This window comes from Bos mutus, chromosome 2, assembly GCF_027580195.1.
Source record: "Bos mutus isolate GX-2022 chromosome 2, NWIPB_WYAK_1.1, whole genome shotgun sequence".
Classification (NCBI taxonomy): domain Eukaryota; kingdom Metazoa; phylum Chordata; class Mammalia; order Artiodactyla; family Bovidae; genus Bos; species Bos mutus.
The window spans coordinates 128,701,937-128,766,185 of record NC_091618.1 but is presented as its reverse complement, the minus strand read 5'-3'; the positions used below and the strand labels follow the sequence as shown (position 1 = coordinate 128,766,185).

The window sequence follows — 64,249 nt, the reverse complement described above, 5'->3', positions numbered from 1 at the left end:
TTTGTAATAACTATGACAGAAAAGACTTCATATACTTTACTTGCAAAAACACCCTTTAAAAATCAGTACAAAAAACAAAATTATATATAGCTAATTCAGAAAGCCATAATAGAAAGGCCAATAAACATGTGGAAAATATGTAATGTCATTAGAAATAAAAAATGCAATCAAAACAGTAAGATATTAAATTCTATCAGAATTTAACAAGTACTAAAATATCTGATTTTGCTAGGTGTAAAAGAAGATGCAGGAAAACACATACACTTCTGTCTGTTTTTCTCACTGGACATGGAAAGTATAGTTAAAGTCATTTTATCAAAGTGGTTTACTTAGAGTTCCTGTACACGTGAGTACATATTGCCACCAGAAGTGATCTGGGGGTAGGAGAAAGAACAGGACACAATGGGATATCTTCCAGGACCATGAATTTTAATGGATGATGAACGGATTAAAATATCATTTGTAAAAGTTGCAGACACAAATATAAAATAGAACAGAACTTAAAATTCACATAACACAATCAATTTCACAATGGTGGCCAATTAATTTACATATGTGCTCAGTCACTCAGTTGTGTTCCCCTCTTTATGACCCCCTGGACCGTAGCTGGCCAGGCTCCTGTGTCCACTGGATTTCCCAGGCAAGAATACTGGAGTGGGTTGCCATTTCCTTCTCCAGGGAATCTTCCTGACCCAGAGACTGAACCTGTGTGTCTCTTGCATTGCAGGCAAATTCTTACCACTGAACCACCAGGGAAGCCCAATTAATTCACACTACTGCCTAAGAATCTGCTGTGAGTGCACGTTTTGCTTGTGTAGTTAATGTAAGAACGTTGGTACCTATTTTTTGTTTGGAATGTAGTATCCAGTTGATGCTATAGGAAGACATTCTATGCTTTGGTGTTACCATTTTATAATTTTGTGGGTAAAATAGACCAATATATCAACCGAATGGAGTAAATACGTGGTGATAGGTGACCTAAATAAAGTATGGACAGTGGAACCACAGAACTAAGCCATCTAAAGTAGGCTGAGATTTGAAGAAGAGATGGAGCAAGGAAGACTATCTGGAAAACATTTTCCCTCAATGAGTTTTGAAGGATAAAGACAGTGTCTTGAGCAGTGAGGTACACCAGATGTAAAGAACATAAACGAGGGCATGCAGTTCTTAAGAGGAGATGTGGCTTATTCAGGGAATCCCATGTAGGCTGACATGGGGATTGTTTGGAAATAAAGCAGAAAGAGGAACCATGAAAGTATGTCAAGCTAAAGAGATTAAAAATTATTCTGAAGAAGTCTTTTTTTTTCTTTGGTAACTATTTTTGGTTCTCAGCTGGGTGTGTAATCATTCTCTCCAGAGGGGCCTTGGAAATGTGTTCATGGTTTTAACAATTGAGAACTATTCTAGGCATTTTGTGGTTGGGCTAATGATGTTGAATATCTTGCATGCAGACCAATCCCTTTGAACAAAATCTAAACCACCCAAAATATCAATAGAATCTTTATTGCAAAATACTGAAGTTTTAAGCAAAGAAGATACATATTGTGATTTGTATATTGGAGAGATCACCTTGGCAGCATTATTCAGGGAAAATTTTTAACCTGAGTGAGACTGACAACAGAGAGGTTAGTTAGAACAAAATTGGAGAAAATGAAACAGGGAATGAGAAGTCAATATTACTGAGGACGGAGAAAGAGATGAACTCGAAGATTTGTAAGAAATAGAATCAACAAAGTCTGATGCAAGAGTGAGAGAGTGAGGCAGCAAGAGATTTATATGAGCCATCACATCAAGGAGTTGTTAAAGCTTTGGGTGGAAATGGGATCACTCAAGAAGGATGTCAGAGGAGAGCAGTGAGCCAGAGCAGATACCGGGAAATGTTGCTGTTTAAGGGGAAAAGAGAGAAAGAAAAGTTGTTTTCCTATTACTAGGAATATTATTTCTTGGTTATAGTGTCCCGAACCTTGGTTGTTAAAGATATGACATGAATTCTGGAAAAGCTTGCCGGAAACCTTCCTTGGTGCTTGTCAATAATGCAGTTCCTCATTTTTACACTTTCATGACTAAATTCAAGAATACCAATAGAAAGAAATATGAAGAAAGATGAACGTTCCGGTTGAAAAATCAATCTAAACAAAGACACCAGTGAGACCATTATAATAAGGAACTCTGAAGATGAAATTGTACTAATTAAGCATAATCCTATATAATTCGTGCTTTTAATTCTCTGCTGGATTTTATTTTGATGCCATTAACAAACACCTCAAAAGATACTTAATTCATATAGATGCCTTACCATGGGTCTCTCTTATAAGTTAAAAAAATCAAAACCAAAAAAAGTGCATTTATTTTTTCAAGGAAATGATTCACCACAATTTAAGGAGTGTATATCAAAAGCCCATGTATATAAGCAATTATGGTTAAATGCCATCGATACTATAAGAAATTGGTCTGCACATATGTGAAGTAAAATAAATGTGGCTCCATAAGGTAAATAGAGGAAGGTAGAACTGCAATGTGAACAATTTTCCCAAGAGTTGGAACTGTTATGAGATAGATCTTATAATGAGAGGCAGCTGGAGATACAGAATGACCACAATTGTTAGTCACTTTAATGAGAAAAAAATGCAACAGAAATTGAAGACATCTGTAGTCCAAATGTAAGCCCTGAAGATTCAGATAGGAAGCTGCAGTCCAAACCCCTCCCAGAGACATCTGACAAGTTTCTCTGCCTAGTGCTGTGCTCTGTGGGTTCTCGCAGCCTTCACTCCTTCAATTCCATGCTCTTGCTGATACCACGGAGGAAAGTTTCCAGGTGGTTTAAGTTCAAGACAAGATGTGAAAATCAGACCCGCATCATTTTTATCTAAGGCACAGATGATAAGTGTCCTTCTGTTTCGTTTCCTTTGTCTCTTCATATCCCATGAATTAATCACTGAATTAATCACAACCTTAGTCCTCAAAATTAAACCCTCCTTTTCTTAAACCATTAAGAACCACAGGATGTCAAATCTGACTCTTGGTGATGCTTTCTCCCCATCACCCCTCCCATCACAGACTCACTGTACTGTCCTTTTCCCCTTTCCTTTGGAAGTTTTGCTCCCTAATGATTTCATTCTGGAGCCAGATGATTTCATCGACCATCTGTATAAGGAAACTTTCCAAATCTACTTAGCCGCCCCTGACCTAGTATACTCCAATCAGCCACACATTTTATCGTGTTCAACCACCCTTCCAAATGAATCACTGTCATGGTGAACTGCCACGTAGAGGGTGGTGAGTAAGACTGGAGTTGTGTAACTTTCCACTGAGCCCGTCTGTGTTAAGAAGAAACATCTCTCCATGACTTCTGATGTCCTTTTGCTGTCCTCATTTTTCCCTCTTAACCCAATTTTCCCAGCAAGTATATCTACACTGTGAGTCTTTCCTCAGTCTAGTCTTTGAAAATAAATGTGCCATGCCAAGGTTCCTTAGTCTCATCCTCTTCTTCCCCAAAATGTCCTTTCATCCTTCTTCCTTTCATGGTAGGTTTTGTAGGTATCTCCTCTTTGGCTGTAAAATCTGATTCTGTTTCACTTCACTTCCCTTGACCTTGTGCATTCCTCAAGCAAAAGCCTTCCAATATTTAAAATGTTTATATGGGTTTACATTGAGATGCAGATTAAGGGGGAAAAAAAAAGACAAAGCCTATTGCTTTGCTAAGCTCTCTGGTCCAGACTTTACTTCCAGCCTATTTCTTACACCACCACATGAAACCCGTGTTTCATCTGAAACCAGGCTAATATAAGCCGCCAAATATTTCACATAGCCTTTCCCAAGGGCCTCAAAGTAGACATGATGGATCCTTTCCTGTGTCCTTAAGTGCCTTAGATCTCTCTAACAAAACTTATTACTTTGAGTCTTGTGATAGGTTATTTTCTATATTTCATGGAATCTCATTCTCCTTGAAGCTTCTTGAGTACTTGGTTCTGAGGTTTATTAATTGCTCAACAATGTTGTGGATGAAAACAAATAGATTTAGGTAGCCTGGATTCTTCACTATCCTGTGGGCATGGAATAATCATTCCTACTTTGATTTCTCCTCTCTTTTTTTCTTGTTTCCTAAAGTGGCTTTCCTTTTCTCTACAGTTTACCAAAATCTTACTTCTTTATTGCACAACTCAAGTTTTATATTCTTAACCAAGACTGTTATAACAATATAATCATCACTGGCCAATTCCTTTTCTCACCTACTATCTATATCTCAGATGGTTGGCCCAGCGTAACATAGCACTTAATTGTTCACCATGTTGAAGGCTTTTGTACCTTTTCATATGGGTTCAACTTATCTTTTCTAGGCAAGACATTCCTAAGGAGGAATCATATGTTATATTTCCCTATAGTGTTTGGCAAAGTGCTGAGAATGGAGTAGGAGCTCATAGTAGGTAATGTGTTGCTCCATTCATAGTCTCTCTTTAAAGTAAAAGCATCAGCTCCTGGAAATATTGTTACTGAGGACTCACAGGCATGCTCCTCAATGAAAATTTCTTTCATTCAACAAGACTGCTTTATAGAAGGTCCTCCCACTCCCCACGCCTTCCAGATTCTGGCCAGAGTCAATTACCACCTGAGCCAAGGATACGCAGATACATCCTTCTTACTGTGAATTACAACCACTCTGAAAGGTCATCTTGGTTCCAGAGCTTCTTTTGGATTGTCTCAGTGTCAATTATATGTTGGTCAGCCTCTCATTCTGTTCAAATGTGACTTTCTTTGTCTTCTGAGATGATTCCCCATTAAATATGCATCTAAGTCGTCATCTTAGAGTGTTCCCAGGGAACCTAGTCTAAAACAGAGCTTAAATCTTTTTGTTATTTCTCCCACCTATTTAATTATGAAATATCTCCTTTTCAAAATTGAAACAAGCATCTTATTGCTTTCCCATTGTCACTAAAAACTGTGAAATATAATAACCCCCATTTATAAATTTTATGGAGCACATAGGGTAGCCTTTTTTCTGTTAATAAATATCAGGTTAAAAGATGCCAAGTCATGTAGTGTATTTTAGTGAAAACATCCAGGAGTTTAAAGGAAAATATTTTTTGAACAAGATTTAAAGAGGTGAGAAGGAAAAGGAGGAGGATAAATATAATCACATAAGAATTTATTTAAAAAATATTGGTTATGGATGATTGCTTCTTTTTAATCTTTATGGCATTGACTCTACAAGTGGTTCTTCAAAAATTTCTGAAAACCTCAGTTGTGGTAAATTGGGAAACAAAGATTTGGGAAGAGCTTTCATGTATGTTTCATAATATAAAATATTTTCACTGATGTTGTATCAAGCTCAGGGAGCTATGACTCAATGGAGAGTTATGTTTGAACCAATAAAGTTTTTCACAGTTTATGACTCACTTTTAAAAATAAGTACATTCCTCTAAGATAGAACTCAGACAAGTAAAATTTTCACATAAACTAGATAAAAGTACAGTCACTTTGATGTTATTTCTGACTTTGGAGCCATTACTTTAATTTTTCTCTATATTTTTCCAAATTTTAACCCAAATAAAATTTTTTTTTCATGGATAAAATGGTATTGTGTCAAATGAAATAAGCAGTATGCAAAACTGCAAGTGTAGTTTGTCACAATTATATCAGCATATATAAAGAAGATTTTAAGGAAGTATCCACTGATGTGAGATGAAGATAATTAATTTTTCTTCTTACTTTTCTCCAATTTTCAGAAATGCTGTTAATGACTGCAAAAATTTCATCCTCAAGGATGAAATTTTATAAGTGAAATAGTTTTTGCTTAAATGTTACCTTGAAGGTAAAGAGAACTGTATTCACTTCTTCATCAACAAAGAGATAATAAAGTGATACTATAACCATGAATTAGAAGGTTTGATAATATAATTATTTGACATCTATAGGACATAGGAAAACTGATATAACCTCACCTGATCTCGCTTTTTAAAATCCATACTTAGTAGCCTTGGAATATATCAACCTTAAGTTTCCTTATCCTCTTGAAGTGCTATAATTCTGAAATTTAAGCAACAAACATTTTTATTCACTCGACACCTGGATCATTACACTTTCCTGCTTTCCCTTCATTCCTATTCCATCTCCTTAGCTGCTTCATCCTCACTTCTCCAACCAGTAAATATTCCTATATTCCAGAGTTCAGTTTTATGTTCTCCTTTCTTTCCACACTCAATTACTTTATGATTGCACACACTTGCGTAGATATAAAAACCATGCATATGCTGAAATTCCTAAATTTATTTCTCTAACTTGGACCTTTCCTCTAACTTTTAGATTTGTATATAATTTCTAACTCGTCAAGTTTACTTAGGTGATTGACAGCCATTATAATTTAACATGCCTTGTTTCGTTAATTCTTTTGTGGTGGTTTAGTTGCTAAGTTGTGTCCAACTCTTGTGACCCCATGAACTGTAGCCTGCCAGGCTCCTCTGTCCATGGGGTTCTCCAGGCAAGAATACTGGAGTGGGTTGCCATTTCCTTCTCCAGGGGATCTTCCTGCCCCAGGAATCAGACCTGGGTCTCCTGCCTCTCAGGCAGATTCTTTACTGACTGAGCTAGAGGGAAGCCCTGTAAACTCTTTTATCTTCTCAAATCTTTCACCTTGATAACCTCATCCATCTTCTTGTTCAGGTATTCAATTGTAGCTATTAGCAATTCTCCAAGTTACTCAGGCCAAAACTTTTGAATTCATGATTGCATCTCTCATTCTCTTAGACCACACTTCCAATTTTTTAGCACTTCCTGTTGCCTCTGTATTCAAAATAGATCCATAACTCAACTACTTTTCATCACTTCCACTATTACCATCCTGGTGGAGGTTACCATGATCCTTGGCCCAGATTATTGCACTACACTCCTAACTATTCTTATAGATTCTGCTCCAACATGCTGTTATCTCAAGAGAGCAGATGCAGCAACATTCTAAACCTATAAGCCAAATTGTGTCATCCACTTGCTCAATGGCTCCTCATCTCACTGAAAGCAAAGGCAAAAATCCTCACAACAGCCAAATGAAAGTAGGGTGGTCCCATAATATTATCAAATCAGAATACTTATGAGAATCCCCAGATCCTCAATACTATGAAACATGAAAAGAATCCGCACACACTGGAGCTTTCCCAGGCAAGCCTGGACCTTTGGTCATCCTTCCTATGTTATGCCATACAATCTGTTTCCCTCACTATTTCTTATTTATTTGGCTTAGTTGTGGCATGCGGGATCTTTCCTAGTGGCATGCAGGCTCTCTAGTTGTGGCCTACAGGCTCAGTTGCCCTGTGGCATGTGAGATCTTAAATTGTAGATCAAGGATTGAACTTGCATCTCCTGCATTGCAAGGCAGATTCTTAAGCACTGGGCCACCAGGGAAGTCACTCCCTCACTATTTCTGTCATCTTTTCTTGTACTAGTCTCCCATGTGCTAACTCTGCCTCAAACACGCTGCCTTTGCTCTTCTTTGAACCCACCAAGAACATCCTTCTCTCAAGGCCTTTGCAATTGCTATTCACTCTGCTTGGAATGGGGGGTTCTCAGGTGGCGCTAATGGTAAAGAACCCGCCTGCCAAAGGCAGGAGACAGATGAAGGTTCAATCCCTGGGTCAGGAAGATCCCCTGGAGGAGGCATGGCAACCTACTCCAGTATTCTTGCCTGGAGAATCCCGTGGACAGAGGAGCATGGCACCCTATGGTCCATAGGGTCACAAAGAGTTGGACACGACTGAAGTGACTTGCCACATACTGCTTAGAGTGATCTTCAAGATCCTCAAGTATATTGCTTGTCTCATGAGAAATATTTGAAAACTTAGTGGGGATCTTAGTTAGGCCATAAACTATATGGTCTTTAGTTCCATGAAATGCAGATATAGATTTGTGAACTACCTTCAATGGAAGTGATAAGTAAAGATGTGGAAATAGATGAGACTGTCAGGGAGACATACTAGAATCACTAATCCACTCTAGTGACTAGATAGAGGAAGAAGAGATAGAGGAGGGATGGTCAAGTAATGGTAGGAAATTCACTTACAGTAGGATATTTTCTCAATGAATGGTACACAGTAGATGACTAAGTGGCTTACTAAATAAATGCATGCTCATGTGAAATAAGCATGAATTAGCATCATCCTGGATGTACATAATCAAAATCCCAACTCAAGCTGAGAGTGACATTCTGAATATCTAGGAATTGGTGATAATTTATAATTACTCTTCAGTAATTTCTGAATTGCATTTCTTTTCCCTAGTGTGTCTATAACATGGTAGCTTAGATTCCTTTTGTAGAAACAGTTTAATAAGCATTTTATAATAAACATTTAAATAAACATGTTTATTTACATGGTTAGAGTTTTAGTTCCAAGTTATACTGTTTGAGTTAGAATTTTAACCTTCCCTCTTACTAACAAGGTGAACTTGGGCAATTACCAAAATCTCATGCCTTATTTTCCCTTTTTTGGTTAATATGAAGATAATAACCCCCACAGGATATTGAAGTGAGTGATATTAATGTGTGAAGTGACTAGGATGGTGCTTGACCCCTGGTAATTGCCCTGTAGCTGTGTCATTTCTGCACAGGACAGCCTTCAAAGCACTGAGCTTCCTCACTGAAGGTGCTGGTCTGTGAACTCATCGTCTGGGAATTGGGTGAAAGTACTGTGGCCTGTGTGGTTGCTCAGCTAAGCTCTCTTTTCACCTGCACTAATTTTTTGAATTTTTTTGTTTATAAAAAACTAAGTAAAACTGCCCCAGGCAGCCCATCTAATAGGGCCTATCAAATAGGTTATAATTATAAATTAGCCAACACCAAAGACATTTCGGAATTCGACTTTTTTTTTAAACCATGTCACCCTGCAGTTCTTCTCACTTCCTTTCTGGTAATCTAGAGATGCCTCTGGCATGTAATCCTGTCAACTCCATTGAAATTTATGTAATCCTGTCAACTCCATTGAAACTTAAGCTCCAAGAAGCTTATGTCAGCTGGGTTTTTTCTGCTTCCATCTCCAGGCTAAAGACACTCTTACAAGAAGGTTTTCAAAGATGCTGTCACACACTTGCCTTTCATTTCTCAAGACCTTGGTGGTCCACCCTGAGAACATAAATTTGAAGGTGAATGGTATGTTACAGATGATAAACCATTCCAAAATTCTATCTGAATATTTTGAGCTACAGTCTCCTTTTGCCAATTTGATATCTCAAATTCATTTACTTTGGGCTGTCACTGAGGCCTGGTTCAGTCAACCAGCCATGTTCATAATCATAATCTTCCTAGAACTCTCTGTTACCCTGACATATTGATAAATTTTGTCTGATCTGGATTGCACAATTCTCCTTTGTCTAGTAACCTCACCACACACTTACACACATATGGCCCAAATTTTACAGCATTAATTAGCTAAATTCTCCCATTCTTTCATGCATAAGCCTCCTCCTGAGGTTGGCCTTTTGATTGTTGCCCCCCTGAAGCGTTCTGGAATCTGACTTTAGTTATAAATCTGGAGACAATAAACAGTGGTGGAAGTGAGGTTTGGGGAGAACCCGTCTTTTCACATAGACATCTGTGTTTCAAGAGAAGAATTATTACCAGACAGGAAATAAAGGGTTTTATTTAAGAAGGCTAGAGAAACATAATGTGAACCAGAAATGTTTGAAGAGCATTAACCCCATGCAAATTCCTGGGTCCTCTTATTTCCCAAGTACACAACAATCTAACAGTTAGTCAGAAAATCCATTTAGATTTATGGTGAAGTTTTGTGATCTGCAGAATTACAATTTATATTTGCTTTTCAGTTATCTCAGACTTCTACAAAGGGATGAGTTTTAAAATACATTTTAATTTATGTTTTTATTGTAAAATTGTTTTTATTGTACAGAGAAAGTCTATAGCTTTTCTTTCTGCACCTTGAGTCAAGAAGTTAGGGATTTGAACTTATTACTTTTTTGTGCATCACTAGAAAAACAGCCATACCCACATGAGTCCTGCACTTTCTCATGAAATTTAAATATATTTTTGTATAGCAGAGGCTATTCATCTTCTTAAGTTTTGGCTTCAAAGTGCAAATCACTCCAGGAAATCAGAGATGATAAATCCTATTCCCATGGACCACTGACTTCTCATCCCAGGATACAACTTGGATTTTCTTACATTGATCCCTAACCAGTACAAACATTTGATCCCCGAATTTTCCATTTTCCTGCTCCCTGCCATCACTTCTGTTATCAATTGCTAGTCTAGTCAGGATTCTTAGTTGCAAAAACCTTAAACAACTTTGACTTATTTAAGTAGAAATGTAATTTATAGATTTTATTTGAAGTTTGGGAAAACTCAGAGAAAGCTATAGAACCCAGGTTCATAAAATGAACAGATATGAAGAGAATGTTGACATCCAGAGCCATCTTCAAAATCACACTCCAGAAGCAGCCTGGTAAAACCAAAGAACTGGGCACTGGATACCATTTCTGTCACTACTGGCCAAGTTCTTTTAGGAACCTGGCTGTTGCTGCCCTGACTACAGCTATGACCACCATCATTCTTCTTACTTGTATTACTTTTCATTTTTTTAAAATAAGATTCCAGTATTTGTTGTAATTAAAAAAATGTGGGAATAACAAAAATGGATACTTTTTAAGTGAGATAAGAAAATATTTGATCAGAAAGTCAATATTATGGATTCATATATGTACAAATAATAATTTACACTTAATTTTAGTGTGATCATTGGCACAATAAATCCAGAACATTCAATTAAAATACATGTACACACTTATAGAGCTCCTAAGTATATCCACATCCTAAGCCCTGGATTTTGGAAATATGCCACATTACATGGTAAGACATGAAAGAATTAAAGTTGCATATAAAATTAAGTTTTCTAATCAACTAACTCTTCAAAAAACAAAGAAAAACTAACTCTTCAAAAAACAAAGATTATGGCATCTGGTCCCATCACTTCATGGCAAATAGATGGGGAAACAATGGAAACAGTGACAGACTTTATTTTGAGGGACTCCAAAATCACTGCAGATAGTGACTGCAGCCATGAAATTAAAAGACGCTTGTTCCTTGAAAGTAAAGCTATGACCAACCTACATATTAAAAAACAGAGACCTTACTTGGCACACAAATGTCCATCTGGTCAAAGCTATGATTTTTGCAGTAGTCATATATGGATGTGAGAGTTGGACTATAAAGAAAGCTGAGCACCAAAGAACTGATGCTTTTGAACTGGTGTTGGAGAAGACTCTTGAGAGTCCCTTGGACTGCAAGGAGATCAAACCAATAAATCCTAAAGGAAATCTGTCCTGAATATTCATTGGAAGGACTGACTGATGCTGAAGCTGAAAGTCCACCTGATGAGAAGAACTGACTCCTTGGAAAAGACCCTGATGCTGGGAAAGATTGAGGTGGGGAGGGGAAGTGGACGACAGAGGATGAAATGGTTGGATGGCATTACCAACTCGATGGACATGAGTTTGAGCAAGCTCTGGGAGTTGGTGATGGACAGCAAAGCCTGGAGTGCCGCAGTCCATGGGGTCGGACACAACCGAGTGACTGAACTGAACTGAACTGAGCTGAGCTTAGAGGATAGGTGGACAAAGAGTCTTGGCATATGATTGATGGCATTTTTATTTTTGAAAGTATTATTATTAATCATAGAGTGAATAAATGTCAAACTATAAAGTCCGGTATATAAGATGATACTGCTATTATTTACAGTAGCTAAAAAATTAATAATGTGTTGGTGGAGAAAATTAATAACTTACATTGCCCTGATCCAAGAGGGCAATGAGGTGGTGTTTAGAAGTGGTAGAAAAAGCCTAACCTTGCAATTATTCTCAATGTTAAGCTCTGTTTTGCTAGACCCAGCTTACTTTCTTCTAAATTACCAGAAATTTCCTCCTTTATTACTCCCACTTTAGGGATTCGCTAACTTACCATGTTACTATTTCCAGGGATTGTGTCAAATAGAAGCCCTTGGTTTTCCACATGTCCCAAGGAGTTCTGTTAAATATGATCTAAAAATCTGCAAGATTCCCCATTGAGCATTATCTCTCTTTCCATCATAAGTTATATTATCTCATATTCCTGAAGGAGCATTATTGTATTATTAAGTGAGAGAGCTAAGACTCAATATGCTTTTTCCAGGAAAAATCACTGGAGTTCCTGAGTGCAAACGTACATCTATGAAAAGCTGACAAAAGCCAGGAATGTTTTATTATGATCTTTTATTATGGGTGTCTGTCAGAAAAAAAGATCAACAACCACATACAAGCTTACAAAGTTTAATTTCAACACATTCTCTGTGTTACTGTGACAAAAGCAGCCCCTTTATTAGTTTTTTGTTGTTGTTGACTTTCACAGGATGCAGGGAAAGTGTCTCCTGCAGTGATACACCAGGAAACATTTTTGACAGGAGACAAGTACAGATGGTGCAACTGTGTTTTGAATGCAAGGCAACAATTCTGACCTAGAGTTTTCAAAGTGAAAATACATTAGCACCAGACCACGTGTCTTTAAAGACTTGCCAAATATTGGTAAACTTGACCAGCAATGACCAGAAAAAAGAAAAGCACCTTTAAAAGCAGTTGATATTCAAGATTAATTATGGCTTCAAAACTATTTCTTTAAATTCTTGCACTACATTCTACTTTTTTTTAAACCAATATTTTAGGAACGTAAGTTTTGGCATTTCATACAAATTTTTCATCTTCTGGGACTCATAGAATTCATTTATGTTTCTGACCAGGTTGAGGTAGTTGAAACAGGAAGTTCTTTTCTAATTTCTTGCTTGACTGTTTCAGAAGAAAGGTAATCTTTTAATGGTAAGCACCGTCATTGCTCTGAAAATGGGCTAGGATTCAAAGAATGTAACGCAGTGTTATTGGAAGAGTGTTGAAGTTTATTTATTATAGCACCATTGAGACATTTTGAAATTGAAATTGGTAAAAAAATAGAACAATAAGCATTTGAACTGTATTTGGTGTAATAGCAAAAACAAATATCCTTTTTTGGTCAAATTACACTTTTTTCCCAAGAATTTTGGAAATAAATAACTGGAACTTGGTCACTTGTACTGGCTGACAAGATTAGAACAAAAGGAACATATGGAGTGTGAAGCTTTTTCTGGGACTTTGGATAGAGTTTGGTTTATAAAAAGCAAACAGGGCCAATGTCCGCACCAAATTCTTGATCAGGACCACCGATATCATAGGGTGCAATATCTACAATAGGTAATCTGACGGCCTTGCGTGTTTGATACTGGAAGACTGTTTTGCCCCATTCCCCAGTGTGTTTCTGTAAAAAAAAAAAAAGAGCAAATAAAAAATGTAAGTGATAATGACATTACAATTATTTAGTTTTTCTGATGAAGTTTTAAAAATATTTTGCTTAAAGGGAGTTACCAACTTAAAGTTGGTAACTTGCAATGTATACATATAAGACTTGCTCCAGTTCAAAGTGATAATCCTCCCAGCAGATAAACCATATCATTAACCAAAAGCCTTACAGTACTTCAGGGTAAACCCAACAGGGAGATTGCCACAGGCCAGTGCCTTCTCAGAAACCTCAGTTCTGATCAATACTACCAGGTAGGGAGCTAGTTTACTAAGAAGTAGATAGTTCTCTTACATTGGAACTTGTGATATATTATTAATATTAGGAATGAATTCTCCTTCTGTTCATAAAGGTAATAACAAAGGGTTGATTTAAAGTAACCTTTAAAATTAAAAACAGATTTTAGATTGAGATCGTATGATGGCAGTTATGTAGAATGGATAATAACCATCTAAATTATCTGATAAAATTTATATCATGGGTTTAAATTTCAATGGCTTTCATAGCAATTAGTTTTCACCAGGAGGTTGAGAAGATAAACTCATTGTTTGTGACATTTAACCTTCCCTGGAATGAATCAGTATTCAATATAACTCACACTGAATGCCATCTTTTGTTCACACTCATTATTTTTATTCCTTCTTTTAAAAATAGCATGATTAAATGAGCAAGCTGAGCTCATCATAAGATATGCTTATAAAAATGCTGATACTTACTGTGCAACCATCCTCCAGAACTGTGTATGTGAATTTGCTATTTCCTTCAGCCTTGAATTCACCTTCATTTGACCCCATCAGCTTCAAGGCTTTCTTTACATTCCCACTGGCATGATCCATGTATGCAATGCTATTCTTGCAGTGATATGTGATGTTCTGAGAGGCCCGGCTGGAGAGAAGTCGGAGGAATGCCAGCTGGACATCGAGGACGTCTTCGGGAAGTTCAGGATTGCCATAGCTAAACTGTGGTGGGGAACAAATAAAGCTGATCAAACATTTTAGCAGCAATTATGCCTAGTGGATTTATACAGAGAGTATGGTCACAGTAATATAAATTGTTTATGTATTTTATCTACAACTTTTTATTGCATGTATAATATATAATGTCAGAGTAAAGAAGATCTTAAATTTGAAAGAAAGGTGATTGTGTATTAAGAATCATTTAATCTAATTTAGTTTTGAGAAACAAGTTATAATTGCTATCTGAGTATATACAATCTTTTGCACCTTTCTATTTATTAACTATCTTTGCTTTGCGATGAACAAATGGGAGGAACAAAAAATTAGGGAAGCAAAGATAAATCAGTTAAAGAAAAATGGCGTATCTTTTCTTACCTGAAAACCACCCTCCATGGATTCTCCAAACCAAACATGTTTCTTCTCAGCACCAGAATCTGTCCACCAGTTCTTCTGTGGGATAGTCAAAGGACTGGCACTTATGCACGTTTCCCCAGTTTCCATGTTACAGTAGACTTTAATAGCATCCAATTTGCAACCTTGGTTAGGATCAACCCAATATTCTCCTGAATAGTCACAAAGAGGACAATGGAATTGGTTATGAAGTCCAGTAATGGGATTTAGGCCACAATGATTTTGTAAGGCATTCATGCTATAGTCTAACCAGTCGCAAGGAGTCTGACTCAACTGGAGTGACTGAGTGAGGCATTCACAATGTTGACTGCCAATGTATTGGTATTTTACATATTTCTACTTTTTAGTGTAGCATAATAGAGGAACTTTGGGATAGTTTCATAATTTGAAAAATTTAGTAATTAGATTATTATAAAAACTATTTCAATGAATATAGGTTACAATGATTAAATTGCAAATTATGACTGCATCAAATTACAAATATTTGATCCTGAGAACAAAGTGATATATGTTGTTTATAACTCAAATAACTTTGTGATGATATGAAGAAATGTGCCCAAACATGATTTGTTTTAAAATTTCTACAAAATTGTCTTTAAATTTTCCTATATTGGAATATTTCAAATTTATGTTACAGTTTAAGTACATCTATAAAATTCATGTTTTCTTACAACATCAAGGAGTTTCAATTCAACTAACACTATTTAAGGATTATTCCTGCTATATAATATCTTCTACTCACAGTAAAAATTTCCTTTTCCCTAAATTTGAATACAGGCAGTTTTCTCTGTTATCTTGTTGCTATGAGTGTGAAAGTTTCCCCAACATACCACTCTGGAGTTCAGGATGGCAGAATTTCAGGTCCCTGCAGTTCCGTGCAGGGTTTTTACGGGAACCATCAGGACTAATGAGGCTTTCTATTTGTCCATTGACTGATTTGAGTGAGGTCATAATCTCATCGGTGTTGATTTTGAAATCTATCGGTTCATCTCCATAATATGGGGCAAAACCACCAGCTTTTTCGGCTCCAACACCAGCAATGGCAGCAACCCCGCCAGCACCACAACATGGACCAGGGGCACCAGGAGGTCCAGGAGGGCCTGGTTGTCCTGGGTGGCCTGGGGAGCCCTAGAAGGAGTAAGAACATACATCACTGATGTGTAAGAACATATGTCATTGATGTGAACTTGTTTGGTATTCACAGAAAGAATACATTGCTAGCCCAATAAAATGTCTTACAAAGAATTAATACATTGTGTAAGCATAATTATTTCGATACAAGTTTGGGTTGTTTTTTGATAGAATATTAACCAATTTATAACTATAATCCATTCTTAGGAAGTTTATTGTGTTCTACTGTATAGGAAGAAATGGTGTTAGATCACAAATTTTACTCTATCATGTGTTCTAAGATGTTAGCAATTCTAATGCTGACAGGTCAGAGGAGTTATGATCAGGAAACCTAGATTCTGACCCCAGATTTATCATTAACCTTGTGGTTTGGGGTTAACCACTTAACTTTGTGTTTAATTGTGTAACTTGTGGGGTTAATAGTTTTTCTTCCATTTACCCCAAAGGCGTGGGATAGGAATGTGTTAGAAATGATGGTGTAAGCAGCAAAACAGGAATAATCACTGAAGCTGTTTGAGCAGTGGAATGCATCAGTACTTTAAACCTGTCATTATGATGATCATAGTTGTGAGCTGTCTAATATGAGATCAGCAGTGGCAGAGTTCTTTTTATTCACTGAGCTATTTTCCTTTTATTCACTGAACAGTTTTCATTCTGCTAAAACTGTTATCTGATCAGTTAACTGTTATCTGATCAGTAAAACTGTAAGGAAGGTTTTCTTGATTGCTCCCTGTTATGGGCAGTGTGGTGGAGAAGTTTTCATGTGGTGGAGAATGTCCTAAAGTCAGTGTTCAGTTCCTAACTTAAGTTCGGTAATTGTATTGTGTTTAACTAGCCATCTCAATTTTAAAATATTGCAAAGTGTTTCTGAAAATGTGAAGATGATAGCAAATTAAATACACATGTTTATAAGTAATGTCTTACCTCAGATCCTCTTTCACCTCTGTTACCTCGGGGCCCCGGTGGTCCAATGGGACCAGGGTGTCCACTTGCTCCATCCTTGCCAGGGGGCCCGCTAGGTCCAACAGGTCCCTAAGAAATGAACATGATATCACAATGCTAGAATACTTCCCTGCAGTGCAAAAATGTTAAAACATGGAACTTCCAATCTCTCTCTCTTGTACATACTCTGGGGCCTGCGGGGCCTGGACTGCCAACTGCACCTTGATGACCAGCGGGACCCTGAAAGGAAAGGAAGGTGCATTTGAGTGATGCCTTCAAGAAGCTCAGTGAACTGTATTTTCAAGGTCAGATCAAGAAACTTGAGGCTCAAGATGAACCATGAGCTCTTTTTCCTTATTCTCCCCATTGTCTCATGCCAACTACTATTTCAAATAAGCCCTTAAATTGATTTCTAATCTCTTGGAGCATAGGCTTTTAGAGATGAACATTCTTCCATTACTGATCTCTAAAGTGTGCCTATCTCATCAGTGAAAATGCATTGAGAGGACTTTCTAGCACAGCGGATGCACTTACCGGAGATCCGGGGGCCCCTGGGTTGCCAGGGAATCCGCGATGTCCTTTGATGCCCATAGCACCACGCTCACCGGTTTCCCCTTTGTCACCGCGTGGGCCTTGGGGACCCTTTACAAACACATTTCAAATTAGGATCATACACACACGCGTCGGAAAAACAAATTAGAACTCACAACAATTAAGTCCATTTTATAATATTCTACAAGCGAGAAGTCCCATCGACAGACTGCGTACGTGCAACTATACAAAATGCTGTGGTTGCTTCGATTTTGGACTGAGAATTGTATAGAGCCCCAATAATTGCCATGTATACACACGGCCCCAAGGACATTTTAGATCCTAAATTGCTTTCTGTTTCATCAAAGGACAGTTTAAATTTGGTTCCATAGTTATGTATTTATTCATCCCTTTTTCCTGAACATGCTAGAAAATAGACTGTTTCCTACACCATAGACTTAGTTAAAATAGACAACAAACAAACAAACAAAAACTCACAGGAGGACCTCTTGATCCGGCAGGACCTGGGGCCCCAGAAGGACCAGCAGGGCCCTAAAATAAAAATACACAAATAAACACAGGGGGAGGTGTTTGCTTTTTGATATAGATTTGTTTTATTTAAATGCTAATCTTTTCATTGTGGGAGAATAATGGTATGCTTGCTGATATTACTGAAAGTTAGTATTACTGTTTCCTTACAAATCCTTGACCTGTTTATAGCTTTACCTGGGGGTCTAAACAGGAAAAAGAGAACATCCTGTTAGTTCAACTATATGTTGATGAAGCGGATATACACTTGGTGTGATTAATACCATTTTGAATTTAAAAAATGAACTCTTCATTGACTATTGCCAGAAATCTCTCATATATCTTTGTCACCACAATTGTCTAAGGAATGACTAGTATACAAAACTGTAAAACAAATGAGAGTAGATCTTTCGGTTGGCAGATATGACATTCTATCGTCTATCTACTGAGTTCTTTATTGCGGAAAACGGATAAGTAAGGAACGATGGTGTTCATTAGAACTCACAGTTTCTCCTCTGTCACCGCTCTTTCCAGCTGGACCGACAGGACCAGGAGGGCCTGGGTGACCAGGAGCTCCAGGGGCACCAGGAGAGCCATTTTCACCACGGTCACCCTGTGGACAAGATCACAGTTCCAAAATCGATCTGATCAGCAGTTATTGCTTTAATTACATCTATTAAAAGGTATAATTAAAACCTACAAAAAAATTACTGTATTTGGGTTTATTATACCTTGGCACCTGGAGCTCCATCTCGGCCTGGCAGACCATCTGATCCAGGGTTTCCCTGATTAAAGAAAAAAAATAAGAAAAGAAATCAAAATTTTTGGAACTATTTAAATACCATTGAAGCCATACATTCTCAATGGGTAAAATATCATTCCTAAAGAGAATAAAAATTGGTTCTTTGGAGTGAAAAATCTTAGATGTGACAATGGGTGTGGCCCTGCAAGGGTTGACAGTGCCTACATGGAGAGGCAGTACACCCGTGATACTACAGTTTCACAGGGTAAGCGAGAAAGAAGTGACTAGGAAACTAAAAAGCGTTCTTAGGAGAGAGGTGATACATAAAAGCTCGACACACAGTAATTTAAGCAGATAATGAAAATCTACAATTTAAGAAAGGACTAATCACAGATAATATGCAGAATATTTTTACCCGGAAGGAATGCTGTAAACTGGGGCTTTCCCCATCCCCAACAAGAGTTTATTTAGCTAAAGGTCATATCCCTCTCCATTAATGATCATTCACTGCATAAATATTAAAGAACATGAACAGTTAAGGCTGAGTTGTAACAAATTGTAATAGAAAGAATATTTATTACTAGAGAAAGAAGGTGAACTTTGATATGTGGCAATATTTACACTTCTAGACCCAAGTAAGGCCAATTTGAACCTTGCTTAAATGTTATGGAAGGCAGGAGGAGAAGGCAATGACAGAGGATGAGATGATTGGATGGTGTTACTGACTCAATGGATATGAATTTGAGAAAACTCCAGGAGATGGTGAAGGACAGGGAAGCCTGGTGTGCTGCAGTCCAAAGGGTCTCAAAGAGTCAGACGTGACTTAGCGACTGAACAACAGCATGCCTCATTGGATACTTTCTGAGAACTAGTACTTACATCTCTTCCAGGCTCACCAGCTGTACCAGCCAGACCAGGAAGACCCTGGGGGCCAGGAGGACCACGTTCTCCATTCTGACCACTAGGTCCTGGTTTACCATTTTCACCCTGTGTGCAAAGAAAGAAATTCATATATCTTTCCAGGAAATCAATTAATATGATACTTTTAGATGTCTTTATTTCCCAGGGATGAACTTTGTATTATTCAATTCTTATGGAATTTGTTCCTAAAACTATCCCTGCCAGAGGAAAAATGCTTTGGGGAGCAAACTTCTTGTATGTTCTAACTTGTTCAATGAACCTGGATGCCTGAGTAATTACATTGATTATCATATTTGAATACATCCTAATATGAGGTGCATAAGTAGACATGGCTATTGTAAGAAAAAAAATAATGATTAATCATCATGAAACCACAGGTTTATGGTGCCCATTAGAATTAGGTTATATCGAATGTTTGGCTCTATTTAAAGAATATACATTTATTGGATATGTTCATATAAATCAAATAGACTTAAATGTTATATTGTAATTTCACTACAATATTATATGACTATCAGTTTAAAAGGGTGCTCAAAGTGTCAAAATGTGAGCCCTAATAAAATACAATTTTATTATCCTATTTGCTAAATGGATATTTAAGACGCTAAGCCCTAGGATGTTATAGAAGTATCAGTGAAAGAAAGTCAGGAGAATAAAATAAATTGAGTTGATGGATAATTGGTATCAATTAAAGGAATCACAGGTCTACAAGCTGAGATTATTTTCCCCTTCAAGACTGACAGTCAGCAAATGGAAGAATGCTGACAAGTTTCCTAACAGAGGTATTTGAGATGACAAGATATTTCCTGTGATATCAATCTATTTGTGTTGGTGTTCACAGTTGGTCTATGATGTGCATTGTTTTTGGATTCCAGAGCCTCTTGATAACATGCATGCTTCCTGAAACTGAAAATATCGAGAATGTACATCTAATTACAGGAAAACTTGTTCATTACATACTTGCTATGGTCGTGTGATGTCTAAAGACTATCAGTCTTCATAAAGGAAACCAAGGTCCAGTGAAAGATAGCTACACTCACCTTGATGCCCTGTGGGCCGGGGCTGCCCCTAGCACCTGGCATGCCTGGTGGGCCTGCAAGACCTCGTGCTCCAGTAAGTCCTGCAATTCCGAGTGGGCCTGGAGCTCCCTGTTGTGATGGACAATGAAATCTTGGTTACTCTTTATGTGACTATGTTTTCCTCTATTGATTTGTGATTGAAAATAAAACTGTTATTAATCAATAGAGCAAAGAAAGCACTCACCGGAGGGCCCTGGGGGCCAGGTGCTCCCCTCTCACCTGGTGGACCAGAATCACCCTTTGGTCCAGAGATCCCGGGGCTGCCAGGAGCACCATTACTGCCAGGTGGACCTGGGGGACCATCTTTGCCTGGAGCACCGCTGGAGCCTGGGGGGCCTGGGTTACCCTACAAAGAAATGTTTGATATTAGAATATTTTATAATGAAAAAGTACATTTTTTCTTCCCTCTTTCACCTGGATTCAAATAATTTTATATGGAATTTAATAAAAAGAGAAGTTGCAGTGGATAAGTTTCTCACCCTACGCATATATGAGTACTCTTTATGGAATATATGGCTTAAAATTATTTTAAAAAGTACTTACATTACTGCCAGGAGGGCCAGGAGGACCACGACCACCGGGGAAGCCAGCAGCACCCTGCAAAATGATAAATATACTTTTGAATGTCAAAAATCAAGGAGAACAAATAATTAACTACCAAAACAAATATGAAATGTAAGAAATGTGGTAGGAACTGCATTCTATTCTGAGATTTATGGTTTGTTTTTTCCTCTTGGAATTTACATATAACTCACACATGAATATGTGATCATCATTTTATACTCTCTGTAGGAAACTAGGGCTTTCAAAGCAGTTTTTATACAGATTGATATTGATTAATGCTTTTCCATAATAGTCAAGACGATCATTACTTACAGGACCACCAGGACTGCCACGTTCGCCTTTGACACCTTGGGGGCCTGGGGGACCCTATATGGAATGGAGATGGAAATTGTCAATAGGAATAGCACCAAAATCAAAATTTGGGATTAGCATTAAGCCTTTGAAAAATCAGTAACTCTGCTTATTATGACAATCATTTACAACACATACAGTCATTATGTTGTACTTTAAACTTATACAATGCAATGTATATGTCAGTTTTATCTCAATAAAACTGGGGGAAAACACTACAACAGAAATGAGAACCTACATCAAAACACAAAAATAGTAACTCTCTGAGGACATGAAAATAACTTGATGGAGGTAACTAGATTGTTGGAGCCCAGCTTCAAACTCAGAACTGTATTCCTACAAAACCTGTATTCTTGTCACCATGAAAAGCTCTCTCTCGGTGTGAAAATATTAAATTATTGACAAACCTAAGTACTTTCTTTTAGAAGGCTTAGAAAAAGAGAGATACTTACAGCAGGCCCAGAACCTCCGGCGGGTCCTGCGGCTCCAGGAGGGCCTCCTTCACCTTTCTCACCAGGAGCGCCTCTTTCTCCTTTAGCACCAGGCTCACCGTTCTGGCCCTGCATTCAGAAACAAACACAGCCTGTGAACTGACACCCTTCACGGTGCACTGGGCTTATCCTTATTTTTTTCTTCAGAAAATAGAATTCTTCATGCAGAGAGATATTTTTCATCTATTTTTAATTTTTAAATTAATTTTTATTGGAGTATAGTTGCTGTACAATGTTGTGTTAGTTTCTGCTGTACAGCAAAGTGAATCAGCCACAGGTACACATGTATCTCTTCTCGTTTGGATTTTCTTCCCATTTAGGTCACCAAAGAGCATTGAGTAGATTTCCCTGTGCTATATAATAGATTCTTATTAGTTATCTATTTTATACATAGTTATGGATATATTTAGATGTTAAAATAAAATTGGAAGACTCTCTGAAGACATGGAAGAAACAAAGTCAATGAAAATGTTTCCATGATAAAGATTTCCCTGGTGTCCTGTGGTTAGGACTCCATGCTTCTACTGCAGGTGGCATGAGTTTGACGCTTGGTTGGGGAATAAGGTCCCACACCCCACACGAAGCCACCAGAAAATAAAAAGTTTCCATGATTAAAAAAAAAAAATGTCCAGAAAGTGGTACGATTTCCATTATTTTTTATAAGGGAGAACCTCTCTCTAAGGATTGTGCATTTCAAAGCAAGCACCAATAAATGCATTTGAGAAAGATGGAGCTTAGAGGAAATTTTATTTAGTACCATTTAAAAATGGAAGAACGTTAATAAAAACTTTCAGAGTGCTTTAAATCTAGGAGATCGTGTTAGTCTTATTAATCTGGTGTAAAGGCAGGCCAGGTGTTTTTGTATCCATCTTTTAAACAGTAAGAATAAAGTTCAAAAAAAAAAAAAAAAAAAGGAGGTGGATAAATGAACCCTCATAGAGAATGAGTGGCTGAAATAGACTAGAATTCAGACTTGACTTATTCTCCTACGATTTTTTAGTGAGATAGTGATTCTGGGCTATGTGACATGCGTGTTTTAATGATCATACTTACAGGAGCACCAGGGAAGCCAGCGGGTCCTGGTGGCCCCTGTTCGCCTCTCTCACCCTTAAGTGAAAAATATCCTCATTAGTCACAGTGAAATAGATTCCTATTGGGAGCACATGTCATCCTCTACATCATCTTATCTTTTCCTTTAAGCTAAGGAAAGATAATGTTAGTGTGCAAAGCTAACAGAGCTTAACCTCTAAAGACCTCTCCATTTTTCAATAAAATTCGAAGTAGCAATTTTCTTCTTATTTTTGTAAGAAAAATAATTTGAGAATTTTGAAGTATTTAAAAAACCTAATTGTAAAACTTCTAAAAATGCAAGGATTTAAAAAAATAAAAATAAGGTTAAAGTGTTTAGAAATCATTCAATTAGTTAAAAACATTTACTAAATATCTCTCCTGAGTCTGCAAACCCCGAAAGCAGAGAATTTTAGATCTAGAAGTAGCCTCGGGCAAAGATCCTATGGCTTTAAGAAATACTCTTTTACAAATGCATATTATTACTTATGCAACTTCTATATTTTTTTTCCAGAATTACTTAGGAAAGATGGCAAGATTTTAAATGGTCTCACAGTCTCTTGTGAATCTTAGCTTTAAGAACTTTAACCTTGCCTTGCATGTCATATGATGCTATCCCACCATTGAGACTAGGACCATGGACAGAATTGCTAAAGAGGGAGGCACAGGTAGCTGCTGCCTGTGTGGGGCTCAAATGATGTTAAAATGTCTGTAACACTTACAGGGCCACCGCGAGGACCAGCTATACCCGGAACTCCAGGGGCACCACTTTCACCCTTAAAAAAGAAAAAAAAAAATTGTCCTTCATCCAAACAGCAACAAAAGACACTTTCTGTTTCTAAACAGTGTTAAGTGTTACCTTATCTCCAGGCTGACCAGCTGGGCCAGGAGGACCAATGGGACCAGTGGGACCCTAAAGAAATAGAAATATACTTTAATATTGAAGATGAACAGCATCATTTTCCTTATTAATCAAAAGGCATATATATGGATATATTGTTCATCTAATAAGCTAGATAATGTGCTCTCCTTGATGGCTTGAATTAGATACTCTTTACTCAATGTGAAAATACCACACAGTTTACTAAATACAAGATTCAGTGGCAATTTATTGATCCAGTTTTCTTTCTATTGCAGAAGATAAATAAGACATGATGTAAGATCTTACAGTCATATCTTTTAAAATTAAAGTGTACTGCTTTATTTAACTGTATAATAATTCAAAATATTTAATTTAACCAAAGTATTGTTGCACATATCAAAGTTTTCACATCAAAATTTTCAAATATTAAGGTTTACTTATATTACATAAATATTAGATTTTAAAATATTGGATGATGGCTTACCTATCTAGACTGTTAAAAGTGAAGTATTTATGAATTTGTTTAAAGCAACTTCAGTAAAGATAATGTCTATCTAATGGCTTAATTATCATGTTTATTTGCTACAGTCATATCTAGGTGTTTTCTAACGTGAACAGAATTGATTGTAATGTGTTTTTTTAACTTTTATTTTGAAATAGTTTTATGGATGCATGGAAGATTGCAAAGAAATATACAGGAAAATTCTGTACATCTTTCTCCCAACCTCTCTCAGGATTGCATCTTACAGAATTATGGTATAGTAATCAAAACCAAGAAACTTACATTTGTACAATCCATAGAGTTTTTCAGATTGCACCAGTTACACATGCACTTCTTTTTGTGTGTATATGTATATGTAATTTTTAATGCAATTTTATTATGTATAACCTTGCATGACCACCATCACAATCAAGATATTCAAATATCCAATTACCATAAAACACCCCCTTATATCATCTCTTTATAGTTATATCCATCTCCCTCTCCCCTATTCCTAACTTCTGGCAACCATAAAACTATTCCATATCTCAAATGTTTCATGAACATCATGCAGTATGGATCCTTTCAAGACTGACTTTTATCACTCAGCATGATGTCCCTGGTGTGTGTCTGTGTTGTTGCATGTATCAACGGTTCATTCCCTTTTATTGCTAAGTAGTATTCCATGGTATGAATATACCATGGAATTTCAATGCTTTTTTTAAAATGAAAAAGTTCCTTCATGAGCAGTATTGATTATCTTGGGTTTTAGTGAATTACTATGACTTCAGCTTGTAATATTTATCATACTTTTGAGATTTTTCCATTCTCAGGTCATTGTTGAACTGTTAGTGATAGAAGTCAGGAATTTTAACAATCATGTCATTTAGTTCTTTTTAATGCCCTGAAGGTGGCAAAGTATGATCTAACTTATAAGGAGTTTTTGGAAAAAATAAGTTGAGGTGAAGGGCTGTTCCATACTACATAAATTTTGCTTCTCCCCAATTTGAGTACTCACCCGTGGACCATCTTTCCCTGGAGCACCATCGACACCTGAGCTGCCAGGCTCACCCTGTCAAATAAAAAACAATGGCATCAGATTAGAGGCATCTCCAATGAAAATATGACAAAAAGAGGAGCAACCCTCAAGAGTCACTGCAATGCATCATAGGTGTCCCGATTAAAAAGTTTCTCTAGAAATGGATTACTTTCCAGTAATGTTGCCTTCCTTTAACCAAAAAAGTCTGTGATATTACATAATTAACAGAAAATAGGTTGATACCTTGTCACCCTTTGGACCAGGGCCTCCAGGACCCCCTCTTTCTCCAGGCATTCCTTGCAGACCAGGTGTACCAGCAGAACCAGGTGGCCCAGGGGGACCAGCAGCACCCTGAAATTAAAGGAGAAATCATAGCTCACAAGAAAGATAAGGAATGCATTTTGTAAAATCTAAGTGAATTGAATTGGGTTGGGGGAGTTACCTTTCCTCCTTCGGGACCAGGGGGGCCAGCTCCACCTCTAGGTCCAGGGGGCCCTCCTGCTCCAGGAGGTCCGCGTTCACCGGGAGCACCAGAATCACCCTGTAGGAGGAAGACAGAAAATCCCTGTTAGGAAACTCAGGCTTCAAACCAAACAAAAACACCCTACATTGTGTTATTTTGATACAGATCACAATGCTCTTAACTTTTGAATACTCTGGAAATTTTAACAATTATAAACTGTATTTGATCAATTGAGTGAAAAATGGAAACTTAAACTGAGTTACTCTAAGCAAAGGAATTTTTATACCTGGCCTGATGAGCTAGCTTTGACGCTATTATTATTTTATCACAAGGGGAACATTTGAAAGGTTTTCTCTCAAAACCGTTTTCCTGTAGAGAAGCAATGCACTAGAAAGGTTTTCTTTTGAAATTTCAGGCCCATAGGTGACTCTACTTTGTTTATTCATGTCAGAAAATTCAATTTTCTAGATGATGCAAATTTAATGTATTAGAAATGTCTTGGATTATCCTAAATGTATTCATCAAACATTTTCAATGTTGCGCTTCTAAAAAAGGAATATTTTGGTTTGATATACTAAAAATGCTGAAGAAATGAGAAAGTAAGTTGAAATATTTACCTTGCCTCCTGGAATTCCAGGTGCACCAGCCTCACCCTTTGGACCCTAGGACAGTGATGACATTGCGTGATTAGGCTTCTATCAGAATGCATGTTATGTAAATAAATAGGCAAAATACACACTTGACTTGTTCAGTTTATCCAGTCATGAGCTATATTCTCTTCTTTAAGGTCCTTTTATGATAAAATTCAAACTTTTAATGGAATAGTTATGACTCAATTTTTTTTTGTTTTGTTAATGAACTAACAAATAACATTTGTTATTTCAAAACTAAATGTTAAAACTCAGATACTGTGGCATGAAAATGTGAAAGCTAATCATTTATAAATGATTATTCTTTTGGCTTCTGAGTTTTGAAAACGTGACATGCAACTTACAGGTTCACCAGGTTTTCCGTTTTCTCCTGGAGGACCACTCGTTCCAGGCAAGCCCTATAAAGAATCATATTTGTATTGTATAATCACTTCAAACGTTGATTATAGGAAAGCTTCTCTTAGTAAGTGTGTTTCTGCAGAGTATTCAAAAAATGGTTCTAGCAGTCTTTTTAGGTGTAGAAAATTTGTAGCCCTCAGAATCCTGTGACAGAGAGGTGATATTCATATCTTAGAAACCTATGTTCATTTCCCTCTATTCTTTCTGTTGTTGTATATAAAATTGAATCATGATTAGATGAATTTAGCTATATACATTTAAATTACAATAAAAATAAATATAAGCATATTGAATTATGTGAACTTCAAAGTAGAAGTCAGATGCACACATTTTAAGCTAAAGATGAATTATCTTTCAGTGTCACAAAAAAATTGAAGTGTTGATTAACTTAACAAATATAGCTATCAAATGAAACTATTGATAAAAATAGGGGCCCAATGACATTTAATTAACAAATTCTTACTTGCAGTCCTTGTGGACCAGGGGGTCCTGTGTCTCCTTTGTCACCAGAAGGGCCCTATGTAAAAACATAATACGAGATGCTTCACTATAAAATATCTTTTCATATTTATCCACATATTTTTCATCTCATCAGGCCAATTGCTTAATTTAAAAATTAATGGTATGAAGGAAGGCAGAGTCTGGCTTGTGGAAGTGGTGTAAGGAAGACATGTACGGCACAAACTTTACTCAGTGTCAGTATTTAGCTAGCTGATTAAATAAACAATCTTCATAATTGCTTTGGTGAGCTATACCAATACAGTGGCAGAGACTGTATAATTCCCAAAGTCTTCCCTCAGGCCCACTCCCATCCACTTCCGTTTCCAGTTCACGCGAGGAAACTTACAGTAGGTCCTGGAGGACCCTGAGGTCCGGTCTCACCATTCTTTCCAGCAGGACCCTAAAAGAAAGCAGTTATGGAAGCAGAGATCAAGAAAACAAAAGTCGTGGGGTTGGAGAGAAATGCCTCTAATACAACAGGCATTGCCTCAGCTTCCAGGATCTAATGCCTGATGACCTGAGGTGGAGCTTATATAATAATAATAGAAATAAAGTGCACAATAAATTCAGTGTGTTTGAATCATCCCCAAACCATCCCCTCTCCCTTGGTCTTTGGAAAAAAAAATGTCTTTCATGAAACTGGTCCCTGAGGCCAAAAAGGTTGGGGAGCACTGTCAGAGGAGTGGAAATGAGTGGATAAAATCTACATACCTGAGGGCCAGGACCTCCAGGGCCACCTCGTTCTCCATTTTTTCCAGGAGCACCCTAAAGAAGTAGCCAGTATTTACTAAATCTCAAAAGGAAAGTATTCATTATCATGTGCTCTCATGTTTTTGATCTGCCCCCTACTCACACATGTATATATCCCCAACTGAAAACTTATTTCTAGACTAGGCTTCCATAAGTGTTCTGCTCTTTGCCCGGAACTCCAGAAGAAAATACGTTAGCTCCCTTCTTACACGGTAGAGGGAAGCTTCTTTCTCTTATACTCTTCTGTGCTTTGAAGTGGAAATCAGTTTGGGGCCATCTGCACCCCCATATGGAAAATAAAAGAACTTCCATCAACTATTTATTGAAGAAATGAAGGAAGGAACTCACATCGTTTCCTTTGGGACCAGGGAAGCCCATGACACCAGGCTGACCTCGCGGACCAGGCGAACCTGGAGGACCGGGTCGACCCGTCTCTCCTTGGCTTCCCTAATAAGAAAAAATTATATTAACAGAAATTTCAAAAAGTCTGATAGAATATGCAGTGTACATCCTAAAGCTATACAATATACATGAAGGCTAGTCCAAATTGTGCATTTAACCATTCTCTGGACTTGTAAAATGAGATGTTGAAAATGTACTTACAGGAGGCCCTGGTTTCCCATCACTGCCTGGTCCTCCGGGGCTACCAGGAATACCCTAAATTGAAGAATTCAGTCAGTCAGCTGATTTAAAAATGATAATTAAAAAAAAAACTAAAAAATCTATCTATAAAATTTTGAGATTTTCACTGACATATGTAGCCTCATGGAGAAGGCAATGGCACCCCACTCCAGTACTCTTGCCTGGAAAATCCCATGGGCGGAGGAGCCTGGTAGGCTGCATTCCTTGGGGTCGCTAAGAGTCAGACACGACCGAGAGACTTCACTTTCACTTTTCACTTTCATGCATTGGAGAAGGAAATGGCAACCCACTCCAGTGTTCTTGCCTGGAGAATCCCAGGGATGGGGGAGCCTGGTGGGCTGCAGTCTATGGGGTCACACAGAGTCGGACACGACTGAAGCGACTTAGCAGCAGCAGCAGCAGCAGCAGCAGCATGTAGCCTCATATTTACACACATTTTCCTGTCTTTAAATATCTTACTCAAGCATTCTATTTTATGTTCTTCAATCTATACCAGGTTAAATTTTTGTAAAATAATTTTGTTTCATCTGAGCCTACAAAACATAGTGTCTGACAAGTTATTTTTGAACGCTCTTCATTTGCTTTTCCTCTTACTAAATGACAGTGTGGATCAAACAAGTGTTTCTCTTTACCCTCAATCCTGGACCTCCAGGGAGACCATCTCTGCCGGGCTCTCCAGCAACACCTCTGGGCCCTGCAGGGCCTGGGCCACCACGGTCCCCAGGAGGACCCTATGTAGTGAAATAAACCAACATGTATGTAAAAGAGCCTTCGTTGACCTGGACATTGATGGTACTGGGGTTGCAGCTAGAGAACTTCTTTTGGCCCCTTCAAGAGAGATGGGACATTGCCGACATGCTCAGTGTAAAGCACATTATCTATTAGCTTGCATAATATATTAAGGTAACTTTGATGAACATCACATGCTGAAGGAACTGATATTTAGTGGGCTTAGCAATATATTTTGGTGCATATAAAATCAAATATCTTTGATGTTATGAAATCTGATTTATATTGCACTTCAGAGTTTTCGAAGAACTTTCAGGCACTTTAATTTATTCTTGTAATTATATTGAGATAAATAATTCCTAGTTCAAAGATAAGTTAAAGAGTTCTCACAGAGGTCGAGTAACGTTAGTTACAAAGCTAGGAGAATGGCTGAACAGGAGCTGGAATCATTGTTTTACATTGGGAATTATTATTATTTTTAGTTCCAATATATTTCCTTCAGATATTTAGGTTTTAATTAATGGGAAACTGTTTAGAAGAATATATCTTTATATAGCACAAGCATTTCTCAAAATTGAAACTAATGTTCTATACCTTTTCTCCTGGAAGGCCATTTGCTCCAGCAGGTCCTCGGAATCCAGGCACACCCTGGAAATAGTGAAAGGCAAATATTTAAGTCCAAAACGTGAAAACTTTTCCATAATTCTCATAGTATAAGATGCTTCAAAATAATCTTTGTGATTGAGTACTACTCAGATTAAGAACAAACACAGTTGCCTCACCACGAAGGTGAAGTTCTATGATTGTTTTCCTTTTCCATGCCAATGGGAGACATACCCTTTCTCCTGCAGCTCCAGGAAGTCCATTTGCACCAGGTTCTCCAGGAGAACCATCTTTGCCATCTTCACCCTTAGGTCCTGCGATACCTGGAGAACCAGCTTCTCCCTGTGAAATGACAGAAATAATGACTGAACTTCAAGCACTTTTTTTTTTTTTTTACCTGCTTAGTTCTAAACTATGTTCTACATTTCTAAGAAATAACTGAATCTGTTGAGGCAATACTTACGCGTTCCCCACGTGGTCCTGGGTCTCCTTTGGCTCCATTCTTACCGGGTTCACCCTAAATGGAACATAATTGTGGCTTAATAAACAGGGAGAATAGACTAGCAAAATCATCACCAGTCACAGCAGATTCAATTACAAAAACAATGAAATCAATATAAATTCAATGGAACAAGAACAAAGAGCCTGTTATTTTTATTGTGAGAAAGAAGCCACACCTCTCAATGAAGGAAAACAAACAAACAACTTACTGCAGCACCTCGTTGCCCGGGAACACCATTGGTGCCAGGTGGCCCTGGAGGACCACGAGCTCCTATCAGCCCAGGAGCCCCAGGAATGCCAGCAGGACCCTGGAAACAATCCAAGCACATTAACATGAGCCAGACTTGAATTTTCTTTTCTAAGTAACCAACTTAAATGTCTTATCATGCTAAATACAAAGGAAGCCAAAAATATGTGTTGAACTGAGATGAGGGTGAGTTGTGGGGACATCTTACCATTTCACCTTTGCCACCAGGACTACCATTACTCCCAGGAGGCCCCTAGAGTGGGAAAAGAGCATATTCATAATAATGCCAACAGTGCACCTACATTTGAAGCTGCTTATATAAACTAAAATAAATTTATTAATGGGTGTTGTGCTTTATTGGGGTAGGAAATGAAGACCCACTCCAGTATTCTTGCCTGGAGAATCCCATAGACATAGGGATCCCACCAGGCTACAGTCCATGGGGTCACAAAGAGTTGGACATGACTGAAGCGACTTAGCATGTATACATGTTGAGCTTTACAGAGATTAGGTGATTCCTCCAACTACAGGACAACACATAAAAAGTAGCAAAAAATGATCATTATCTGAATAAATTAAAGATAATATGCACTTGGACTAAATTATTAATAAGTACATAAAGAGAAGAGTTTTTTTTGGTCTGGTTTTCTTTTCTGAATTTCTCTGATTGGTGATTAGTTTGGGGCATAGTCTTCAAGGTATCAGATAGCTATTCATCCTCTACTTCATTCGGTGTCATATAACCACAACATTCATAAATTCTAGAAAAGCACAGACCTCAAAAATTAATTTCAGTATTTAAAATCAGTAATTTCAAAACAATATTTATCTTAGTAGAGGCACTGCAGAGCACTAAGCATTTTTTTTTCAAAAAAGTAACTTTAATTGACAGCAACATTAAAATATATGCTTTCATGAAATGAAGTGTAGCAATACTCTTCCTCTCAGTCGTTTTTGGTACTTACAGGGGGACCTGGAGCACCAGCATGTCCCTGAGGTCCAGGTTCCCCTCTTTGTCCAGGGGCGCCACTTGAACCAGGAGATCCTGCAGGTCCAACTTCACCCTAAGAGATGAAACCCCTAGTAGTCAGTCTCCCTTTCCACTTCTGATCTCTTAGCTAGTTTATTATTCAGTCCTGCTTAAATCCATCTCCCAAAGGCTGGGGTAGTATGAAAATTAAAGTGAAGTGTCATTAGTCATAAAGGCAGAAAAAAATCATAACCATGTATATAACTGTGTTATCTCTGTTCACAGAAAGAGATTGGGAGAAAAGAAAAGACATCGGAAGAGATCAGAATACTGAAAGTCAGGGATAACATCCCCTTTGGAGTCAAAGACAGGGCTTCAAACATCCATATAAATCAAAGAAATCCATATGACTATTAAAAAATCATTTCCAAGAAGCAATCCAATGATTTTATAAAGTCTTCAAGATATATTTTACATTCTTCTATGGAAATACATGCTTACCTTAGCACCAGGGGAACCAGGGAATCCTGCAGTTCCAGGAGGACCAGGGGGGCCCTAAAAAATGAAAAAAAGCATTTCAAGATCTCTTAAGTAAAGAAAAACTCATACCACTGGTAAATAATGAATGGGTACATACACAGTACAGAGGAAAACTGTACAGATAAAAACAGTATTATCATTAGAGATGACTATTATATGGAGAAACAATATGGCAGAATAAAATGAAAAATTTGATCCCCCTTTCCCCACCATTTATGCCATGAATTCTGTGACTTTGTATAGGTTGCTTAGCCTTGGAATGTCATTTGTAAAATAGAGATAGCATTATTATCTATCTTTGCAAGACTCTTATAATTGTCCCATATCCAATATTAGCCCGTAACTAACATTGTTAAGCACCATACAGATGTTAGCACCTGGCCAAGTATAATAAGGAGCATCAGAATTTTGTTTATGGACTTAGAGTTTTCAGATTAATTGTTTCTAGATTTTGTTTATGGGATTAGTGTCAGTTTGAATCAGATATTTATGAAAAATGTTGAGTTTTAGGTTTACAATCCATATTATTCCAATATCCAATCCATAATCTCTCATTACACTAGGCACATCAGGGTTCGACAAAAAGTTGCTTACCGGTTGTCCATCACTTCCTCGAGCTCCATCATTACCTCGAGCCCCCTAAAAAGAGAATTTGGTCTCAAACATCTTCCTCTTTCTGAAAGGCTGCTCACAAGTGAAGTGATATTTTAACTAAAAGTCTGATGCAACTGAGTTGACTTTTCTTCTAGTGTATTAAAATCTGCTTAATGATATACTTAAAAAGGCAAATTGTTAAAAATTCTGATATGTACAGCAATGATCTGATGTAGAAAATTTGGATTCTGTTTTAAGAACTGAATGCAAGTTAATACATTAAAAAATCCTCACCAGTTAAACTATAAAATGCTTATTTGTTTGCTTATAATTATTGCTAATTATGGAGGTGACTTTAAATGCAACTTTATAAAAAGTTTTTTGCAGATTGTCACAGCCTGAAAACTAACCGAGATGCTTATCGGTGACTCAGATTGCAATTGTGTACTGACAGTAGGAATACTCACTGCGGCTCCAGGAAGTCCTGGCCGTCCTCTCTCACCAGGAGCCCCTCTTGGACCCTAGAGGATAAAATTAGAAGTGTGGTCTTACTTTCAACTAGACATGTGTAAGAATGGCTGGGGAAGCAGGGAGGCAAGTTCTGCATTAGATAGAAGTTAATAATAAAGTTGAAAATTGTATGATAAGAAACATAATTACCATGGGTCCAGGAGCTCCATTTTCACCCGGAACGCCATTTTCCCCCTAGGAACATGTAACATATGTCACCATTTTGTGTAACAGGAAAAAAATTTATAATTTTTTCAACACAGTATGTTATAAAAAACATATGGAACCGAAGAAAAAGATTACATTAAGCAATATCAAATTTTGTAGCAATCTTATATACTGTAAATCTCATATTTTCATTTTAAAAACTTGAAGACTAAACAGAAGAAGTCAACGTGTTACTTGGGGATACTTAGTCATTTCTAATCTAGACAGTTTAAGTTATCAGCTTTCATGGAAGCTTTAATAGAACATCTCAGTTATATCTCCCTATTATTTAGCTCCTAAAATGTAAAACCCAGGTAGGTTTTAGAAAAATCCAAACCCTAAAATATAAACCTTAAATATAGCTATAACATTTAAATAAATTTATTTATCAAAATGTGAGTTTGTTGTGATTTACCTTTAATCCAGGAGCACCAGTTTCGCCTTTCTCTCCATTTCGTCCATCAAAGCCCTATGAAATATAAAAAAGTAGTACAAATATTAAGACCTGTTAACAATTCAGAATAGTTAAAAACTTTACATTAAATTTTTATAGCTAGCTTTAGCACATAGCACTCTTTTCAACACTGACATAAATGATTTAAAACTCTGTTAAGTGCACTAAAGAACTGAGACATTGATTTTATAGTAAAAAAAAAAAATGTGATCTAATTAGAAAGTACAATTTAGTTCAGTTAGGAAGTTGCCTTCACTGTAGAGTAGCAAATATCTGTGTCATAAATTTTATTTCTATGAAGTTGATAGAATTTCCATCTAGTTGTTTGACACTACCTAATATTTTGCCTAGAATAAAGTCATTTGATTTGAACTGTAAATCATATTGACTAAGAATAGTTATCAATAATTTATTTTCATCTTTTCTGACAGTGGCAATGAGACACTTATTCTTTTACAAATATTTTCTGTGTACTTAAGTTCAGCTTTATTGATTTATGTAAAATAAGTAGTTGATTTGGTCAACAAAGTTGATAGATTTAGAAAATGAAAACACAAACAAACAACTAGTTGGAATTAGTCATTTTTGACACATACTCAATTGCCCAATAAAGTTGGCTAGGTAAATAAACATAGCCAAATGGAACAACTTAAGAGTTAATTTAGAAACTGTACTTACTCTATGTCCTTTCATACCAGGGAATCCAGGCATACCAGCTGGGCCTTTCATACCCTAAAAGAAGGAATAAAAAAGATATTAATGAATTTTCAAATAGACTCACAATCCAGTGTCTTCTATTTTAAAGTATAATTTAATCATACAATTGCAACTGAAGACCATTGTGATTACTCCAACTAACTCATTCTGTACTGAAGACTTACAGGAGGGCCAGGAAATCCTCGCTCTCCAGGTCGTCCGGGTCTTCCTGATTCCCCCTAGATGGAGGAGAAAATATATGGGAGCTTGTGTAAGAGAAAACTCACTGCAGCCAGTTAGTGAACTGATTACTTTGTATTTCTCTCACTGAGGATTCATGAACATGGTTAGGCTAAACATATGGTTGTGAGAAAAGATTCCTCAGCAAAAGGAATGAGGCGTGTTTCTCCCACCTTGACATAAGCTCATCAAAAATTCAGGCATCACTCCAAACAAATATATGACCAACTCTCAACCCAGTGGGAAGAATTTGCCATTGGAAATTAAAAGGAAAAAGAGAATAGAATAATATTAATGGTGTTTTTTAAGTTTTTGAGTTCATAAAGCACTGATACTGATTTCTTTATTACAAGAGACAAAGAGAAGAAACATCTCTAGTTAAGTGATAAATTCATGGGATGAGGGGTTTTGTTAGTTTCGAATTTTAAAAATGGTATATATACCTATACAAATAGAGCATAGATATTCAGAGATTAACATGAGCTTAAATGTTATTAAGATAGTAACAAATTTTGGAGTAAGGTTTTTCTTTGAGATTCTAGAACATGGTATATATTATTTAGAACATTCCAGCTTGAATTGTACTGCATCCCCATGCATTTCTTAAAAACTTACATCTTTTCCAGCAGGGCCAGATGGACCTATAGCACCAGGAGGTCCTGGAGGACCCTGAAAAAAGGAAATTAAAAAACAAATACATCTGTAGATTTTTCTGTTACAATCAATTTATTATTATAATTAGGTATATTCCTAGAAAAAAATCCTTTTAGAAAATACTCTGTGTGTCTCATTATGAAAATGACACCTTGAGTTAATAGGTTACCTATATTAAATCCAATTATTACTGTTTATTAAACTTATTTTTAAGGAAAATTAAGAGTACCATGTATCTGTGTTTTATATATATTTATATATATATATAATTTTATATATATATATAAATACATCATATATATATAACCCAAATACACTTCTACATTTTTGAGATATTGAACTTTTAAATATATAGGTATTTTGAAATATTAATTCAAACTAACTTCATCTTATTTACACAGACAGCATGTTTTCTTGGTGGACTTTTACAACAAAATTAAGTTTACAAATTATATTTCAAGAAAGTAGACACATAGGTGAACTAATTAATAGATTAATTAATCTATATTTAACAGAAAGAGGAGTTGTATTCATACTAGGAAGTGGACTGTTGTGGTGGCTAATTAGCCAAGAAATTCCTAGATTAAAATAGTGTCTCTAAGATATTGAAATGACTGAGTCCAAAAGATCTTTGGAACCAGTTAAACAATCCTAAAAGTACAGCTTATTATTTTAAATAAATTTGATAAATATTTTGTAGGTTATGTTTTAGAATATAAAGGTGGTTTCTATCTAAAACTGTCAATTTATTAAGTATAGCTATAAATGTTACTTACTGCCGGACCAGCTTGCCCAGGTTCACCGGGGGGACCTTGGTATCCTGGAGCGCCCTAGTGGATAGAATAAATTATATGTAAATATTTTTACACTAACTTAATTTCATATGATTCATTTACATCTTGAAAATAGTATGAAATCAGAATTTGTGAATGTAGTCAGTGAATTCTATTCCAGTTTGTAAAGATGGAAACCAAAAATTTTCAGGTCAGAATCGCCCATTTATTCCATTTTACACACTTAATTCTATTGAAACTGCATTGTTTCAGACTTGAAGCCATATGACATGCAAATTAACAAAATGATTTAATTTTGCCAAACTTTAAAGTGCTAACAGTTGGTGGAAGGGAACTAAGCATGAAATTCCGTCTTTAAAGGAGTGATAGTTGCTTGGTTGCTACTTCTGTACTTAACTGGGATTATGTTTGCTGGAATAGCAAAATTACAGCAAGATCTGTATTAACTTGACTCGTATAATATTCATAAGAAAGAAATCGCCACGGATGGCTATACTTACAGGGGCACCAGGATGGCCAGATGTGCCAGGGGGTCCGGGTGGGCCAGGAGGACCCTGTAACACGAATTCAAAGGATAAATACAAAACAAATGCTTCTGAAACACACTTTATCCAGGCATCAGAGATTCCCCTGTTTGGAATGATACTGACATCTTTAAAAATGAGAACAACATACCTCATTATGCAGTAACTATTCATAGATATAATTTATTTTATTAATGTTAAGTGAAAATCTCATCACAAAACTTCATTTTAAATGAAATTCTCCCAGAGTGAATAAAAATTATAGGTAAATGTTATAAAACATTAACCTGAGTTCTCCAAAAGGGGCATTTCAAATCTGGAAAAATCTACATAAAATGCTATGAGAATCTCGGCAACATTAAGACGATGCTAGAGCTGGTGAAGAAGAACACTTTTGCCTGGCAGTCCAACTCAATGTGGAAAAATATGAATCTGCATACTATAAACACAAGTTTCTAAAAATAATGATGTAAATTAACCCAATATCATTGAGTTGTGTTGATATGAAGATTTAGATGTGTATGTAAGACTCACTGTACCTGGGGCAACAATAAATTATAATTATAAATGATTTGTCCTTGTTCATAAATACAGATTAAATGAAAAATCTTCAGTTTTCTAGCATACTATTTATAAATACTGATAATAAATTTAGAAAATGAGTTCTTAAATTTTATCTTGTAATTAAAAATATAAGTATTAGATTTTTTAGCTTTTTTTTTGTTTGCTTGTTTTTTAGTAAAAACAGTATGTCTGACTGAAAAATAGGATCCATAATGTGAATATAGCTGAGAAACACGAGATACTGACATTTACATAGTTAATGCAATTACCATTCTGGTTTTAAAAGATATAAAAAATAAAAATAAAACCCAGGCTCTAAAACTTAAAAATTGTCTTTTTACTTTTTGCCTACTAAGCGTCTTTCTGTAACTTATCATTTAGATCTAATAGCTGAAGTTTTATACTTTCTGGTTTTAGAAGCTTTAGAAATATGGGGTCCAATGATCTGGGCAGCAATCCTCCATGATCCCTGGCAATCCAGCTCCATGTCTCATTTATAGAGTTACCTGTTTCTGGCAGTAAAATGATTACCTTCCCTGGTACTGTTCCTTCTAAGAGCTGTTCTTAAAAAAAGGATCATTTACATGGGACACCACGCCTCAAGCACGCATGCCCACGTTTCAATGCTTTTATGCTATTTTCTTCTATCAAAACTCTAGGTCATTTACATGGAAGAAAACCCTTTGGGTACAGTGTAAATTGCTACCACTTACAGTAGATGAACTTAATGACTTGATAAATTCTGGAAACATTTGTTATTTGATTTCAGGATTGGAAGTGAGATGAATTGTGATAATGGATTGCTATCCTGTGGATTGTCATCTAGATAGCAGCATTTAAATAATGAACAAAGATTAAAAGAAGATTCTGAACAACTCAGGTTGAAAAAGAAGAAAAGTGGAAGCAAAAAATAACAAAATTTGGTTAAAATTGGGAAATAGTGTGTAAGACCTAAGCATGAAGGCAGGTGTGCCCCCTGGTTGTGTAAAGAAGGAAGGAATGGCAAAACAGGTGTGAAATGAGTCAGTGAAGAAAAAAATGAATTTGGATAGAAGGATCATGGTAAACCTACCGTTTTCTTTCCCAGCCTTAACAAAAATAAGCTATTTTGTACAATTCTGCTGTAATACTGTGTTACTAGAAGAACAACCATTCAAGGTTTAACAGAACAGAAGGCTAAATAATTCTCAGAAATGCTGACAAACAATTGTACATACAGCTGGCCCAGGATAGCCTGCGATTCCTCCTCCTGCTATTCCAGACTTGACATCATATGCTTCGTACTGGGGAGAATAGTTCTGTAGCAAAGAGACCAGATAGATAAGATCATGTTGCTATATAGATCATAGTTCTTCACAAAAGCATTTAGTAGAAATGCATGCAACATCTATTCATTGATAGAAAGTTTTCTGCATGCCAGAGAGTGTATGTATGATTTAATTATCTTGCTCATTCTCTCTGTAACTTTAGATATTAGATGTCCTACAGAAATACTTGCCTATGCAATGCAAATTTTTTTCAACTAACTGTAAGCAATTTGTTTCTAAATAATTTGTTTTTATATGCTTTAACCAAGCATATCATTTCTAAGTGATATCCACAGCTTTGGAAACATAGGATCATAGATTAAGGCCTTGAGATCAAATAACCTGACTCTCATTTTGAGCAGAAAAAATGAAGATGTCAAATTACTTGTCCAAAATTACTGATACAAGTAAAATTTATATCTCCAGTTTTTGGTTAATGCCTAACAGATTCACCAAAAAAATAGACATCCCCATAGAAAACAAGAGGAAGAATAATGGAAAGGTTTATATTTTTATTGGATTGTTTTGGAGACTATTTTATTTTGAATTCTTGGCCTAGCAACGGATTCTGTTTGTTAGTATGATAAGAATAAGCTAGACTCTATCCTTTGTCTCCTGTTGATTTTTTTTTTTTAATCTTTTTTTTCCCCAACCTACAGTGATTTGTGTATGTGTTTTCTAATTCTTCCTAATTCCATGCAGCAGAAACATTGTCTTATTTATTTATTTGTTTACATGCAGAGTTACATGTAGAGTTTACATACAGAGATAGTGGGTTGCCATGCTTTTCTAGAGGAGCAGGATGTGCTCTGAAGCCTGGGCAAGAGTATTTGCATAGTCTTGCATAATCCTTTTGACCTGAAGTCATTAAGGAGTGTTCATAACTCCTTAACTGCTTTTGGTACAGACTTTCAGAGGGTTTACCAGGAGGATTACAAGGGGAACAAGCTGCAGCACTTCCTAAATTCTCAGGGTTAATTCTTTGGGTAGTTGATTGCTCATTTCTCAAACATAGTGCATATATTATATGCCTGCTGAGAAGTTGGGAAATTTTGTAAAGATATAGTAGCAATGGCATTAGAATTATGGAGAAAGTGAATTTACTTATAAAACAGGACAGTGCCTAGCACAAACATAAGCACTAAATAACAATTTGATAAACACATAAAATCAGAGAATAGATATAGGGATGCCACAAAAGTGAGATGTAATATAGACTAAAGAAGAGAAAATGAAGCAGATAGTTTTAAATGGGTGATCTTTTAGTCCCAGAATGTATTACCTGGGCACCAGTAGGACATGATTCACAGATTCCAGGAGGGCCGGGAGAACCTGGGGAGCCTGGTGATCCTGGAGGACCAGGATCGCCATTTCGCCCAGGAATACCAGGAGGACCCTAAAAATTAGAGATAAAAATAAAGAAAACACTGAAAAGTCTTGGTGATTTAGAATCATTATCAAATTGTAGCTTCTGTGCTTATAAGAAATCAATATATGTGATATGTTTTCTTGGGAATCTACACATTTTTAAACAAACGATGTAAATCATTTCAGTGTAATTTATTCCTTTGTATATTGACCTCTATTTTATTTTTCAAACTGACAAGAGAAGTGAAGACATTAGACAAAGTTTGGGAGATCAAATGCTTACATGCACAATTATGGATTCTCAGTTTGAGCTCTCATGTGTTATCATTTAAATATGTGATACTAAAGGAAATGTATAAATGATGAAAGTTCAAATATGGAAAGGTTATTAGAAGGAAAAAAAAACAAACTCATCAATGAACTAATTTCCTTTCACTGTTTACTTACTGGATCTCCCTTGGGGCCTTGAGGTCCTTGACCATTAGGAGGGCGAGTGGGCTAATAAATGGAAAAGATATAGATTAAACACAGAAAAAATTTTCCATCAAATATGTCCCAATTTCTTACCCTAAATCATATCTAACCCCTGGTTTTAAATAGGAAGGTTCACCTTTTACTGGTAATGCCCATTTGACTGCCAGATATTACCTTCATTTCCTTTCTGGCTCCTATGACATAGGAACTACTCATGTGTTTAAATAAGAATCATGAATATATACAGATTTTCTTTCAACTCACAGCTGTTGGAGGCTGTGGGCAAACTGCACAACATTCTCCGAACGGGATTTCAGGGTTGGGGCAGTCTAATTCTTGGTCGTCACATATTATGTCATCACAGAGAACGGATCCTGAGTCACAGACGCATATTTGGCACGGTTCTGGTTTCCATACATCTCTATCTGCATAAGACTGACCGAGATGGGAGCATCCTCCGTCAACAGCTGGAAAATAGGAGAGAGATGGTGTGATATTTCACATTAAAAAAAATCCAAAAATTAAACTACCAAGAATATTATGTTCTCCCTACATAATTTGCTAAGTAGTCTTAATTATGTAGTAATAATTAAAATACCAAATCTGTTTATTAACATCAAACTAGCACACCAAGATAAAACTGCCTTAGGGCCAGTAGATATTTTAATTTTGCTTGTAGTAAGAATTTAACACCAGTGGAAATCCCATGCTCACTTAAGCATTTATGTATTAATTGCGCAATTGAAAAGAAGTTTTTCTAATTGCTATTCTTTGCTTTAGCTATAGATGGAAGCATTAAACTATAAAGATGGTTCTGTCACTAACTCTGAAGACTTTCTGGATTTTATTAACCTAGTTGAGAAATTCAGGGGAAAACTGAGCTACTCTTGGCAACGTAAAACTCTTCCAGATTCCTGGGAAAACCTCAAGAAGTCTCATTGTATGTATTGACTATCACTGTTAGCTCTGTTGGGCATTAATATGATATGCTACAATATATTGTATATCCCATATGGATGTAAAGTGGTCTCCAAATCACTAAATTTTTTTTAAACAAAAATTGGCAAGGAATATGTTAAAATAATAGGGAAAAATATGAATCATGACCATGTGTATTTGTGGCTTAAAATGGTCAAAAATTCACTTTGACCAAAATTTTAGACTTGTTTCCTAATTATATGTAGGGTACTGAAATTTCAGTGGCTATTAACAATGAATCGGCTTAAGGGTTGCCAAACTAAAAACTGGTCTCAATTTTTAAAGCAATGGCTCTGAATTGTGGTTGAATACAACTTTAGCTTTTGAGGGCTACTATGATAACTTGCCAGTAACTGAGTAAATAAATCAGAAGTTACTAAATATCTGCAAAAATTTTTGCAAACGAATCACATACTTGTTCAGTATTTGTGTTTTTGTGAAACAGTGAAATTTTATTTTCTCAGAGCCATAATCTTTAAAATGCCTGCTGAAAGAGGCCTGCTTGGGAGAAGGCAAGTAGTTTGAATACACTTTTTGGTGCCTTATGGCCTAAAAGCCTTTGGGAGAGTCCTAGATTTTTCTTTCTAGATACTACATACAGACATGAAGCAAACCTTTCCAAGTTCCCATTTTTGTACCTTCTCCATACCTGAATTAATGTTAAATATAGGGTTGGCCAAAACATTTGTTTGTGTTTTTCCCATGAAATGTTATGGAAAAACCTGAATGAACTTTTTGACCAACCCAATATTTGGGTTTAGAGGTTTAACTGACTCAGTAAAAATTTAGAAAAAAAAGTAGAATTTTAGAAACTATGGACTGTACAGGATCCCTCCATTTCTCATTTCCATCTGTGTGTATACATACAACTTTAATGATCTTGTGCTACACCTTTGATGGATTCAAGAGGTTTAAAAGTCCATTCTTACATGTTATAATTACCCTATGTGATTTACAGCTAATAAAAGAAAGCATGATTTTTTTCATTGCAATTTTAAGTAGGCAAGAAAGAATTTGTTTATTTTAAAAAGTTATTTTAGTTTCTCCTCCATGTTTGAAACAGATGAGAACATTGGAAAGAAATATTGTCTCGGCTTTAAAGGAGCATTCCTTTATACTTTGTGAGCATAAAAGCTGAATGCCAGAATGCTTACCTAATGTGAATGAAGTAGGCCTATCAAAATGGTGTTTTGAAAGACATGCTTAAGAGAAGTGCAATCTTTTTTCATATTATTTTATGAACTGTAAGGATCCAGACATTAAAGTTTTTTGCTAAGGAGAACTGACATCTTATACTTAGAACTAAGCTCACTGGTTTTCAGAAAAGGTCTGAAAGTTTTGATGAGATGAAAGATTGTTTAATAAAATTGCATGAAATATACTCTTCAATGTTTACAGTGGCTCCCTTTTCTTATATGAATTATTTAAAAACCTTCTTTAAATTAGCATTATATGGAGTGTTTCAACAGATTGGTTTTAGTTCAAGATTTTTCTCATTAATAATATGGCTCTCAGGCTTCTCAGCTTCTTTGAAAATATCATTAGTGTACAGAACATTGGCTACAGGTAGCAATATTGTGTTGTGTGTTTGAAATTTGGTAAAAGAGTAGATTTTAAGTGTTTTCACCACGCATACACACAAAGGAAACTATGTGAGATGCTGGATGTATTAGTTGACTTGATTGTGGTAATCATTTCACAATGTGTATATATATCAACTCATCATGTTGTAACCTTGAAAGTGAAAGTTGTTCAGTGAAAGTTGCCGGACTCTTCGGGACCCCATGGACTATACAATCCATGATATTCTCCAGGTCAGAATACTGGAGTAGGTAACCTTTCCCTTCTTCAGGGCATCTTCCCAACCCAGGGATTGAACCCAGGTCTCCTGCATTGCAGGCAGATTCTTTACCGGCTGAGCCACAAGGGAAGCCCAAGAATACTGGAACTGGTAGCCTACTCCTTCTCCAGAGGATCTTCCCAACCCAGGAATTGAACAGGGTTATCTTTCACTGCAAGTGGATTCTTTATCAACTGAGCTATCAGAGAAGTACACCTTAAATATATACAATTTTATTTGTCATTTACACTTCAATAAAGCTAGGGAAGAAAAAAAGACACCATCAGTTTATACTAACAATTTTTTTAGCGCTTTGCCTTTGGGTCAAGAATATCTTTCTGTATTTAACATAGGGCCTGTGTTATAAAAATTAGGTGCTGGATACTGATGATGTATTAAAGACAAATGAAGATGACAGAGCTAGGGTCAAGCATCTCGTATTTTTAATATCTTCTCTTCCTATGTTTATAATCTGCCTTAAAATTAACATAAAAATTTTCCCTTATGTATTCATACTCCTATGTTTGTGTCTCATTGAAGGTATCATCAAACCTAGAACACAGTATTTTCCATTCCCTCTGCAAACCAGTAAACAAATAAGCATAATATTGATATTTAAATTTGTAAATGAATTTGTTAGAATTGGGGTTAAGCCCAATGTTACATAAATGGAAATTATTTAGTTTTTTGTTTTCAAATTTTATTTGGAGCCATACATGTGTGTTATGCTTTTTATAACATAAAGGTCTCAATATAAAGATTGAGTTAATTTGGTGTACTTTTAAAAAAATATGATTTGTTCTAAATAAAAGAAGAAAGTTGGAATGGTTGAAAAGTAAGAATTAATACACTTCTATTTATTGCCATAATTTATCTCTCATCCATTTGAAAGAAATTTGGCTCTCCTGAAGTCAGTTCCTATAGAAACTTGCACCTGAATGTCAGACTTTTCTTTACTGTTCTATCTCAGTCACCCTTGTTGAAAGAACAGAGAATTTTATGCAGTTCCCTTTAACTTTTTGTTTTGGGTATGACCAAATATGGTTGGCAGTATGTTCTGTTAGAAGCTAAACCTCTTACACAAATGTCTCACAGTCCTCAGTTTTAGGACCATAGCCTAGTTGTATGTGAGAAAATCATGCCAGAGTCAAGGAAAAAAAAATGTTTTGTTTTTAAAAGGAATAAAATGCTCTAGTTAGCCACTTGCAGTGTTTAGAAATAAAATAGAAAATGGAATTCAGAAACAATAGTCATCTCATGTTATTCCCTTCTTTTCTAGATATCTAAATTCAGAAAAGCTTTGATGAAAAGAAATGTTACATACTTTTGCAAATATGTTAAAGAAAAGGCAAATAATCTCATTTTTACTACTGCACAAATAGTAGATTTTCCAATTCCCTCCTTTGTTGTTACTGCTTAAACTAAGTCTCCCTGTTCCAATGTATAACTAATTTTAAACCCCATCTCTCATGTCATCCTGTTTCTGAGTACAAAAAGCAGTCCTGAAATCAATTCTTTGTGGTCACACAACAATGCATTAGACTAAATCATCATCTAAGTTATTTAACAAAATGAAACTAGTGTATGACATAATCCCTTCTTTGCCTCTTTAATTTTCTAGCTCTTTGGAATTTTAGAGAAAAATAAAATTGAGTAACATAATCTTATATTTTCAGATGTTCTTAAAAGTTTCATTTTGTTGTTTTGGTTTTCATTCTTCATGTAAATTTATGCTGATTTGATAAAATTTTACTCTTGTGACTAAACTATAATACACTGTAAGTTATCTTTGTCTTAATTCTAGTTTTGGAGTAAAAATTATATGCCTTGAAGCATCCAATCAAATTGTTAATTTAGCGTGAGTGGCAGGTTTAGTTTTTTTTCCTCTTCCCTTTTTACTGAATCTTTCTCAGAGAAAATGTGTTCTTTAACCTGAAAATCTAAAAATAACAGATGTGATATGCAAATTATCATAACATTTTCCTGTTACTGTAGAAAGCTGAATATTTTGTAAGTGTGAACAAAAGGAATTCATATAGTTTTCAATTGAAATATATTTGGCTTTTAAATTATACTAATGTTTGGAAAACATACATTTTTATTAAATATGTTTTGGCTGCTATTATTAATCAGAATATGTTAAAATATGTTAGATGAGTTAACAAAAAGGACTGAAAGAAATATCTGTAGACCTAGGTAGATGGATAATTTCAATTTTAAAGTGGTTTTTGCATGGACAAGGTAGAGTCTTCTTATTCTTATCCCCTACAAAAAAACCAAAGACCAAGAAATTTTATGAATCATTTCTAGATGTTTTCTTGTTTTATTCCTTATAGATATATGACTTTTATGTCTCCAATTAGAAATTTCCTTTAAGATTTTCTCCTGTGAAAAATAAAAATAATTAAAGAATTAGAATTAAAAGTATCATATATCTAACAATCAGCCATTGCATTATAATATAATCTGATTAGTGACAAATTATAAGAATACTGAAGAAAACATATTCTACTTATATAATTATAGTTGGCAAACATCTTTAAATTTTATGTCTGATAACCAAAATGCTATTCTTTACTTTCTTTATCACTGAATTATGAAGTATTTTAATTTCACCTTCCTTACAGTAATTTTATTTTCCAGTGTTAGTAAAACTCATACTAGGCGGAGTTTGTGTCTGTCTTTCCTGTGTTGCTGGCACTGTTCTATATGTGTTGCATATCTATCCTACTTAATCTTCCCACAAGCCTGCGGAGGTGGGTGCCATCATAATACTCATTTTACAGATAGGGAAGCGGAGATACACAGACAGGAAGTGATTTCCCCAAGGTTATATGGTAAGAGGTGAAGCTACGATTTGAACCTAGGAAAGGTTATCTCTAAATCTGATATTCTTAGCTACTACATTCTATTCCCTTTCTGTAGTTTCAAGGGCAGCATAGGCTCTGTCCCATTATAATTTCTAAGTTCAGCAAATTTGAAATCAGAATGTAAAAAAGCAGGGTTTTCTTTTCTATTTTTTTAAAGGAATAACATTTTTCTGCAGAAAATCTTTTCAATCTGGCCTCAAAACAAGAAGACAACATCTGGAATTGAATTCTGTTGTTTATTTTCTTCTGAACTTATGAAAAAGAGTTTAATCTCCAAGACCACCCTAATGACATCCAGACCACCAACAGGATTAACTGGCACTGGGAACTCAGCATATGTTTTACTAGATACAGAAAACCAGGATCCTATCTGCAGCAACAACAATGAACAGATAAGGCTTATGTATTCATGCAGAAAAATATATATATTTAGGATGTCTAAGATTGAGTGGCAGCACATATAGTAACTAAATGAGTCATATTAATGAACTTCTAACTTCATTAAGAGATTCCCTTCTGTATGTGGACATAGATGAACATATCAGGCAGCTCCAGAGAGTTTCTCTGATTCTAATTAACTTGAGAAACAGTCCCTGTTTGCTCTCCTCCACACCAAATATTATAGAAAACAAAGTTTTGAAAAAATAAATGCCATTTTGCTGAAGCAATACTTTCTTAATCTGACTTTCCAAAGCAAATATAACTTTTAATAGGTTCTGGATCCTTTATCTTCAGTTTTTACATCTTTGGGGAACACTAAGTTTTGCTCTCTTCTTTGAACTTTTCATTTTGTTCACTAAGATTACATTTTAATGGCAGTTCTTGACCTCAGTCATGGAAAATACAAGGGTTGTATTAGTTAATCTGAAAGGAATCCATTTCTGCTGTGTTTTCATTAGGCGCAGACAGAAATTCTAGTGGTTAATGTAACTTCCCAAGCTGCAGTTAACAAATGATTTGTGTAAGACTTGCTATCTCGTTTTTTTCCGTTGTCATCATGACATGAAACAGGCCAAGTTTCCCGTTTGAAAACTCTAGATATTTGTTATACCACACTACCCCTCTCCATTTTTTTTTCCTTTCAATGTGGAAAACAAGAGCACTGCACTTTTTTCTAAGGAAAGCTGTTTTATAAGAAACAGCCCTCTGAGACGTTTCCAGAAAGTTATTGTAGACCTGGAAACTTTACAAATGTTCTTCATGTCCAGCAAAGGCAATAACATCTTTCATCTTTAAAACTTTAACTCTTAAGCAATCCACTTTAATCACTTCAAGGTGGTGATATCATTTGATGTTACAAAATGAAAGAACTGAGCTGCATAATCTTTGAACTCTGCGCCAGTCAGCCACAGTGGAAACCATGGGGTTTCAGTAGATGGCGCTCTTCTCCCTGAGTGACTACTCAAAAGTCTTGCATGCAACTCTGTAGGTGTGGAACAGGGACTTTCGTGAGGGTTTTTAATTTCAACTCTACTCCTGGAAAACTCACATCCAACAGTTCTTGATTTTTTATAATGAGCCTGTAGATAAGACATCAACCCAAGAATCTGAATTAGTAAAAAGCACATAAGCACAAGTCTTTCTTTCTTTACCAGAATTGTTTCCCTGGCTTTGCTCTTTTCTCTTATAATAGAGATGTTTAATTTCAGAATTTAGTCAGAATCTGTTTACTTATAGGCATTTAGGTCATCTGATGATGAATACTCCAGAGATGGGAAGAAAATGCAAGGTATCATGAATGAAAAACACAAAATTTTGTATCAGTACTTTATTTACTTGAAATTTATATTTTTACAGAACTGAAGATAATTTCTGGTTAAATTATAAAGGAGGCTCCTATTTTAAAAGTAGACTTAATAATTCAAAGTGTTAAACAGAAAAAAATTATCTTTTTTTTAACCTTAGAAGTGCATTAACTCATGTATTTTCTAGGACAATATACAATTTTTTACTATCTCCTATGAACGACAGTTAAAAAACAAGAAAATTCAGATACCCTGGATTACATGTTTGTTTTGTATCCTCTAATTACCTAAGATTTAACAGAACTTTTGTTCTAGTCTTAACCCCTAGTTATTGCCTAGTGTGTAATCTTAGCTAAACCACTGAATCTATGTTATATGACTGACACTGATTTACCTGACCAATTATGTATTCTTTCCTTTTAAAAGTACAATTGTTTCTAGTGATTTTATGCTACATTTTTTCAATAGTTTGGCATGTTTCATTTTAAGGGCAACATAAACCAGAAAACTTGAACAAGCTTCATCAGTTACAAATCCCCTCTTAAAGCATAATGGAAATAAGCATAACAAAATAGACTCTTCTTTACCTGTGGTAAAGAACTGATTCTCTGAGTCCATTTACAGTGGACTTTAATTCTAAAACAATTAAATGCTCACAATTCATTATCACAGTGGAATTATCAGAGTAACAAAATATAAGCTGAAACATTAAAACACTTTGAATTAAAATAAAAGTTTATCTCCCTGCCCTAATGAATCAATAGAAGTAATAATTTTTAATCCTTTTATTTACCAACTAATAAGCTATAACTAAAATACTTATGTCAAATATTTTAAAAAAATGAGAAACTTTACAAATATTCACAAAAATAGTTATATGTTATATGTGTAAAGTTATATACTGAATTTTGAAAATGGCCATAACAGTCAAGTCCATTTCCTGTCTTTGAATATTGTTACCATGTGTTTGTGTGTGAGTATGTGTGCTTGACAATATTTTATCAGTAACACACCTATTTTCTTAGCAAAGTAGTATTTAATATTTAAAATTCACAAGTACTATTTTAAAATATCATTATAAGGTTATGGAATACAGCTGTGTAAAATTTATGTTGGCATTAGTATGCAAATGGTAACTGTCAGCCACTAGGTGGCGAGTCTTTGTATCAATACTTAAAACTTGGCATGTTTATAAACTACAGGAAATATAAAACAGATCACATTTCTCCACTGGTTCAAGAAAACATGTGAATTAAATAGAGCTTTCACAGATTTGTAAAAAGACAAAAATTTTGTAAGGACCTGTTTTACGTTCCAGAAAATTTGTGTGAGTCAACTAGAAGTTAGTGTTTACTAGGGCTGTTCTGTTTCTCAGGACATTTATAAGAAACCCATACTCCAGAACTATATATGAGTATTCTCAATGTCTTGAACATTCAACCACCTCCTATAACCTTCCTATAGCTAATCTATCAGAAAGATTTTTTTTAAAACCTGTAAGAAAAATAAGATATCCTATTTTAAAACAAATTTTTTTTCATGACAAACGAAAACAGTAAGCTGAACAAAATCTTTTTCAAGTTCTTTTAAGCCTAAAAGCAAAATTTCATGACTATTTATTATATTTTGAAACTAAAGGGAAAATGAAAAGAACTTATGTGATATAAAGATACTGTAGGTATTAAACACTTTTTCCCCTCTAAAGTGGGAATAAGAAGAAAAATAGCCATAATGATTATAAAAGATTGTAACCACCAAGCAAACATAAATATTTTGTCACTGTTTTGAACTAAATGCAAAAGTTTTGTAGTCTTTCCAGTAAATGAGAACTTTGTGATTTTTTTTCCCCCTGGAAATTAGGAGAAGTTAAGAATTTTTAAAAAGGTAAAAGATTTGATTGAGGTGGGGGGATGTGGTAGAAGTCATTTGGTATTTTAGCCTAGGACTGGGAGTTGTGACATCTTCTGGGAGGATAGAATGGGGAGGGAAAGAGAGGAGGGAGGAAAGAGAGTTGAGAATGCAAGGGAAGGAAAGGCAGAGAAGACAGGAGAAAGGAAGAGAGAAAAAAGATGGAGGCACATGGAGGACACTTGGGGATGAGGGAGAGAGTGACAGAGAAAGAGGAGAGGGAAGAGGAGACATGGGCTTGCCTAGGAAGGGGGTGGGGTGACAAGTGAAGGAAAGACAAGGGGGAGGTGGAAAGAGGCCAAAAGGGGTGGAGAAAGGAAGGGAGAAGAGGAAAAAGGAGGACAAGAAATAAAGGAAACAAAGAATATGGATGTTTCTTTTCTTTTGTGACCATGGCTGAATGTAACTGAAGCGAGATCATTGGGTGTGTCCCCCAACTTACATATACAACCTGTGAGGACATTAAAGGCATGATATTAAAATTGAAAAGCTGTTTTCAGACACAGTTCACCAAAGCAATAGGCTTAAATGTAAAGTTTTTTATTATGTGTAGAAATGTAGAGACTTCTAGCATCTTCAAATTTAGCACTTAAAGACTTATTTGTACGAAAATTTTAATTCTACTATGTCAGATATTTTCATGACTCTGAGAAACATAAAAATTAAAAGACATGTTTTCACAGAATGAAATAATGAACTAAACATGGCTTCGAGGAAATTAGAACATGAAAATCACTGCTTGCACTTATTAGAATATAGAGCAAATCAACTTTTTGAAGTCAAACAGCACTAGCGTCTTTACCTTGTTTGCAGAAAAGTCAAACATTCTATTGAAAATATTTTCATAAATCTTCTCCTTATTAACATAAAAGCAGTTAAAATGAAGAACATGCAAAAACACTAGACCCTTAACAATAAAGTATTAGCAAATACATGTTAATCGACTATGTAAGTGCTTGAAACCCCCCCCCCCCAAAAAATAGAAATGATGAAACTTTGCAGTTTGAACCTGTTTAAAGAACACTGAAGATACTGTTGCTATCTTACAGAAATATATTTGGTGATTCTAATAATATATAATATTTCCCTGTAGACTATACTTAAAGCATGCTATTTTTTAATTATCTTATCTTACTGGGTAAACAATGCTTAATACTCTATCCTGACAAAGAACCCAGCATACAAAGGAGAGCATAAAAGTATTACAAGAGACCAATAACTTCCAGATTGCTTAGGGAAGCATTCCAAGATGTTAACAATCCAGGAGGGAAACTTTTTAAAGCCATTTAAAGAGTTTCCAGTACCGTTAACATGAAAACAAGTTAGTACAAGAACATCTTTATCTTCAACAACTGGAGAACTTTTAAATACAGAAATGACAATATTCTCTTTAAGCAAATATAAAAGGCACCATCCTGGTCAGTTCTACATTTCACAGCTGGGAGCTGACAGACAAAATTAGCATTTTGAGACAGATTTCCCCTTTCTACCTATTTGTAAGGAGAAGTAAAAACAAAAACCCCATGAAGTTTCTTGAAAGCAATACCTACTCACCTTCCTGTTGTGCCAAAATAACAGTGGGATGAAGCAGAGCGAAAAGTAACCAGGTCCCCTTTTGCACAAAGCTCATCATGTCTAAATGTCAGACATGAGACTCTTTGTGCAAAAAGGAGAAAAGAAAAGCAGGTCAGAGTAGCACCATCAGTTGTTCCCTGCCCTTCAGCACCGGGCCCGTCATAAAACTCAGCCACTGAGATTCCTGTGCTTTGGCCTTAAATAGGAAAAAGTTTGGCTTCCCTCACTTTCCAGCCCCTTTCTGAAATATGAGAGCAGCACCCATCCCCTTAGCAGTAAAAGAAATGATTAATATGCCTTTTTCCCTTATGGAAGACACAACCCACAATGAAAAATGGCACATCTGGAGTTTGTGTGCATCTGAGTATGTATATGTTTGTTACATATTTTAGTCATGTGTATATTTGCATAACTTAAAATATATATCAAAATGCTCTGCCTTGAGTTTTAATAAAAGAATTACATGTGGTTATTTTAAAATAACCCTTCATTAACAGCTGCATAATTTTAAGAAATTGCCTGATGCCCATTTTTTGAGCATGACTAATTTGCAACCCTGATCTTCCTAGAAGATTTTTATATTGGGATTTTGCCAGAATCCCCCTTAACTCAATTTAAATAGGGAGCTGCAAAAGGTTAACTGGAAGAAAAAACCTCTGTTTTTCCCTTTCATTCATCTACCCACTCTGAGTCCCAGAAATTCAGTTTTAAATAAATGTCAAAAGACTATGTATCTAAGGTATGTTTGAATGGCACCTGAAGAGTTAGATGCTTATCTAGAGCTGTTTCTATTTCTCACAAATTTCTTTAGCCAGCCAAAGAGGGATTCCTTGTGATATTTCAAATTTTATGCTGCGTGTAAAAGCTGAAATGGATTTTTCTAGAGGAAAATTTAGCCCTTCATGTCTTGACTGTGTAAGAAACAGAAAGAGAAAGAGCTTATCTGTGAAATATCAAAATAGTACCAGAAGTTCTCATTTTATCTGGATTGGTATAAATACTAGTATAAATATTTCCAAATTTAGATTTCCATGTGTCTAACTTCCAGACCACATTAACATAGCTTTTCAATGTATTTATTTCTGGGTGTGGGGAGTAATTTCTGGGTTGTATTTGAAAGAAGGGCAAATAGCATTTATAGGTCTTTGATAAATCTTTGCAAGAAAAATATGCTTATCCACAGTACCAAGTTATTTCTAGCAATCAAGATATTTGTTTATACCCTAATCATCAGCCCATATTTCCTTCATTTATATCTATATTCTGGTAGAGCTACTCAATTCTAATCACGATCACCTGCATTTATTTTATTTTTGCCATGTCAACTTAACCATGCCATCTCCATGCCTTTATGTGCACATAAAATTCTCCCCACGTCACAGCAATTCATGGAAGTAACTCCTCTAATGCCTAGTTCAAAACTTTCTTCCATTAAACTTGTTTTCGTCTTCTTTTTCTTTCTGCCAATTCTTGTTATTAAATTTTTACTCAATTCACATAATATCTGCAGAATCCCAGGTTACATCCATGCTATAAGCGAGGAAGTAGTATACAGGCCTCCCTATAGGCCCAGTTACAGAAAGCACACAGATGTTCCAATATAGATGACATCATCGGTGACAGGAAAAGAAAACCAGTTGGACCAACCTCTTGTACATCTTCTGATTTTAAACCAGAGATTCACCACTTTAAAGAGGGAAAAAAGGATAATGACTGAACAGTCATGAAAACAAGCTCTGCTCTTGGATCATAGAGGACATATTGGGGGAAAAGACTGTTATATCTATCATTCTATCTCTCAGTCATCTTTATTTTATACTTTAAAAAGATCCCCTTGTGTTCAAACCAGTTCAGAAACATGGTTAAATTTTTCTCCTGGTGTCTTTGACACTTGTGTGAAAAAATTCATTATCTGTACACATTATCTTATTATTTTAAATAATCAATAAAAGTTGAAATGCATTAAATTTCTTCATTATAATTGTTTTCTAATATGGAAAATTGGATATGTTAGTTTTATTTCAGGGATTACATATACCAATTTCTACTGTAACTTTTATCTTAAAATTCTCAGTTTGATATCTGTTCAAATAAAGTTTTTATACCCATAAGAAAAATTCATGATCAATGTGCTCATTAGAAAAGTTAGTTGATATTTTGCACACATAGACACAAATTGTGTTTTAAGATATCCATGAGAGATCCAGAGATAAATCTCATACTCCAAATTTTCTGATTTAGCATTCTTCACCCCCTCGAGCATATTGAGGTCCTGCACCAGGATCCTTTGTAGTCTATGTCCCCGATCCTATTTTTCTTCTTCAAGTCAAAATGTTTTATAATATGGTATCTAGATATGGATCTCAGTTGGTGTTACGACTGGGTGAAATACACACACTGGTGAAATCTACTGTGCAATCCAAGAGTTGATGTCCTCATGGTAACCTAGACACACATTTCTTTCTATACATCCCTGATTTCTCTGATATTAGCCAGCTCAAACAGAACATGTCATTTTGCTCTCTGGCTTGCATCTAAAGTTTAACACAAATCTAAACACCCACACCAACTAAAGCACTGATTAATCTGGTTCTCCTTTAACAAAAAAGAGTGACTATGAAGATGAGGCAAAGCCAGGGTGTGGCAGATTATCAAACAAAAATTCAAATCTTTTCCAGTTCAGTGGAAAACAGAGCTTGGGAGAGATGCATAAGCACAGCTGTGATGAACTCAGTAGACCAGTGAATGTCAGCAGTGCTCTCTATAATAGCAATAAGAAAATCAATTACCTGGATCATGAAAAACACATGAAAATCTCTCTGTCTCTCTCACTTATATTGCTTCATATGTGATTTTCTTCTTTAAGCAAAAGAGATGCATTTTTAATGGACATTTTCTATATGCTTTCAAACCACTATAAAATGCTTAAAATGTATCTGTGGGAAGATTTACCTAAAAATATACTGAATCCATAGCAGAATTACAGCCTAAAACATGATAACTTACAATACAATTGTAAAATACAACATAAATTTTCTTTGCTACTACTCCTAGAGAAGTGGGTCAGTGGTGAAATCATGTTTGGAGAGATGTGTTCCTTTAAAAATAATTTAAGCAAATACTAATATGCATATAGAAGAGCCAAAATGTGATTGCAAATGTCATGCCACAGTGAAGGACTTGGGCATATCTAACCATAGATTTATCTAAGATTGAGGCTATGAGATTGGTAATGGGATGTAACAGGCAAATTTTTGAACGATTACTGTGATCAATTCTTCAAGACCCTTTAATGTCTTCTTATTCCCTGAAGTACAGTTAATTGTCCCTTTATTTTTGTTTCTACAGAACTCTGTTGATAATCACTTCTCTCTAACACAGAAATTTTACTTTGGTACACGACTCACATTTCCTTGATGCTTAATAAAATGAAATGTGCTCATTTTGGAAACACTAGTGTCTCTGTTCTTATTTATTTTTTTTTAAAATATCTTTGTTGTTAAGCCTGAGGTCCTGTATTTCTCTCCTTGCATTTTTCAGCTGAAAATTACCCCAAGATTGAACAGAAAGTTCAAAGAGGTTAACTGACTCTCAGAATTACTCATTGGAATTGGAATGGGAATTAAATAGCACACTTTCCAAATTTTTTTTCACCATGTTTTCCACTTGAATTAGTCACTGATGTGGTAACAATATTTTTATGCAATTTAGGAACTTGATGAATACATTTTTTTTAATGAGGGATTGTAAAAAGATGGAAAGAAGAGAAAGGATACTGTTGTAGAGTTAATGACCGATTAAAAAAGGAATATTCTGATTTTGGCTCATCATTAATCTTTAATTTCCGCTGTTGCTGTAACTGTAAAAGTTTTGAGTTAATCCTTATTAATTTATACTGAATGATGGAGTTTAATCTTAGAGCATTCAAGAGAATTTGCATATATATGTGTTTGTGTTTCTATACATGCGTTTGTGGGTAAGCATACATGTATATATACATGAGCATATATTTTAAAATATATTCACATATGCTTTTAAAGTTTGACAAAAATTTGAGCAAGTAAAATTTCACGGAAACTGCCTTAATATACGTGTTTGAATTGTGAAAGTTTATGAAATATTATAATTATTTCCTCCTGGAATGAAGTCTTTATATACTTATGTTTCAGTGATATTTGCCATCTTAATTTTACAATTATGTTTGAAAATTTATAGAAAATTAGAATCAATCTCATTACCTAACATACTGACTCATCTCAAAACAGTGTGATTATTTTATAAATTATGTTGTAATTTATAAATTATAAATTTTGTCTTAAAGATTCTGGGTTGCAACATCTCATAGGAGTTCAGAAGTTCTCTGTTGGGTCTTCAGTTAACTTAATTGTTTTCAGGATTGAGGCTCCACTCTGCAAATCCCACTAGACTCTCTATCAAATAGAATTTGTCATCTGAGTCATACTTAGGAATTTTCAGCAGTATCCAACACAGCTGCAATAGCTTTTCAAATGAAGCCAATTTTGTCTGAAGATAAAAAGAAGACCCAAATTACGGTCTTCTGATAGGAGCATGAGATAGGCCAAAGCCAAACTTATTGGATTTACATGCTTCAAATAGAGTAATTTTAATTTCTCTCAATATTTTTATATTCAGATATTTCATGGGGGGCTATATTTAGGGTTTTTTAATCCAAATAGTTTCTTAGGACAAAGAAATTTAGAGCCATCTGCTTCTCTCTCCCCAAATAAATGGAAGTAAATGTGGCTTTCCTAGGTGTAAATTATGACTGTTACTCTGCACAACTAACCTTTCTTCAGGTCAGCATTAATGTTCATGTAAAAAATATTCTGCTTGATTATCTGAAGACTGCATTTTTGTCTATACATTAAGTCATGTTTTAAAAAGCTCTATATTGAGACTTTTTATTGGTCTGTGGAATAATTCAATATTAGATTCTTGGTGGAAGAAAGCTGTGGTAAACAGGCTCCTTTTGTCCCAGAAGATTGAAGTGTTGCCCTTCAGAGTCTTGGCTTTCATGTGACAATGCTCATTTTAGTAGTTTTGCTTTATATGTGTGTGTGTATATATATATATTTATTTTATTCCTGTTTATAGGCTATTCTTATTTTTTACTTCCATCCCCCTTTTAAAAAATCATGCACAGCAGTAAACCCAGTCCTGTGTCAGTCATAGGTTAAAAAAAAAAAAAAGAATGGATTGGTATGGAATAGTTAAAATATTAGGCATTCTCTTTCCACCATCTTGGGACCTGTGAAGGCCTGCTGGGAATGGACTTTCTAAAATGCAGATATGTCTGGAAGGCTGTAGTCCAAGACCATTTCTCCTGGCTTAAGTAGGGTCTCCAGAGCCAGACAGAGCACCACACAGCTCTTCTAAAAATTGAAGATAATAATCCCTGAAATAAAACTGAATTCTATTTGGGCAAGAATTGCTCTTTTGTGTACAAAGCAAAGAACACAGTGACTCCTGGTGGCAAACCAAGCAAAACCAAAAGAATCTGGGAAAAGTCATTTCACTTGTGTTCATGGAAACAGTGGCATGGTGAGTGCCAAATTCTGAAGCAATCTTCTGCTCAAGCCACTGGACACAGAATCTATGTGATGCTGTACCCCTCAGGATTTTAAACTTATTGAAAATAAATGAATAAAAGTGTGGGGGGGTAGTTAGAGTTTAATGATATGGGCATTTCTTAAAATTACAGGACCTATACCAGGAATCCACCTCTGCCCTTCACCATTTTACAGATGTTAGCTACATTTCATGAAATAATTAAATCCAAACATCTGACTAATGAAAATAAGCCACTCCAAGTAGAAAGTTTCCATATAAAAATTATGCCATCCTGATTATTCAAAGTGTTAATCTTTGGATGATCATACTGAGTAGATTCATGTTACTTTATTTCTATTCTTTCATGTCCAGTTACTGAATCCTTTGACCAACCCCATCCCAACACTCTTTTAGATAATTTCTGATATGCAGTTCATCCCCATTCAGACACTAACTTCTTAACAAATCGAAGGCTCTCTTTTTCCAATACCTAGCATGTTTATTTGTATTCGTGCCTTTGCTCATGCTGCCTTTCTCTCTGAAATAAGCCTTCCTCATCTCTATATGCTTGACTCCAATTCAACTTTTAACACTCAAGATCTTTGATTTAGGAAATCTCTTTGATCTTTGCTGTTGAGATCTTTCTTCTCCTCTTCTTAGGAAATCTCTTTGATCTTCCCTGTTGAGATCTTTCTCCTCATTTTCTAATCTTCCTTACCCTTCTCATGGCTCTTAGTTTCTTTTACAGTGTCTTATCTTTCTTGCTAGACTGAACGCTACTCCAGGGCAGTATTCAGGCTTATTCGTCATTTTATATCCAACAGTAATGATTACTGGGTCTTACATACAATATGCAGTAACATTAGTAAATGTTAAGTGTCACATGAGTTACAATATGAAACACTTAATCCAACAAAATGCATGTGAAGTAATCTATTTCTTTGTATTCTTTAGAACTGATGCAATTTTTAATAAGTTAATTACTTGCAGTATTTCCATCAACCTGAAAAAAGGAAGGTCACTCTTTCCAGCATAGGAAGTCTTTGGATAATGGGTTTTTAAAACTTACAGATGTTATGAATTTATTTCCAAAATTAAAAAAAGTAAACAATAGGACTAGTTAGCAAACAAATTGAAAGCAGTTGAACTCTGTGTTTCCCACAAGTATTACAAGTAAAAAAGCATTAAAAAAATAATAATTTTTAATGGAAAGAAATGTAAGTAATTTACCAAGGGGTATAAGAAAGAATGACAGGTTAATTAAAAAAATTAAACAATTGAGCTAGAAATGACACAATTTTCATCTGTTTTATTTTGGGGATAAAAAATTTTAAATGGCATATAAATGATTATCATCACAAAATACTTTAAAGAGGAGTTCTCACACTTCTGAACTGTTTCACTTCCTTTGACTCAATTTCCTTGCAGTCAAAATTTTAAAAAGAAAAAAAAAAGTAAAATAATCAAGTCATCAAAAGACTGAAATTTCCCTTCTGTTTCACAAATACAGGCACCTCACACATAACGTAAGACATATGTTGAATGCTTGCTTTATTGACTTAAATTCCTTGGAGATGTACGCAAACGCCAGTCAGTTTAGTCAAGTATCCCTAGGAATATGTAGAAGTCAGATAGTAGTATTATCAAGAGTACCCTTGTGTATAGGAATCATAATCCAGTTTTTGGTTGTTAGCATCAAGGTCAGCTCCAAAATGAGCAGCCTCATTGACCTAGATTCAGCATCAGGGTTGTATCACTCTTGATTGCTGCCTGATGTGAGCTGAAACAGTCACTCCTAAAATATCAGTTAGGGTGTGACTGGCAACGGGAGGCCAATAGTTAAAGGTTAATAGCTGGAGGCACGATGTGATCAAACTGCAAAGGGTTGTGTAAAAATTCATTGACCCTCCTTATCTCCCATTTTGAAATGATGTACACAACACATTTGTGGTGGGGAAGGGAAGAAATAAGAAATAAATACATTTGCTATTTGTTAGTTGCGATGACTAACTGATTAAGAAGAAATCCAGAGCTAAAATAAGGCTCTTGAATTATTTCAAAATATCAGAGTTACTATTTCCTATTTGAAATATAATCAAAAAAGGATGGATTCTGAGATCATACAGATTTAGTGGAGGAAAAGGGGAGATGATGCATCTTGAGAGATTTCACTGAAATTAACATCAAGTTGAAGGTAACTTTATATCTGCACTTTTTGCTACAGCAAACACCAGAACAAAATATGGCCAGACGGTCAACTGGGACAGCATGACACACCACTGGAAAAAGTGATGTCGAGTGCAAAATTACAAGAAAAGTCAAATCATTGTTGAAGCCACGTTACCATCCCCTGCTCAAAATTATATCTGATTCTCTAGACAGTTCATTTGGAAGATTCCCCAAAACAAAAGCAGAGAAATTACATAAATGGTTTTCCAGGCCAACCTTTCTGATTTGTGTGCCGTAAGTTGCTTGCAGTGTTTCTCCAAGCAAGGAATCCAGGAAAATTTCTAGGGGTTGTGTATTTTGGAATCTCACCAAATTGCTAATGATTGCAGCCATACTAGTTAGCAAAGTCCTTCCTAGCAGGAAGACTTAATAAAAAGTCTTAATCAGAAGAAAGGGTGACCAGTGAACTAGAAGAAACAACAGAAGTGATGACAGGCACCTTGGGTACCCATGTGTACTGACCATGATGTTAACTCTCTTCCTAGCAGTTTTTTCCCAGCACTACATTGGTACAATTAAATTTTCTTCTCCTTGGCTAAAAAAAGGTGAAGAGAACACTTCTCATTTCCTCTTGTCAAAAGTTTAGAACTCAGGGGAAGTGGGCATCAAGAGTTTGAGATAAAGAAATTTTTAGACACAGGATTTTAAAATACTGAAAAACAATGCCAAAATAAGGGCTATATTGATTGGCCACTTGCCAAAGTGACTCATTTTCTGGTAGTTATTTACTTATGATAATTTCTTTGATTACTCATAATTATTATTTTGTATTTTCTGCAAGAATGAAAGCTCCTTGGGGAAAGGACTGGGTTCTGATAGTCACTGTTTCTCTGGCACCTTGCAGGTAGTCTCCAAGAACAAGTACTCAGTGAGAATCTGTTGACAGATGAGAGGCTGAGAATTGAGTCCGATACCAATGATTCTAAGCTTTCTGATGGTTTCATTATTTTTCCAGTGTAACTTATATAATTCAAATTTAAATGAAAGGCTTCCTAGTTCTCAACCTGGAATAGTGGTTTTATAAGATAATATTTGGAGAAAGCGATGGCACCCCACTCCAGTACTCTTGCCTGGAAAATCCCATGGACAGAGGAGCCCGGTAGGCTGCAGTCCATGGGGTCGCTAAGAGTCGGACGCGACTAAGCAACTTCACTTTCCCTTTTCACTTTCCTGCATTGGAGAAGGAAATGGCAACCCACTCCAGTGTTCTTGCCAGGAGAATCCCAGGGACGGGGGAGCCTGGTGGGCTGCCGTCTATGGGGTCGCACAGAGTCAGACACAACTGAAGCGACTTAGCAGCAGCAGCAAGATAATCATTACTTTAGAATAATAATATCCATCTGTAAAGTCATGACATTTTTCTTCATTTCTTATTTTTTTAGTCCCCAAATAAAATCCCTGCCAAATGAAAGTAATGCAAGAAAACTCAAATAGAAGTTTATTAACATTTTTCCAAACAATATCTTATTTGAATTATGTATTTTGAATCACCAGCCAGAAGATAATTCTTTTTAAAGCTTATAAGAAAATGCTTGGCTTGTAAATGTTAGTTTGCCTTGACAAAGGCAAGGAATGGGATTCAGGAAGAGAAAGAGTGCCTCCCACAATTAAAATATTCTCAGAAATTGTTTCTGATTGTGTCATTTAAATCCTTAGCCTTAAAGAATGTTGGGGCTTCCCTGGTGGCTCAGCAGGTAAAGAATCTGCCTGCAATGCAGGGGACGCAGGTTTGATTCCTGGGTCGGGAAGATCCCCTGGAGTGGGAGATGGCTACCCACTTCAGTATTCTTGGGTCGATAATCTCATGGACAGAGGAGCCTGGTGGGCTACGGTCCGTGGGGTTGCAAAATGTTGGACATGATTGAAGCAACTGAGCACATCTTAAAGAGTGTTAATGCAGAGAGTTTTAATCATCTCAAAATGGAATCTGAAAGATATTAAATATCTAATTCTTGATGCAGTTCCTGGCTTGTAAGTGAAACTGTTAGTCACTCAGTCATGTCCAACTTTTTGCAACCCCATGGGCTGTAGCCTGCCTGGTATATAAGGTGCTCAATAAATTCCAGCTTAATAAATGAATTATGAAGTGGGTTTTCATGTTTCGATTTAAATGGTATTAAGAAGGTTATTTTCATGAAAAAATAATTGTGGACGATTGTCTTATGATTAAAACAATAAACAAAGCCTTTAATAATAATAGTAGTAGTAGTAGTAGCAATTTTTATTTAGTGTTTAGAATATATCAGCATTATTTTGGAAAAGGAAATGGCAACCCACTCCAGTATTCTTGCCTAGAGAAACCTATGGACAGAGGAGCCTGGTGAGCTGCTGTCCATAGGGTCACACAGAGTCGGATACCACTGAAGAGACTTAACAGCAGCAGCAGCAGCAGCATTATTATTTTGTTTTATTTACATGTATTTATTTTTATACATATTTAATATAATATATATAAATATAACATATATATAATATGTATATAACTTATTTAATCTTCACTACAATCCCATGAGCATGATGAATGCTATACTTGTTTTGCAAATGAGTAAAGTGACTTCCCGAAGATCACAAGGTTAGTGATCCCAGAGCCAAGATTCAGACCTAGGAAATTTGATTCTAGGATCCATTCTTTTGATCCCCATATATGAACAATAGGTTCAGTTTAGTAGCCCTGAATGCTGTCAATCTTTAGAACCATTATATTTAAATGAGTGTTTTTCTCTTCAGTGAAAACTTTGGAGTAGCTATATTTAGTTCATTTTTTTCCTCTTAATTGCATATTTTTTGAAATATTATTTTCACTGTTTTCATTGATGAATTCACTAAGAGTAGACTTAATTTTTTTTTAACTACCACAAACAATTTGCTGCAATTTCTGGTGAAAAAGTAGGATTAAACAAGTCAAGTTGTGTAACATTGCATCAAAAAAAAAAAAATGATGATAATGATTGGTAATGATTCCAATTTTCTTTCATGTCTCAGAAAATGATTTTAAAGATAATCCCAGGGATTAGATTAAAAAAGTGTTTTTTTTAAATAATATAACAATTGAGGATGTAGTCAAAGGTGTATTTTTTTCTGTTATATTAGTAAAAAGAGAATAAAAAAGAAAAATCTCTCAGTGTTTTATGGAATTTAAAAGTCAGTGGAAGAGTCTTAAAGTCTATTGTCTTGAATTGAGATGGTGTGAATGTACCTTTGAAAGCAGAATCTTTGGGTAGAATCTCATTCTTCTATTAAATTATATTTTTTAACATGACTTTTGTTTGTTTCAGAATCTGTTGGGACAACCCAAGTTTTATTGCAGTCAGCATTAAGCTAGGATTAGCCAAGCAAAACCAGAAAGTGAAAGATTGGGCTTTCCCTCCCCTCAGGGCCTGTCCACGTTGTAAACTGTACAAAATGATCCCATCCTGACAGTGCAGAAATGAAAGGTTTCCAGCAAAACTTACATATGTGGCAGGGAGCTGTCCCGAAATGACATACTTAGACAAATATTTCCAAAAGGATCATAGGATTATCTTTACAACAGCATTTCACAGACTTTACAACATTTTTCAGCTGGGTCTTCTCTTTATTGATTTCTCTATCATTTTTTTTAAAGAGCTTTATTAATTTCCAATTTCTGCAAAGAAAATTTTTATGCAAATATTGTCATTTTGATATACATGTTGATTTAGTGCCAAGAAGCAATTGAATAATATAAAAAACAGTTAGTTGGAGGACACTGTGGATTATTAACAGTTAAAGCAGCTAACAAATTTCAATTTTTATTTGATTTTACTTTAATCCTTCAATAGACATGGTACTTGCTCTCACTTTATAAATTTGGATTTTCAAGAACATTGTCCACTTTCTACAATTTTTCCTCCAAATTACTTTCCGACAATTCTGGTAAGTGCTTCTCAGTGGATAGCAGTATTTCCTTGATGATTCTAACAGTTTATGATAAATTAACTAATTACACTATTCAAATACCTATTGTATACAAAGCAAAACACTAAATTTGTTATGGTATAAACAGAAAAGTAATACAATTCTTAGCCTTATAAAGATCATACAATTTACTTAATATTCAACAAATACTTTGTCCAAAAAATCCTTTATTCTAAGAGAATAAATTCATTTATAAAGTGATAAGTTCAAACAGAATTTGATTGATTCATTTAAAAAAATCATATACTATGTATTTTTCTCCAATTAAAAATGTGTTGGTTACTTATTCAGATTTTCTTTCCCCTCCCGTAATATGTTTTGTATTTCTGCAGCAGTATCTGTTTTCCAAATAGCTCCCACAGAAATAGATGCATCTCTTCTCTGGACTTCACAGAGTATTATTCTTTTTCTTAGAGCATATTACTATAAAACACAGGTAAAGAAAACCAAACACTTTGTTTTAATTGCACATGAAGTGGTTCCTATGAGCTATTTAAGCTCTCTCTGGAACTGATATATGGATGCTTTTCACTTAAAGATCATGCTAGAATTTTTTGTACTTTAAAATAGGGGATTATACCTTTTTTAGATTCATTCTTTTTGCTGTTATTTATTTTATTACATTTGACTTCATTTTGTTTTTAATTGAGGTAGCCTGATTCATTGATGTATAAATTTTGAATGAGATGCTTCAGAATGAGGCAATAAGCTTACAAACTCTCACTACTGGTAGGTGGCATCTATTTTTTCTATTGTATATAGTTTAGTGAA

General features: G+C 35.5%; 1 protein-coding gene across 1 annotated transcript; it reads right to left on the bottom strand.

The window, feature by feature from the left end:
• Positions 1-12,223: 12,223 nt before the first annotated feature.
• On the bottom strand, positions 12,224-51,922 carry COL3A1 (collagen type III alpha 1 chain). The gene is made up of 51 exons (XM_005889540.2): positions 51,722-51,922; positions 41,091-41,293; positions 40,800-40,850; positions 40,267-40,380; positions 38,895-38,975; positions 37,090-37,143; positions 36,572-36,625; positions 35,757-35,810; positions 35,087-35,140; positions 34,884-34,937; positions 34,167-34,220; positions 33,695-33,739; positions 33,502-33,555; positions 33,035-33,079; positions 32,402-32,455; positions 31,896-31,994; positions 31,139-31,183; positions 30,893-30,991; positions 30,646-30,699; positions 30,417-30,524; positions 30,174-30,227; positions 29,483-29,581; positions 28,812-28,865; positions 28,557-28,655; positions 28,170-28,223; positions 27,805-27,858; positions 27,421-27,474; positions 26,903-26,956; positions 26,526-26,570; positions 25,888-25,986; positions 25,689-25,796; positions 25,425-25,478; positions 23,923-23,976; positions 23,786-23,839; positions 23,049-23,102; positions 21,957-22,064; positions 21,466-21,519; positions 21,133-21,186; positions 20,774-20,935; positions 20,551-20,658; positions 19,469-19,576; positions 18,579-18,632; positions 18,353-18,460; positions 17,818-17,871; positions 17,323-17,430; positions 16,975-17,028; positions 16,771-16,878; positions 15,546-15,843; positions 14,680-14,867; positions 14,065-14,307; positions 12,224-13,309 (listed from the first exon to the last, which is right to left on the bottom strand). The coding sequence occupies exons 1-51, from the start codon at positions 51,798-51,800 to the stop codon at positions 13,163-13,165; spliced, it is 4,401 nt and encodes a 1,466-aa protein (XP_005889602.1). The 5' UTR covers positions 51,801-51,922; the 3' UTR covers positions 12,224-13,162.
• Positions 51,923-64,249: the final 12,327 nt, after the last annotated feature.

Bases quoted from the DNA above. Each gene is read 5' to 3' on its own strand.
- COL3A1 (XM_005889540.2), bottom strand. From the start codon at position 51,800: ATGATGAGCTTTGTGCAAAAGGGGACCTGGTTACTTTTCGCTCTGCTT. The intron at 35,141-35,756 runs GTAAGTTTTTAA...TCCTCCATCTAG, and splicing joins CTGGCCCTGCTGGAAAAGAT to GGGGAATCAGGAAGACCCGG. The intron at 28,224-28,556 runs GTGAGTTCCTTC...CTACTTCTTTAG, and splicing joins CTGGTCCCAAAGGAAACGAT to GGTGCTCCTGGAAAAAATGG.